The sequence below is a fragment of the Bos indicus x Bos taurus genome, chromosome 19 (assembly GCF_003369695.1).
Source record: "Bos indicus x Bos taurus breed Angus x Brahman F1 hybrid chromosome 19, Bos_hybrid_MaternalHap_v2.0, whole genome shotgun sequence".
NCBI classification, from domain to species: Eukaryota; Metazoa; Chordata; class Mammalia; order Artiodactyla; family Bovidae; genus Bos; species Bos indicus x Bos taurus.
In genome coordinates this window covers 38795953-38867877 of record NC_040094.1, presented here as the reverse complement: position 1 = coordinate 38867877, position 71925 = coordinate 38795953, and the positions used below count along the sequence as shown (strand labels likewise).

Sequence of the window (71925 nt, the reverse complement as noted above, 5' to 3'; positions counted from 1 at the left end):
TGCAGGAAATCTACACTTCTCTTTGGAAACTGAAAAACTCATCTGAGAGAAAGTAAGGGGTTGTATTCTTTACAGAACAACTAATTCCTCTGTTCCCACCCAGCTGCACCCCCACACTCAATGAATTGAGAAGAATTAAACTGGGGTCCTACTGGGCAGGAACACCCTAAGTCCCAAACAACAGCAAAGAGAGTCAAGCACTCCGACATATTGAAAGGCTGGTCCCAAGGCCCCCGGGGGAGATCAGGGACCTGGTGGGCCTCAGGATTCAAATAGCACCCAGCTCAGGCCCCTCACAATGACCCTCTGGGGCCTTCACCCAGTCTCTCTAACTGCCTGGACCCTCCTTCAGAGCCCTAATAGCCAACCAAGGAGAACCGAGCTCCTCCTGACCAGCCCCAAGACCCATCCAGGCAGGGTCTACAATGCCACACTCAGCACCAAGGGCATCCAGAGCAGCTTACCTGCAAATGCTGCCTTCCAGAAAGGACCTGGGGGGTTCTGTTCTCCCTGGCAACACATCTGGCTGTTCCAGCCACCGGTAAGGGCCCAGGGCTGGTAACTGTCCACAGGCAGCAGGGAGTCATGACGAGGCTCACCCGGGGCGCCCAAAGTCTGCACTACGGACACATCCAGGTAACTGGCCATAGGCTGGTAGGGTCCCGGGTATCCCGGGTAGAAGGCAAACTCGGTGGGGCGGCTGGGGTACTCCTCCCCGGACGTGGGAGTCTCCGCAGGGTAGGCAGCCAGGGTGGCCGCCTGGGCACAGGGCTTCAGCGAGCTTCGGGACACTCGGCAGGAGTAGTACCCGCCTCCAAAGTAGCCGTAAGGCACCGGAGCTGGGGACGCCCCCTGGGGCACCCCGGGGCATGGGTGGCACTGCTTTGGCGGTTCCGCAGAGCCTGGCAGATCCAGGGGGGCGTAGTTGACAGCAGGCATCAGCGTAGGCGCCGACGTTGGATGGCTGGTCAGTGGGGAGTGGGTGACTAGGTTCCGACTCCCTCCGGCTCCCAGCAAGCCTTCGATCTCCTTGGCGCCGTCCAAAGTGGTATAATTGCTGGGCTCCATGGGGCCGAGGATCGGCTCATGAGGCGCTGGGGGTGGGGAATACAGGGGGGACCAGCTCGCTCTCCCCACCCAGGCCCGGGGAATCCAAAGCGTTTTAAATCGCTGGCAGCTCGCTGGGCGCCTGCATTCGCTCAGCCCGGCCGTCGTGACGCAGGAGCCGCAGGTGCCCGGGCACGCGGGCTGATTGGCTGCGGCCTGGCGGAGAGAGGCTCATAAAATCTTCACTGCAGAAATTGCGAAAATACTTTACCCCCGCTTTCTCTCTTTTCCCTCCTCACCCTCCCTCGCTCCCTTGCTCACTCCCTCCTCCCTTTCTTCTCTCCCCGCCTTCCTCCTTCTCCCTCTCCTCCCTCCTCTCTTTCTCTCTCGGCTTTTTTTTTTAATTGCATTTGAAAACGAGAGAAAAGAGACGGGGTGTCTTCCCGCCGCTTTCCAGTTTGGAACAACCCAGCTACGTCGGGGGTGGGGAGGCGGGAGAGGAGAGACGGAGCCAGCCCCACCTCGGTCGCCTCCTCTCTCTCCCTGGCTGTCTCCTGTGCTTTGGCAGGTTTAACGAGAGAATAAAAAGCTCTCCCTATAAAGTGTCCATCTCGTAGGGGGAAGGGGAGTTGAGGGTGGGGCCTGGAGGCCGCTCTGAGCCTGAAAGGAAAAACCCGGGAATGCGCCTGAGCCAGAAGGGGCTAGAAAATGGGAGTTAAGGGATATTTCTGGAAGCTCCTTGCTTTGGGGTCCCAGTCCTAACATCCCAGTTCACTCCAGGTGCCCCTCCCATTCTGGATGCGCAGTAATAAGCTACTCCTGGACCTCGGGAAGTGCCTAGGACGCCTCTTCCCCAGAGACCCTAGCTAGCGCCCTTAGCCTATAAAGATCCGGATTCGAAGAGGGGTGGAAAGGAAAGGGAGCGAGACACGGACTCCGAAGGAGACATGAGAATTGGAGACGCTAAAGGTTCAGACCTGAAGCGGAAATGGAGCTTCTGGTCCTGGCCTGTAAAAGGGTATCTGGATTTCCGTTTTAGGATGGCTAAAGAAATATGGAAAGATGTCACATACGACCTGTATATTCAGAGAGAGGCAGAGAAAGAGCAGGAAAATGAGATTCAGAGACACACAGTAAGGGGGAGAAGTTGAAGGAAGGGTTTGAGAGAGAATGTTATAAAATCCTGAAGTACCAGTCAGAAAAGATAAACCCTTTCCCCCCTTTTCTGGAATTTAAGATTATTTCCAGAAAACCAGGCCTGGCTAACTGGTAAATAACTAGTTTCAGGGGAATCTGGATCCCAAGAATACAGAAGCCTGGCCTTTATGAAGTACCCAGTCTCTCTGTCCTCTCCTACACTCCACGGGGCCCAGAAAACTCACCCTGGTCTTGGCACACTCCCACCCAAGCCTAGGACCAGAAAACCCAGGACGCCTATCTGCTTCCTCCAGGCTTTCCCTTTCCTAAGAAGGAAGAGGGCATGGGAGAGGGAATCTCAACCACTGGAGGAATTATCTGAGGCCCATCTGTCGGGAACTATTGTGCAGTGCAAGGCAGAAGCCCCAAACCATTTTTCCCCCCCATAGATCTGTCTTCAGAGATTTTGTTTCCATCACTACCCCTCCCAAATCAAATCTTCTGGGTTCACTTTTTCTAGAACTCACAGGTTTTTTTGAGAAGACAGGAACTTTTGCATTCTACACGAAGGTCATGGCAATTTTATAGAACAGACTACTCTGCACTCTAGGTGGGATTGGCCATACCCGCTCAGTAACCTGTCTGAACTTGAGCTATCTTTCAGGAAAGGGCCCATGCAACCGGATTTGCTCCAAGTTGCAGGGCTGTAGGGAAGAGTATAGCTCACTTTCAGTGACCACTGCTGATAATTGAAGACACCAAGCATGAAATCCTCACTGGATTTTGTTGTATTTGAAAACAACAGGAGAGAAAAGGGAGGCGATGTCTCTTTGATGCTTTCCAGTTTCTTGCTATAGCTTCTTGCTTGTCTGATTATGAAAGGCAGAAATACCAGGATTTTTACCTAACGACTAAGAATTTTTTACTGCTTTTTGCTTAGTAGATGACAACACAGGCATGAATAGATCCCTAAATTTTATAAATAGATAAATCAATTCCATTCCTGGGAATATACCCAACAGAAATGAATGTTTATTTCCATCAATAGACAAGTACTAAAATATCTAAAGCAGCTTTATTTATTATAGCTCAAAAATACAAACAACCCAAATGTTCATCAATAGTGCTACACAGCAATTTTAAAAAACACTGCTACACACAACATAGATAAATTGCACAGATAGGTGGGTAAAAGAAGCTACACAAAAGAGCAAATTTTGTATGCTTCTATTTCTATGCAGTTCAATCAAGAATAGCCAAAATCAAATCTATGGTGATAGAGGTCCGAATAGATTGTCCTGGGAAGGGGAGCTTCTGACTAGGAGGTGACATAAGGCTGGAAATGTTCTGGATCTCAGATCTCTATCTATGTGCTAGTTACATGGGTATGTTCACCATAAGAATTCAAGATGTACATGGGGTTATTTCTTCACATTACATCAGCTTATCTCTATTTTTTAGAAGGAACATAATTAAATACAAAAATTTCAAGATTCATAGCAATGTTGCCTGCCATTGTGCTTTTTGGATATTAATGTTCTTATCTATGTCTTATGGAAATAAGCAGCTGAATGCATGCAATTCTGCATCATTGTAGAATGCAGAGAAGACCAACTCAAACCTTGCCCTGGAGAAGCTCACCAACTGTGCTGGAGACCTCTATGGAAACAGACACAATTCAATACAAATAAATACTATGGGCGGGGGTGTTTCTGTTTTGCTCTACAATTTATTTAGCATCTAGTAGATTCTAGGGAACAGTTTCAAATATCATATTAACATATGTGCATGTGCTCCCATTTTCTGTATATGTTTATGTATTTGCAAACACGCATGACCTGTCATAGACCTCAACTGGAGTCAACTAAGGCAGAGTAAGTCTCCTTATCTGTAAAATTATGTATTCTCAAAGGCACAGTAATTTCTACCCCTCAGGAATGCTGTGAAGAGTTTTTGCACATGAAAGCATTTCACAAACTGAATAAATGGGTTCTATTTGTGTTTCTTTATGTGTCTCCGTTTCCAATGAACTACAAGCCACCTGTTTTTATTTGAAAAGAAAAGAACAGTTTCCCTAACGAGTATTGGTCCCTTCTTACTTGCCTCTTTCAGCCTTGAGTAAGCCTGCAGTTCCCACGTACAGAACCTGAGGCTCAGCACCTCAGTATCCTTCCTGAGCGCTAGAGTTGAGGGCGGAATTTAGAACAGCCAAGGCACCCCGACCTCCCCACCCGCCTGGGCTGAGCCAGCCCTTCCCCCAGCCCCACAGATTCCTTTTTGTCCTGCTGGGAGCCTCCAGACAGACCCCCAGGACCCCTGAGCCTCCCCGATCCCCAACCCCGTTTACTGACCCAGCCAAACTCGCAGAAAAGCCTCAGCGGCTCCTTTACATACCGGCCAGACACCTCCTGGAAGGTCAAGGCCAAGTTGAAAGTTAAGAGTCTGTTTACCTCCGGGAGCCCTTTCAGAGCGGCCCCACAGACCGCCTATGACCTTTACAGCCAGGCCTTTGAGCGCGGCCGCAGGGGTTCCGGCCATCGGGACTTGGCACCTCCTTGTCAGCGCCCGCGGAGCCGGGGCTCCGGGCAGCCGACTAGGGGGAGGGGGGCGAGAGAAGCCCACCCGCCCCGCTTGGGCCATTTGTTAAATTATGGTTTATTTTTGTAAAACTAAGTGAGCTCTCGGTGTCTTCGTTCTCCCACCTGGAGGAATGTACGCGGTTCCGCGGCTTTCAGGTCGGTAGTGATGAAAAATGAGAATTCGCAGCGTCTCTAGAAAGGTCCGGGCTCCGCTGGCCGGCTAGACTGCGCGGGCCTGGCCAAACTGCTTGAGGAGGTTGATTACTTGATTTCACAAAAATGGGCTAACAGGGTGCACGCCTTTCTTTGGGCTTTTCTTCCATCCTTTCTTTCTGTCTCTATGTTCTTTCATCCGTCTTTAGTCTTTCGGTATCTTTCTTTCCTTTTTATATTTGTGTTCTTCTTTCTGCCTTTCTCTCCTTCAATTTTGGTTATATTGCTTTGGGGACATTCTTATTTTCTTTCTTTACGTCTTTACTGCTTACTTTCTCCCCACCCCCACCGCCGATTACCTTTATTTTTCCCTTGGTTCCTTTCTTGCTCTCCGACTCGCATACACCTTTTTTCTTTTGTTTGCTTCTTCATCCTCTCACTTTTCTTTCTTTCATTTTCTCCTTTTTCCTTCCCTCCTCCTTTTCTGTCTTTCCCTCTCATCTATTTTATTGTTTCTATTTCTTTCCCTCTTATTTCCCTTTTCACTTTTCTCTACCCCTTTCCTGGCCCTCCCAATTTTCCATTGTTCTCGGAGGTCGGCATAGAGCCTGCCGGGGGCTCCCCACCGCCAGAGTCTGACCTTAGCGGGTACCTTGCAGAGTGGTCCTGGAGCCCAGTCGCCAGCCAGCCTGAACAACTGGGCCTGTTTGGGGCTAACAGGCCACTGGGGTCCTTCTCTGTGACATCAGTCAGGCTCCGGCCAGGCCTCACAGGAAAATGTTTTGGACAAAATGACGGCAGAGTCTGGGAGCTACAAGAACAGAGAGTGGAAGCCCAGCTGATCAGGAGGAGGCCACTCTCACTTCCATGTCCCTCTCACCCTGTTAGCCCTGCGACATCCTTGGGATTAGGACCCTCTCAGGACAAACGCAAATGCTTCAGACGCTGAGGCTGAGGATCCAGAAATTAGAGCCTATTAGGCCTTCACCACCCAGCAAGTGGATCTGAGGAGCGATCAAAGACTGTCTGCTAAGGGGAGAAGCTAGTGCCAGCCACGTTGCTGTCATGGTCCTGATGGCGCCCAGAAGCCCAGAAACCAGAGAATCGTTGAGCCAGGAACCGTGAGTGGGGCCAAGAGCCAAGGGAGGGAGGTGGAGAGCGAGAAGGGATGGGAGTAAAGCTGTGGGGAAAGTACGCTTTGCTGGGAGGCCAACCAGGTCACCTGCCCGCAACTCCAACCCGGAGAATCCCAGTGACATCTGGCCCCAACCATTAGGAATGGGGAGCACAAGGCTCAGGCAAGGGTCTAATCTAGCTTGGCGTGGTGGGCAATGTCATCTCCCCTCTCTGCACCTCCATTTTTCTATCTGCCCTGTGTAAGGAGGGAAGGGCAGGATCAGCTTCCCTATAAGTCTGAGTCACTGTTCACTTTGGACACAAGGGTGGTGCGCAGGCAGGAGCAGGGAAGGGATGATTACTGGAGGTTGAGGGCATTAGTTAGGAGGAAAGTCGTGGAGGGAGTCAGCAAGAGGCTTCTAGGCTCACCACTGATTATTCTACACGGGTCTAGGACAGGGCACAGTTATTAGGTCCTTGAGGGAGCCCCAGCCCTACGACCTGGCCTCTGTGAGGCAACCGACATGTACTGACTCAGTTGGGACACTCAGGCCCAGGGTGTAAGCTCCTCAGTAGCCCATTAAATGGGACAAAACTGGTGCTGGAGATCACCTCCTCCACCCCTCATCCTGTAGTTCCCCAGAGCCCTCCAGCCTCCCCACCCTCTACACACACTCTCAAGGGTGGGTTCCTCAAATGGGAGCCCACAGCCAATGCCTTTGGGATTTGTAGATGCTTCTAGGGCCCTCAGAGACTCAGATTCCTCTGTTTCAGCCCCTGGGATCCTGGATGGGCTCAGGAATGGGAAATATATCACGAAACCTACCTGCAAATTCAAGAAAGCAATCTGAGTCTCTTACAACTCCCCTATCTCCATCTCCACCTTGTTTTTTCCCCCCTCAAGGAATGTTGGATGTAAGTGATAATTATTAGGATAAATTCTGGCTACTCATGTATAGACTCTGCTAGAGACAAACACCAAGTTTTCACTCGTTAAATCAAGAGGAATGTCAACATGGAGACCCTGGCCCCTCCAGTCCCAAACCCGCCTATAAGGCTTGAAAATAACCCTCCTGCATCCCAGAGTGCCTGGCTACACACACACAAACACACACACACACACATCTCATCTGCCTTTCTGAATCCCAGCCTGAGATGAATATGGGGTAGTTCCTGGTTACCACCTAAGGACTCTTCCCTGGTTACTACCTAAGGACTCCCATCTCAGCCAGGCCCCCAAGGTTCTGATCTGGCCATTTAACTCAGACCCTGATACCTTATGAGGCGGGAGGAATCTGTTCAATTGTCTACAGTGTGACCCTAGATGTCCAAAGCTGATATTTGGCCACACATGAGGAACTCCATCAAAGTGAGGTTAGGGATTGGAGCAGAGCTCTGGGTTCATAATCTGCTCACTTCTTGATCCACTTGGGCTTAAACTAGGACTTCTTCCCCTTTAGCCTCTACCAGAGATTTTCTAAGAGTTCTGAAAGGCTATACGAAATGCCTTTCACTTTAAATGAGAAAATCACCCACTAGGAAAAAAAATTTTTTTTATTATTTGGTCTCCATTGAGTCCACAGATTTATCCATGATTTGAAAGGATTGTGGCTGTTATTGTCCCCAGATGTCAAAAATCTTTTCCCTAGAGACATGAAGATCTTTACTTTCCCCTCACATTGCTTATGTGGCCAGGGTAGGGCTTGGGAGGAGATTCCAATCTTTGAAGCTCTAGATATAGAAGCTAAATTGGGAGCTAAGGATCTAGAAGGTTAGAATAGGAAGCCTCAAATTCCCTACTTACCAAACTAGTAACTTGGCATTTGGAATTGGGAGGATCCTTAGAAATCATTCAGTTCCAGTCAGCTATGTGTTTGAGTGGCTGGGTGGCAGATGCTGAGGAAAAGAAGCTGTCTTGCCCAAGTCAAAATGACTTGACCTCAGGAAATCCACAGCCAATTCTGTGACTCCAGGCAGCTCTGTGCTGCCATAGTGGGAGCAGGAGAGGGATGCCTACCTTCAGTAGTCAGTTATGGTGGCTGGATGGAACGTTGGAACTTCCAGTGATACCTATCCATCTCCATGACTCTCCCAGGGAGTCCCAAAGTCAGACAGGGACTTTTGAGTGACTATGTAGAAGCTTCACAAGTTCAGAGTGGTTTTCAAGTCTCAGCTCCTTATCTACCAGGTCCTATGGGGTCAAAGCTTGATCACAAGGGCACCCCCTCCCAGGCTGAAGCACTGCTTGTCTGGCTGTTCCAGCTACTCTAGACAAGACCAGGATTCCAGTTACTTATTCCTGAGATCAGCCTGGAAACTTTCATATGAATAGAACTTGGCCCCAGAGGCCCAGATGGGGGCCTGGGGAAGTCATGGGAAGCAGACTGAATATTTCCATCCTCTCCAGTCCCTCAATATCCTCCAAGATCTACTGCAGGCCCAACCCAGCTCTGTAGTTGTGTGTGTGTGGTGTGTATTTAGGGGTGATGCAGACAGATCGGGGGTGCTCTCTGTCCTTGGATTGGAATCCCTCACATTAGCCTACCTTTGGGTTCATTTACCCCCTGCTTGCCCCCATCGACATGGTTTTTCTAGCCTCAGGAATCGTCTGACCCAGAGATGCAGGCCAAGCCTTAAACCAGGGGAGGTGCAAATGAACCGTGGACCTTGTCCTGAGGGGCCCTTCCTGGCCTGAGATCAGTGCATGTTAAGCGGGCCAGGAGGCTCCCAAGGAACCCAGTCAAGACGAGGGGGGCCTAAGGACTTCCCACTTTTGTCCAAGAGCCTTCATTCCCTTCCTTGCTCTTGTGTAAACACCTGGTAGGGCAGATTTTTCAGTAATGCAACGGCAGACACCGCCCCCAGCGAGGTCTGTGCGCCCGCTGGCGTGTGGCAAAGCGGCCCCGCCGGCGGGTGAGGTCTCTAACCTGAAAGGCACAGCTGGAAAGCATGGGAGTCCTATCTTTCTCCTACCCACGGGAGACCTCCTCTACCTCGCTAGGTGCACCTTGCCCTCCAGGGATCCCCCATCCTCAGGAGGAGATTGACCTCAGGGCGGAAGTTCCCGCTGGACCAAAACCCGCTTAGAGCATCGGAGGAGGAGCGCTGGCGTCTGCCCTCGCGGATTTGCTTCGCAGCCTCTCGGACACCGCTTTGGCCAGCTTCTCACGCCCCTACGTCCCTGCGCGCTGCTCCTCCGGCTTCCTGGGGCGGCCCTTGAGAAATGTCGACGTCGTCGTAACCCGTGTGTGGGTGTGCGGGGGCCTGTAAGCGCCCCGCATGTGCCTTTCATTTAATCCTCACAGCAACAGACCTGCGTTAAGGGCAATTGTTACTCCCGTTTTATAGATAAGAAAACTGAGGTTTAGGAGATTAATTTGCTCAACTTCTGGAGACTGATGAATAATGAGGTCCGAACTCCAACACTGGTCTTTATGGCACCAAATCCAGGCTCTGACCATTTCTCTTTCTCTTCCTATTCAAACACCAAGTCGTTTCCAACTTTTAAAATGGAAATGAATCCCATTAAAAAGTACTACCTGATACAAATAGACTTGAGATATTTGGGAAGTTACTAAAGGGAAAAGGAGGAAACAAAGGGATTTGGGAAAAATAAAATATTGACTCCAAAATAAAACGAATCCTTTAACACATAGCATTTAAAAAATCGAGGCATAGTTGATGTAAAACCAAAAAGGTATGGACTGAACTCAGCTCACTTATCCGTACCCCTGCCACCCTGTTTCATCTCCGAGCTTTGTCCATTAGAGCAAGGAGGGAGCTATGCCTGGAAATGTTCACCTGTAGCTGAATCCTCTGAGACTCAAACTCCTTACTGTCTCATGGCCCCATAGCACTGCAGAGAAAGAAAACGATGGGGTCAGTCTGGTGCTAAAATACTTTCCAATCCTGCTCTCTCCCTGGGGAAAAATGGGAGTTTGATGAGCCTAAACATTCTGAACTTGATTCCATGAGGGTTCTCAGAGGCACACTCCTTGATATTGTGTGTGTGGATTTGGGGGATGTGGACCCACAGCCTTATTGATTTGTTTTCTAGTAGCAAATTTCATATACATAGAAAACAGTAAAAATGAAATTTCACACATATAGAAGAGCATGCTGCTGCTGCTGCTGCTAAGTCACTTCAGTCGTGTCCGGCTCTGTGCGACCCCATGGACTGCAGCCTACCAGGCTCCTCCTCTGGGATTTTCCAGGCGAGAGTACTGGAATGGTTTGCCATTGCCTTCTCCACAGAAGAGTATCATAACTCCTTAAACTCATCACTCAGTGTCAACCCTTATCAACTCAAAACCAATCATATTTCAGTTTTTTTTTTTTTTCTGGAGTATTTTAAAGCAAGTCACAGGCAGCATTTCATCCAAGTATACTTTGTTTGAATTCTTAACAGATAAGGACTTCTTTTTCCTTTCTTTTTTTTAGCAGTTCCTTCATGTGATTATCACACGTAACAAAATTAACAATAATCTTTTAATACTATCTGTGTTTCAGTTTCCTCAGTTGTCTCAAAATTATCTTTTTACAATTAGTTTGCTCAAATCATAATTGAAATAAAGTCATACATTACATTTAGTTGATATGTCTGAAGTTTCTTATAGCAGTTTCCTTGTCTCCTTTTTTTCATACAATTTGTTTATTTAAAACCCTGGGTCAACCCAATTCCCAGAGATATTTCATTGTTTAGTCACTAAGTCCTGTCAGACTCTGCGACCCCATGGATTGTAGCCCACCAGTCACCTCTGCACATGGAATTTCCCAGGCAAAAATACTGGAGTGAGTTGCCATTTCCTTCTCCAGGGGATCTTAGGCACTGGCAGGCAGATTCTTTACCTTTGAGCCACCAGGGAAGCCCTATATTTGTCATCTTCAAGAAAGATTGCTGTTCTATGTTAGGCCAAAAGACTTATTTTTACAGGTTTCTGCTCCACTGTCCAGGGCAGCTGGCCATGGACAGGAAAACTGCACAATTTCCTATATCTTCTCCCAAAGAAAGTGGAGCTGGGCCAGGCAATGCCCCTCCCCCCACAGACCACATTCAGCCTTCCTTTGGTTCCCTTATTCCCTCTTTCTTCCCCTCCCAGGCAGTCAAGAATGGGACCCTCTGATGAGTCTTTGAAGTATCCAGGTTTCGAAGAGTGTCAAAGACTGATACTCAGCTTCAGATCTAGAAGCAAGATTACTGCCACTGGGGCATGACTGTCCAGTCCCTTCCTTGGAGGTGCCCCCAGAGGCCACCACGCTTCCCAAGAGAACTAAAGAGCATTGTCTATTTCCAAGGTGGAGTGGCCAGACTAGCTTTACCATCTCTTATTCCTTCCTGCCCTTTGGGCATTATTGACATGGGGAGCTGGAATTTCTCTCCCTGCTCTGACACATGTTGCTAGCTGCATGTCCTGAGAGATCTGGCCATCTCTCTCCAGCCCTCTGTGTCGCCATCTGTAAAGTGGGAGTGATTGTCTCTGCCCAGCCTTCTGTACAGTGCTGCTTGGAGACAATAAAGAGGGAAGTGAAGTTGCTGTATAAAGATTACAACATACGTATAACCAACAAGTTGTAGCTCTGAGTTGGCAGTGCCTAAGATGAATGTGGGATTTCTACTAGGGGAAGAGAAACCAACCTACAAGCTTGTTCTGGTCCTATGTCTATGGAAAAGCACCTCCACACATAGCTTCTTTGGCTGGGTACACAAAAAGCACCTCCCCCAAACTAAGAAGAGATCTGGACTTGGTGGTACCCAGCCAAAGAAGCTATGACCTCCTTGTCATGAAGAATACCACAATGCCCACTCCTCTTTCCCAGGAATTGCCAAGCAGCGTGGCACAAGTCAGGATTTTGTCTCTTCCCTCTTCCCATTGCCCCTTCTCTATTGGCTACACCACTTTCCTCTTTCCAGGGATCCCTCAAGCACCCCAAAGCCCCAACTCATCTCCAAGAGGAAGTCCAGGAAACACTGCCCCAGGCCCTGGTTACAAAAACTGAAGAGAGTCCAACTCAGCTGCAATAACTGGGTTCTACCCTTCCCAACTGAGGTCCCACACCCCCGACTGACTCTGCTTTCTGGGACCCGGAGACAGGGAGTCACCGTGAGCCAATGCAGAATGTAGCACAGACATACTGAAGAGTCCTCAACATTTTTCATTTCCAAACTACACCTAGCTCATAAAAAGCCGGCGGATGTAATAAATTTCTCCACTGCAGAACGTGGTTTTAATTAATTATTGGGTTATTCAAGGTGACTCATGTGTGAAATACAGTTTGCCCTTGTAAAATGAATCTCACATAATGCATTCTGAGTAACAAGCAGCTTGTGATCCTCTCCAGAGGTTTATACAAAACTCATATTTATCCTTTGAAGTTCTTGGGGTGAAATAAAGGTGTGACTTTGGCTTAAAAAGAGCTTCCTCAGCCAGCCAGCAGTACTAAGAGATTTAGTCTTGTTTTCCCAACTGCTTATTTGACAGGGTTTTTTCCCCTAGAAAATCTGGTGTTTCGTGCACGCATGTACATTTATGTATATTAATCACTTGTTGTGCAATGTCTGCAAAGGATATGGGAAGCCATCTCTTTGCAAACTAGAAATGCTGCTAAATTTTGCTTCAGCCAACCTGGCAGCTGCAGGTCTTCCCGCTGCTGGGGCCTCTGAAATTCGATGTTTATCTTCCAAGATTCATGTTTGCTGCACATCACAAGATCTGTGCTGTGCAAGCACGGAATTGCTCCTGTCTAGGATTTACTCTCTTTTCTGTTTAACTTAAAAGTCCTTAATGCCAAGCACCACACCTACAAAGCAGGCTCCTTCCAAGAAGGAGTGTGGGATCTCTATAGAGCCATTAGCACTGCAGGGCAGGTCCATACCATTAGGGAGTCTACATTGTTTAGACCTTTTTGAGGGATTAGGTTGAATGTGTGCATTTGAAGGGAGTCTGGAGGTACTGTGGGTCCGGGAGCAGTCTGGCTACTCTGAGCAGTGATACCCGATGGCTAGGCTCCTCCCCCTGGTGGCCCAGACAGTAAAGAATCTGCCTGTAAAGCAGGAGACCCAGGGTTAGATCCCTAGGTCAGGAAGAAGCCCCAGAGGAAGTAACGCACCCCCCCACTCCAGTATACTTGCCTGGAAAATGCCATGGACAGAGGAGCCTGGAGGGCTACAGTCCACGGGGTTGCAAAGAGTTGGCAGGCCTAAGAGACTAACACTTTAACACTTTTCCCAGATCAAGGCAGTACTAGTGGGAGGCGGGGAGAAGGGTAGAGGGGCAGGAGTCCAGGGTGACTTTAAGCATCCCCACCCACAGAGAAGAGGTGGGAAATTCTGGCATTGTGTCTGGATTCCTGCCCTAGAGAAGGGTGGGAGACTTTTAAAAGAAGAGCAGGATGAAGTGTTTTCTCTTAGTCTTGGTCTGGCCCCTGAGTTGGGTATGGAGGCTCTGCCAGGGGACCTGGACTGAGCCAGATCTGAGTCAAGAGAGGCCTCCTCCAGTTTGTTTTCTTTCTGGTTTTCTTTTCCTTTTTGCCTCCTTTAATTTTCCTCCTTGGTTTGGATGCCAGAATTTATTTTTTTAGGAAAAGAGAGGCTCGGCTTCAAACACTGCTCAGTTCCTTCTGGACCCCAGAAAGCTGTCCTGGCTGACCCCTTAAGTGGGGTCCTTTCAAATAGTGAGGAAAATCTGTTTCGGCTGGAATCTTGGCCTGGAATTTTTTTCCACACATGACCAAGAGAAGGAGACTCCGAACTGAAACAAAATTGTCTTCCCTCTCTGCCTTAGTCAAATTGTCGGTTTCAGGAGGAAAAAAAATTTGATATCATGTTGAAGTATGTGGGATTATAATAAACCTAGGTAGGGGAGTCACCCTCCCCATGAAGACAACGTGTCCAGTCCATGAAGGGTATCCTAGACGGTACCCACAAGCTCTGCCTGCGAAAAGCCAGAGTGACAGAACCACAGACAGCAGTTGTGCCATCACTCAAATGCTCTGACCCAACATTTGAGCCAGTTAACCAGTGACCTGCTAATTTTTTCACCAGGCATGAATGACTGAATTAGCAAAAGCCCCCTAGAGAAATGAATGTAGTCTATGACAGAGACGGACAGAGGGCCAGATGGGAGCACATACAAAGAAAAGAATAAGGATAGAAATTGGAGTGAAATTAGGACATTTCAGTGCATCAGAACAGAGGCGAGGTCCTAGACAGTTGGATAGGAGAGCAGCGGAGGCTGGGACCTTCCAGAACCTGTACTGACACAGATACTGATCTCGCAGTTCAGCACCTGCTGGTTGGCCTTCTAAAGACCAGTCAGCTCAGACAATTCCGGAAGAATCAGCCAGAGCCATTGTTTGGCTTTTCTCCAACCAAACAATCGTTGATTGGCTGGATTTTTCACTTTCTCTGAGCTGTTAACTCCTGAAGGGAGGTGATTCGGCTCCTTCTGCTCTAATCTAAGAGCAGACTCCCCCACTCCCCAGGGGGGAAATCTGTCACCTTTCCTGGTTCAGTATTGGAAAGGACATGCTTTGGTTGTGTATAAACAAAACAATCTCCAGTGATCCTGAAGTTGTATCAGTTCCAATTGTATTTATTTCTTGATCAGGTTACAAGTCAGAAGCAGGACCAAACAGGACCAAAGACCCACCAATGATTTTCAAGACCCCCAAAGCCAGTAAGTTTTTGCTTTTAGTTTTAGTCTTATTCGTGGTCATCTCTTGCCTGGTGTGACAGAGTCACAGCCATATTTACACAAAGAAAGCTGGAGCATTTAGGCAAATATTCAGATTCCAAGCCCCCATTCCATTTTAGCCAGGCCAGTCAAATGGGGGAGGATGTGACAGATGAACAAGATTCCAAGGGCCCTGCCTGGCGGACTCTGATGTTTCCTTCATTTAGAAGCGCCTTCGGAGAGGACTGAAAATGGGTAGCAGAATCCCCAGGAAGAGAGAAAAAGGAGGAAATAGAGGAAATTAATGGTTTGGGGCTAAATCCAATCAATTTATAATTCCCATATTTGGACCATTTCAGCCTCTGCACAGGTGCTCTTTGAGGAGACATGGCTGCGGGTGGTGGTGGGGTGGAACTGGCTTTCTGTCGCTTAAGTCAAAACCCCTGTGGGGTCTCCAGGAGGGTGGGATCTCATTCTCCTTCAGCAACCCCTCTCCTGACCCAGATGGTCCCCACCTCCCACTCCTACCTCCCTTACTGGCCCATTCCCCCTCACACAATTCATTCTCTGGGTTTGCCAAGGATCCTGCTGACCAAGAAGCCGTCCCCAGTATCTCCTCCTTGACCCAGCTCCAGCAAATGTCTTTTAATCTTTCTGGGCCTCAGTGTCCATATATTTTAGCAAGGAAGGTCAGGAAGAGAGCCGAGGCACTGGTCTAGGCAAGGTGGGATTTGGGACCCAGACGCATGTTTCTCCTGCACGGATTAGAGTCAGTCGCTGGTCGCTTCAGGGACACGGACCCACAGGCGCCCCAGAAGCCGCCGGGCTCTCGCCCCACGTCCCCCAACCCACTCCCGGCCCTCAGATCAGTGTAAGGATCGGGAGAACCTCAGGCCCATTGGCTTATCTTCGGATAACCTGCCCGAAGGGCCAGCCTGCTTTTGAACGAGGCGCGGGAGCCAGTCCAATATAGGGAGATTGCCCGAAGCGGGCGGTCAAAGATGGTTGGGAAACCAGGCGCTCCTGGGTTCGGGCACTCACGTCTGCCTGGGCCGGTGGGGGAGGCCGCGAGCGGAGCAGAGCAGGGCATTTCCCTCCCGGGGCATTTACTCGCATCAGAGGAGGGTGCCCCTGCCTCTGCCCGGTCTTCATCCCCAGATTCACCCGGGCAGCCCCAGCTTGCCTCGCCCGCCGACTCCCAGCCAAATGGCCGCCGAAACAACATCTCCTAGAGCGGCCCGGCGGGTCCCAGGCGATAAGGTCCGAAGATCTAAAACAGAGCCAAGCAGACCCGGAGGAGGCGGAAAGTCCCTCAACAGTACATGTTTCAACTTCAAATTGAACTGCTAGAGTTTGGTTTGATTTTTGCTCTGAATGGTGCAAATAATGTGTCTTTTTCACTCTTCTGTCGGAGATCTCGGAGGTATAGACCTGGTCTTAGGGCTAAAAGTTAGTTCCTACTCCCCCCATCCCCAAATAAATCTTTTTACTCAGACTACAAGCTAGGTGCCTGCTTTAGTATCGTTCTCTGCAAACTTGTTACAGAAAACAAAACCAAAAAACCTTTGCTTGTATTTTTTAAAACGAGTAAGTTAACGGTCTGGTTTTTACGAGTCCTAAGTGTCTGAGAGAAGTCTGCATTTTAGTTGTTACAAAGATTGCATTAATTAGATCTTATAAGCATACATGTAATTCATTTTTAATTTTTCTGTTTTCAATTTTTTAATAATAAAATTTATCCTGTATAAAATTTATAATGTACACTATTAAAATAACAAATACCAGATTTATAATAATAATAAATACCAGAAAAGTAGTTCTTTGATCACTTCTGACCAGAGGCACTGTTTCCAGAGTCCTTGGTATCCTTACAAGTACCTCTAACAAAAGTGGCAGCACATCATATACATAGCTTTGCATATTGTCTTTTGTTTTTTTAAAAAATGTTAATGATGCTTTTGTGTCTTTACTAATGTCTTTTTAATGGTTTCATTTTATTGTATGAATGTGCCACAATTTATTCAACCGGGTGACTATTGATAAAATGTTTCCAATTTTCTCTTCCTTTTTTCCTATTATACCAAAATACACTACTCTGTGTATTTATGCAAGTATATGTGTATCACATGTTCTTAGAAATGGGTTGTATCAAAGGTTTTGTGCATTTTTGATATTCATGGAAGCTGAACCTAGTCTCACAGTGTTAAAGCAATTTGTATGTCCTTTCTCAGAAAACTGTCTTTTCTTGTCCTCCTATTTTTCTATTGTTTTTTGTTAATCTAATTTCTAATTTGTTTTTTATATTTTATTAAAATGTGAGGTCATTTTTTTTTTTTTTTTTTTGGTCAATAGAATTATACTTGTGACTGAGGATTTGAAGTTTATATGTATTAGAGTTTTCCCGACAATTTTTTTTCTTTTCTGGAAGGAATGGAGTGTAGATTTCAGACTATTACCCACTTCGATTTTCTCTTGCAGAGTTTCATTTTTATTGGATAGAGTTGGCTTTTCTTAATCATTTCCTCTCTTCTTCGACTCTCCTTAAGATTAGAAGACAGAAAAGTCCCATGTCGGACTCTGATGGAAACCGCTACAGCGCTGCCGCCGCAGAGCTCGAACCTCAGTCCCGACTCATTGTTTCCCTCCCCAAGAGCCCCGACCCCAGGCAAACCCCTCCTCAGGTCAGCAGACTCTCACTTAAGAACTCACAAAACCCTAGAAAATTGAAGTAGAGTCTAAGATACGGCTGCTCCAAACAAACACCTGGCAGATGGGCCTTAGGAGATTCGGCCCTTCGGGGTTCTGGACGGGGGAGGACAGCTGTCGACTTGGCCTCGGTTCTCGGGATACTGAGAGAAAGGCGCTCCCTCTCGGGACCTAGTGATCTCCACGCATTTATTTATTCCCAGAGGACACCTGGAACGGCGGGACTGACGTGGGCTGGGGAGAGGCGGCGGGGCTGAAGCTGGGGGACGAGGGAGGCCAGCGAGGAGTAGGAGGTATTAGGGAACGGGGGAGCCGCACAGGCCGCGAACGAAGGAGCCGCACAGGCCGCGCGTACCGCTCTCTCCAGAGGCCCCCATCAGCGGCGGGATCCTCGCAATGAGCCAACCGCCCCGCATCCTGCCTCGCAAAACTCCAGGAGGGTTCCCCTGTCTCAGGTCCCAAACACAGCCTCTTTCTAAAGCACTGGATATTCCGGGGGCTCAAAAGCAGCCTTTGCAGCGCTTTTCTGGGAAGTAATCCTCATTCCGCTCATTCCCACCACTTTCAGAAATTCTTTGGAAGGCAGAATGGTTTGCGCCTTGATCCTACCCGGGCGCTATAAAAAGAAATTGGGCCCCTCAAACATTAGGCCGATTGTTAGAGAAAAGATCGAGAGAGAATTCGGGCCCTGCAGAGTTCCAGCGTCAGGAGCCGGATATACACAAGGAGGCGAGGATGTGCCTGCCAACACTTACTGAGCACTTGCTGTGTGCCCGAAACTGACTAGGAACTGGGGGGGAATTTCAAGCCAGTCAAATGCCTCGGGGTAGCGTTTCAGATTTGAAAACAAGATATACTTTCCCCACGATTTGGTATAAAGTTTTATCCCCTCAGAATTATTGAAATTGAGGTATGGATTTGGTAAATCGAATTTTAAAGGCTTTTTAAAATTAGATTATAACATCTATTTCTTAGTCAAAAGACCTCTTTCCCAGGAGAGTTCTGAGGGGCTTTCTTTCTTTTGGGGGAGGCTTTCTTATTTGATTTCTGGTCAAAGGACTTTTAACTTCTTGGTCCCATGATTGCATTATTTCAGGTGAGAAAATTTTCCGATTTATCCAAACAATTGCTTGAGTGTAGAGCACATATTTGGGTTGAAGAGCTCAGCTCCTGTCCGGAAAGGGAGGGAGTTCCTCCAGGAAGAGGAGCTCTCCATCCCCACTCCAGAGACCCTCTGTCCTCCCCTGTGGATGCCTTCTCCACACCCCCAGCTCCCTCTTTGGCCAGAGCCTGTTTTCCTGGGGTGTTTTTTTCCAGAAGACTTCTCTTTCTTAGGAGGAATGGAGAGACAAGGATTTGAGGGCAGAACCAGTGTCCCTGGTCGCAGCGGGGTGCTTGAAGCAAGTGACTGGGGTGAGAAGAACCAGCTTTCTAACAGTGGTTCCCTCCACCCTGGACAGATGGTCTGTGAACCTGGGGCTATGATCCCCCTGGGCTTTGGGGAAAACCACCGGCATCCTGTTTCCCAGCAACTGATTGTTTCTGATGTAGACAGTCTCCTATTTAGTGTGATCCCCTTTTAGTGTGTGTGTGTGTGTGAGCATCACTTCAAAAAGCAAAGGGAACTAAGAAAGCAAGAACATAATATGGTGGTTACTAGACCCAGTGGACAATCCAGTCCTTTTCACGCCCCACCCCACATATTTAGGTTTGGGCTGAGAGGGATTTTAAGCTTCAGTTTCTGAAATTGTGGTTGACATTCTCTGTGTCAATTTCTCCTTTCAGTCTCTTAATTTTTACTGTTTCCTGGAGCTCTTCTGAGACAAACTACACAGGCAAGGTGAGTTGTGGCAGGACAGAGCGTGAGAGAACACTATTTTAGACCAACCAGCTTTCACAGAAAGTTGACTCCCCATCCTGAAGCATGAGAATGGGGGAGGGGATAGGGACGAGGCAAGGTTGCTCGTCCCACCGGAGTCCAGCCCCTGGGAGAAGTGAAGACTCACACCGCGCGACCCCTCAGCTGGGGTCATGGAAAGGACAGGCAGAGAAGTCTAGAAATGCAAAGAAGTTAACGATGTTTGGCCGTCTGGGGGCTTATCAGTGTGTCGGGGTCAGGCGGGGGCCGAGGCATCAAGCTCCGGCAAACAGGGCCTGGGTCGGGGCTGCACAGTGAGGAGGCTGACTCAACATGGGACCACGTGGCACCTGGACTGCGGACGGTCCACTTAGGAGCTTCTGGGAGGAAGGAAGGGGGTAGCTGGTGAAATATTAACACCCCACTCCGCCCCGGGTTCTGAAGGGGGAACCACTCCTCAGAGGTCATGGACTAGAAGAGCCGGGAGGCTGCTACCCCTTCCTCTCTGCACCTAAGATCCAAACCCTTTCAGTTCTCAACCTGTGGCCTCTGGGAAGGTGCAAGTTCTCAACTTTCCTCTACCTCCTTGCTCCTCCTCCCCAAGGGCAAACAGTCTCTGGGCCTGGTGCGGGGGTGGGAGCAGGGAAAGGGTGAGCAGAAATCTCTAGGCATTAGACAAAGACAAGCCAGGATGGTCTTAAAGTGAACTGGAGGTCAGGCGGGATGGGATATGAAAACCCTTTCCCACAATCCCTCAATTCTGACGGCGCCTGGGGATGGAGAGTGCCCAGGGCCCCCTCAGAGTTTTCCCATGGTTGAGTGCGCTTCTGGGCCTGGCAGGTGGGCTCAGGAGGGATGCCTGGGAGGCTGGGGAGTCCCAGAGGTGATTACTGGCAAGGCAGCGTGGGGTTTCCGAGGCTGGATCGCCTCTGCATTCGAGGCCGTTGGGCAGGGGCCGGGTTCGGGTGCCTCCCAGTGGTGAATCAGGCTTCTGACCTCTGTGCCATCCCGGCCCTGCTCCAGAGGGTAAACATTCTCTGCACTTTGAAAACTGGTGGGACAAGAAAGCGAGGGGGTGGCTGGGAGAGGGAGGGAGGAAAGGAGAGAGGCTGAGAGGAGAGGAGGTTCTGAAATCCTCTCTCTCTTTTTCCTGCCAGGAATCTTTGAGGGCAGCCTGCAGAACGAAGAAGGAGCATCCCACTGTCGATGTTTCTCTCTAGCTAGATAAAAAAATCAGTTTTCTGGAGCCTCAGAAATGAGACTTGGAAAATGACCCCAGCGTTGGAGGATGGGGGAAAGGACTGTCAGGTCTCAGTTGGATTCCCATTCCCTCAGAATCAGCTAAAGGACATCCCTCTGGAGGGACACCGGACATCTATGAAGGGTTGAGGGCACAGGCAGGACAAGAGGAAATTCTCATTTCTTGGGGACGGACTTGGTTACTAAATCTTAAGAACATACTTACTATGGCTATCATTTTTAATGTTGAAGATGATGTAAAGGGATCCTGTTTTGACTCTCAATTCAAAGTCATTTTTGGGCCCTGGGTGGAGTACAAAGAAGCTGTGAGGTCAAACAGACCCAGCATAGACCTGGATCCCTCTCCTCACCAGCTTCACCAGCTTCATCTCCCTGAGCATAGCCTCCTTGCCTGTAAAAGGGGGATAATACTAACAGTCACAGCACTGATGCTAGAATCATATCAACACAGTAGCCCAGGACTTCGTGTCAGCAAAAATGTCCCACCAGCCTCAGCTTCCTCTCAGACCTTCTTAAGGCCCCAGTGACACAAGTCCCAGAAAAACCCTCAGGCACTTGCCTCCACCCAGTTACAGCCAAGTGACTAGAGTGACTGAGAAGTGAATTAAAGACAAAGTAACACCAAATTCCACTCTTCTCCACAGACCTCAGAGAAGAAGGAAGGAAGGGAAAACGTAGGCGGAAGGGAGGAAGGAAGGATAGGAGGGAGGGAAGGAAAGGGAGAGCGCTCCGTTCCCTTTCTTCAGGTGTCCAGGCTGTAGCCCACCACCACACCAAGAGAATCAATAGCTCTGGGAAGAGGCAGATGCATTTAAATCAAAGCTACCAAATGCAGAGACACCCCTAACAGCCGGTGTTTTACTCCAACGATGAAAATAATTCAAGAGAACAGCCAGGCTGAAAACTCTTCTTGGACATCAGAAGACCTTCCTTGAGACTGCTCTAAACTGTCTACGACTTGGACGGTCGTCACTGAGTTCAGTTCTGTAAGACTGGAGTTGCTGCCATTCCCACCCTGTCTTCATGGGAGTCCTTACAGAAGCAGCCAAGAAACGGAGGTGACCACGCTGAAACGCACAGCTCTGCTCCCTGACTAGCCTTACACTGATCTAAACACTAGAAACTGACTCCAAGCATGAAGTGTAAGTTCAAGCAACCGAGGTCCAGGCGTCCCAGGTCTCCCCTGGGCTTGGAGACATGGACTGTTCAGTCTTGAACCGACACCTATTGGTTTATTCCACTTCTCAGGCTCAGTCTTCGTCTGTTAATGGATATAGTAGCCCCCTCATCAGGTGGTTTGGGGGATAATAAAGCTTGTTATGCGCTTTGCCCCAGTATCTGGAACATGATGACTGCTGAATAAACAGCAGCGATGCCTACGGAGTCTCTAGTCCATATCGGAGGAAGCCAATTTCACGCCCTAATGTTACCTCAGAGGCTTTGTGGAGCGAAGCCGAGAGTGGAGCGAGGGGGAAGCGCTTGGTAACCGGCGTTCTGGCCCTGGTCTGAGCATTCTTAGCGGAATCTCAGGCGCAGCCCGGCCAACCTCTGTTCTACTTCCACCCCGGACCCATCGTCCCCCGACCCCGCTGGGGCGAAAGCCTGGCCTCTCTCTACCGGGAGCCCTTTCGCCCGCGCCCGCGGCGCCGGTCGTGGTTCTGGCGCCGGAGCCGGGATGCGCTGGGCGGGACAGCGCGTGTGAGGCGCGGTGTCTGGGAAGCAGGCAGCGAGAAACGGTCCACCAGGGACTTTTCTCCCCTGGACTCAGCGCCCCGAATCAGCCTACTCCCTGGGTCGCTTAGGAACCGCACTTCGGGCCTGGGTGGTGGGGAGCGAGGTTTTTACTGCTCGTGTCCTAATCTCCAACAACAGGCAAATTTCCCCCATGCGCTTTTGCCGGGCGGCATCTTCTCCAACAGAAGTTCCAAACCAGCTCTGCACAGGCCTCGCTCTCTCCCGAGGACCCGCAGCCCACCTTGCCTTCTAAATCCTCTCTCCAGAGACAGGGACTGGAGGACTTGCTCCAAGTGCGCCCTTCACCTCCTCTTTCCCAGGCTCCTTCTGACAGTGGCTTTTCCCTGCAAGGTTCCTAGAAGCAGAGCAAATGAAAATGTTAGAGGAAAAGTACTGGTTCTGTCCCTCCTTCTCCTCAAACTGTCATGTTGGAAAAATAATCAGAAAATTTCAAATAACCAGGAAATCTGCTGAGAAATGGGGACCCAGAAGGGAACAGCCAACCCAAGAATTGGCTTTTCTTTTATCAATAGGAGCCCAGTCCCTCCATTAGATATGAATATAGCTTCTGTGTGGCTGCCAGTGAAACATATATTTCCCAACCAGGCGGCAAGACCTGACTAAGAGGCTGCAGGTCAGAAGAGGGTCTATTCAGAGTGTCCAAACACAACGAAATTATAACATGAAAAGCAGAGCTCTTGATTCAGATCTTTCCTGTTTAAATAAGGGGTGAGGGTAAAAAGCACTGGTGAAATATCCAAATAACTGAAAATATTTGTAAACAAATTCTTCTCACTGGGCCTCTGTTTGTGTTGGTGGGTGTGGCACACAGAATCAGGGGTCTACTAGCTGTTTCTTAATAACCCCTCCCCCTCCTTTGAGCTTCCCAGATGGCACTAGTGGTAAATAACCCATCTACCAATGCTGAAGACATAAGAGACGTGGGTTCAATACCTGGGTTGGTTGGGAAGATCCCCTGAAGAAGGCATGGCAACTCACTCCAATATTCTTGCCTAGAGAATCCCATGGACAGAGAAGCCTGGCAGGCTGTAGTCCATAGGGTCTCAAAGAGTCAGACACAACTGAAGTGACTTAGCACACACGCATGCTCCTTTGAGTGGCCCCTCATTTTCTCAGAAACAGAAAGAACTCAAGTCCGCTGTAGAGTGTGAGAGCTCTGCCAGTGGAAGGACTGTGGGAACTGACAGGGGAGAGCTTGGAGTGGAGAGTGGAAAGGCAGAGGGGATAAGAAGTGCAGCAGACGCTGAGTCAGAGGCCCTGAGACAAAGTCCTGGCTCTGTGTCTTTAATGTCTCCTTGCCTCAGTTTTCTCATCTGCAAGATGGGGATAATACTGATCTATAAGCCTGCTGTGAAGAATAAACAAAGTAATACATGGGAACCTGCTTGATCATCATCTTATGTTCCCTGGCCTGTGCCTAACTCAAAGGGTATCATGGCAAGGATAGCAAGGGTCCAGGTTTTGCCCCAACCCAGGGATGGGTACGAGTGTCCCTCTGGCTATTCAATGCCCTGACCCCTGGGCTCAGCTGGCTCGGTCTCACCCTCTACCAGATCCAAGGGCAAGTGAGAGTCCATCTCAGCAGGCTGCCCCAGCCCCTGTTTACTTTGGCCACGTTGTGATGGCCCTGCTGGGTTTGCCAACAGGATTTGGGTGTTTGCTCTCCTGCCTGGCATGACTGCAGAGGCAGCTGGCACTCTGCTCCTGATTGTCATGCTGATCAGTGTTGCTCACAGCAAGGGGATGCTGTGACTCCCTGCTGCTTCCACCCCCTTCTCAGATGGGTGGAGTCTCTTTTTATTATCATTCCTAAGACTCCTAGGCTCAGGAAAGCAGGGTGGTAGAGAGATACCACAGTCTTTCCCTTTAAAATGGCTGCCCAAAGAGTATGTACTCAAGAATTAAAAGGAACCAGGAAATAGCAAAAGAAATCAGACAGGGAGCTGAAGACACCAAGCACAAAATCTAAATTAAAAAAAATTAAGTCCTAGGTTTTGCTTTTTTTCCTCACACTTTTTCGGGACAGTAGATGTTCAGGAATAAAAAGGAAGGGGGGCTTCCTGAGGCCACCCCAGACCAATCATGGCCTGTGGTTCAGGAAAGTCATGGCAGAAGCATCATCAGCAGGTGCATGGTGGGAAAAACACATGCTCATAACGATCCTTTCCCACCTCAGGGCAGCTCCAGGAGCCTCTCACCACCTCCCGAGCACATAGTGTGCTCTCAGGAGACGTGCACTATCCTCCACAGGACACATTGCCAATTGGCTTTCCTAGGCTGCTGGTTAATAACTTAGAGTCATGCCTGGAGAATGGAAAATAATTGAAAGCAATGCTTAGTAAATTGCAGTTTCAAGGTCTTCATTGCCTTTCTAACAATTTGCAAAACCCATTTTATTGCTTTTTTAGATTCCTTGAGTTGAAATGCCACTGTGTGCTGTAATTAAGCTAAGTGACATGCCAGCTGTAAAGACAAGGCTTGTGAATGATTACATTTGGCTCATGTAATCATCCAGCATGGGTGGGGGAGGATGCTTGGAACAGCTGCCAGTCTGCTCACCTCACACCCACTGCCAGGGTGAAGGGAAAACTGGACTGATTTTGCCTGTTTGAGGTGGCCACAGCTGTCCAGTGGGATGAGTCAGATGAGTGGCTCCCAAACTTCACTATGTACCAGGACCCTCTGAGGGAGATTTCTAAATCCAAGGTCAATACCGCCCTACCCCAGCCAGATTGACTAATTTTGTCTGAGGGAGTGGAGGCACCGGATAGTTTTTTTAAGCTGCTGAGATAGTTTTGAGTCTAGAGAACCTTCCTGATCCAACATGGCTGCATTTAACAGCTTTGTCTTCAGAAAATCATTTTTGTATTTGGAAACGTGTCCTTCAGTGCTGCTTTTTTAAATCCATCTGGAGACAGGAATTCATCCATCTGCTTTATGAAACAAATACTCTGATCTCCATCCCCCAAAGCTCCAAAGTTCCTATTTTCTTTGACGGGACTCAGTTCTTTTGAGGCCATCTTTCTTGTTTCCTTTCCTTTTCCCCCTCCATTCATTCAGCTGCTCTGTCCCAGCTCTACAATGTTTGTCTCCCCTGTCTCCCTTTCTTTCCCACAGTCAGCCATCCTGATAGGGGCTGCAAGGGCTTGGATCATTGTATGAGCCTCCTAACCTCTCTCCCAGCTTTGTTCTCTCCCCCTTACTAGTCATCCATTCTACCATCTACTACGAGATTCACCTTTCTAACACTAAATAAAACCTATCCCATTCAAAAACCTTTAGTGGTTTCCTGCTGCTGCTGCTGCTAAGTTGCTTCAGTAGTGTCCGACTCTGTGCGACCCCATGGACTGCAGCCTACCAGGCTTCTCCGTCCATGGGATTCTCCAGGGCAAGAACACTGGAGTGGGTTGCCATTTCCTTCTCCAGTGGTTTCCTACTGCCTATTAAATTAGGTTAACATTTCCCAGGAAAACATTTTAGACTCTCCACTACATCAATTCATTTGGCAAGTATTTACTGAATCACAGTTTGGTCCTAAGCACCAGGCTGAAAGCAGGGGATACAAAGAAGTAGACATATGGTACAGTCCAGTGGAGAGACAGCCACAAACAAGTTCACCATCATCATGAAGTTTACGATAATGAAACAAAGAACACCTGGGTCTCCAAGGCCCTCTTTTAAACTATCTTTCCATTGTCATCTCCCAGTTATCCTTTCGGATCCAGCCAAATTGGACTAGACTTTACTTCTTTTGTCCCGGGTTGTTTATATTTTCTTCCAGAACTTTATTACTCAGTCCCATACCTCATACTCACTTTTTACAACCCTGTTTATATGGAGAAGATATTTGTAAATGACATACTCAGTAAAGGGTTACCATCTAAAATATATAAAGAACTCACAAAACTCAATAGCAATTTTTTTTAAAGCCAAACAATCCAATTAAAAATGAGCAGAAGGCCTGAACATTTTTCCAAAAAAAGACATATAGCTGGTCAACACATGAAAAGATGCTCAACATGTGAAAAGATGCTCAACATAACTGATTATCAGGGTGTAACAGGCAACAAGTGTTGGTGAGGATGTGGAGAAAAGGGAATCCTCATGTACTGTTGGTGGGAATGCAAATTGGTGCAGCTACTATGTAAAACAGTATAGAGGTTCCTCAAAAAATTAAAAATAGAACTAACCATATGATCCAGAAATTCTACTTTTGGGTATTTATCCAAAGAAAATCAAAACACTAACTAGAAAAGATATATTCACCCCTATGTTCATTCCAACATCATTTACAATAGCCCAGTTATGGAAGTAACATAAGTGTCCTTTGATAGATAAATAGATGAAGAAGATGTAGTGTACATACACAATGGAATATTCCTTAGCCATAAAAAGAATGAAATCTTGCCATTTGCGACAACATGGATAGTTCTAGAGAGTGTTATGCTAAGTGAAATAAGTTAGACACGGAAAGACAAATGCCATATTATTTGACTTATATGTAGACTAAAAAACAAAACAAATGAACAAACAAAACAGAAACAGACTCAGAGATACAAAGAACAAACTGGTAACCACCAGAGGGAAGGCAGGTTGGCTAAATAGGTGAAGGGGATTTAAGAGAAACAAACTTCCAGTTATAAGATAAATAAATCACAGGGATGTAATGTACAGCATAGGGTATGTAGTCCGTAATATCGTAATACTTTGTTTGGTAACAGATGGTTACTACATTTATGGTGGTGATCAATTCACAATGTGTGTAAATGTTGAACCACTATGCTGTATACCTGAAACTGATATAATATTGTTTGTCAACTGTATTTCAATTAAAAAATTTTTTTGAAGGAAAGGCATTTTGAACCTAAATTTTCATACAAAATTTCATACAAAGGCAAATAAATCATCACTGCAATGTGAAATTTTTTACATTAAAATTTTTAATTAAAAAATCCATTTATCTTTTTCCGTCACCTCAAATATCACCTCTTCTAATGAAGCAGACTTAATCTTCGCAACTGGGTGTGAGGGCATTTCCTTCTCATCCACCGATGCTCTTCTTTAGTGGAACTTAAATCCGACTAGTTATCCGGGGACCCGTCTTACCCCACCGCACACTCCATGGGGGCAAGGACTGCCACGAGCATTTTTAGTCCCCCATAAGCATTCAGCAGACAATTGCTCTGCATAGCTCCATGGCTGAACAAGCAGGAGGAGGTGGGGCTAGGAAAGCATCCTACTCTTAATAATATTTTGCCTTTGGACAACCCAGAGCCATTACAGCCTCTAGGCAGGATCAGCTACTTAATTTGGTGGGCCCAATGCAAAAATGAAAATACAAGACTCCTTGTTCACAAATTATTCAGAATTTCAAGATGGTAACAGCATTAAACCAGATGCAAGGCCTTCCTAGCGTGGAGCCCTGTGTGACTGCATAGACTGCACGACCATGAAGGTGACCCTGTCGTTAGGTTCAAAAGTGCTGGCACCAAATTGTCCCTTAGGAAGACAAATAATTCTGACTTCACCTTAAGAGACTTCCATTTTATCAACTCAGGAACCTTGACTGGCTGGGGTTGGTGACTAGGGAGAAAAAGGGAAAGATACAGAGCTTCTAGGAAGTCCCATTTCAGCAAGTCTTACACCTTTTCTCTGGGCCAGACTATGACCTATGGCAGCCTAATAGTGATGGTGGCATCAGAAAAGGCAATTTGAGTTAGGATGGTAGGGAAGGCAGCCGGAAGATACTTGGGCACAGAGCTGCTGGTGTAGGAGGAGGTCTGGTCTTTACCTGATGAAGCTACAGCTGTCCTGATTCCCTTACTCGGGGCTCAGAGTTCTCCATCAAGCCCTAGCTCTTTGTCTTTTCTCTCTGGAGTTGAAGACCACTGACACTGACCTGGTGGTGCCCTGAGGGCTCTGGACTTCTGGAAAAGGGGGAGTCCTTCCTTGCAACACTCCTCCCTTCATGTTGCTCTATCCTTGGGAGTGTCCTGGATGGCAGTGCTGTGTGAGGGACCCATAAGAACGCCACTGGTGGGGCAGCTAGGACGTGTCCTGGGGCAGCACCCATAACTCCCGGAAGTCGTGGTTCTCCAGGACTGTAAGCTAACTGGGGGGCGGGACAAAAAGCAAGGCTGTTAGCTTCCGTAGTGCTAAAGGGAGGTAGTCATAAGACCAGGCTCTCTAGATGAGGAAATAAAACTTTCAGTTGCTTCTGCAGGCATCGTAGACACTGTAGGAAGAGACAAATCATTTCCTGGGAGTAAGAGGAAGAAATGGCAGAAATCCAGTCTGACTCTGGAAAGAAAAAAAAAAAGATTTTTTTCTTAGATTTTTCTTTAAAATGGCTTCTAGAATATTTAAGTCAATTAACTTTCATCATCACCATTCCTATCTTGTGGTGATTCATATCCACAGTAACCAGAAACTCATTTTACCTACACAACATTCATATTCCTGAATCCTTATCATAGCCCCAAACATTTGACAAGGATCATTTCAGAGCTGCTAACCTGGCTGGTCCAGAGACAACAAGTGGTACTTGTTAAGAGCACAAACTTAGCTCCCAGTATCTGTGTGCCCTTGGGCAAGTTAAGTTCTCTAAACCTTGGTTTCCTCATTTGAAAAAAGAGAATAACAGTGGTACTTACCACAAAGAGTTGCTTTGAGGATTGAGATACTGTAGGCAAAACTTTTAATACACCCCAAACAAGTGTCCAGTCTGTGTTGGGCTCAACACCATCAGCACAGTATCGTTACCACCATCATCACTGTAGCTACATTTATCGAGGAGGTTGCCAAGCACCCTGCATTAGCAAGCTTTAAATCATCCTTAAGTGCTACAAAAGGGACTATTTATCCCCTAAAGCTCAACTGTTAGCAGATCTGAAGCCCTGACCTCAGTGGCCTCACTGCGAAAGTGGATCCCAAGGAAGGATGATGAGGTTATAGAGATTTAAGCAGAAAAATGGAGGAATTTGTCAGGGCTCCCTTCCTCACATGAGTCAGGATGGGATCTAAGTTCATGGCGGACTGGTAAAGAGGAAGAAACACCGAAACCCACCACTGTGTGACATTGGGCAAATCAGTTAATGTTCCCAAACCTTGATTCTCTTCCTCTGCAAATTGAGGATAAGGGAATAATTCTGTCTTGCCAACCTCACAGCATTGACCTGAGGCTTACATGAGAGACAGTAGGTAAACGTGATGTGTGGAAGGTATTGTTATTATACCTACAGAGAAAGTTCATGATCTGTAGTCTGAACATCTGCTCTGCGCTTTCCTTCTCTAATTCAAGCATTATGCAGAAGCCCTATTCTCATACCCATCCTGCTCCATTTGTAAACCAACTCGTTGACAGGCATTCTGCTGCATATAATTAGACTTTTCCCAGTTTGCCTTGTATGTGTCAGTTCCTTGCAGTCTGATCAGCTGGGAATTTTGAGAAGCCATTACTTGACCTAAAAGCAGAGGATAAGCTCTGAGATCTGGTGACTCCACACAATACCCTGGAATGCCCTGCTTGGCCGTGGCCACCACTGCTTCCTACAGAGATACCTTCACTAAAGAGCCATTTATCATTCCCTTAGCTCTAACTGAAGACTAATATTAAAAATACCACTTGAAAGAAAGAGTGGTTGTAGAGCTTGAGGATTGGGAATCAGAAACATCTGACTCAAACCCTTCACCACTGAAAGCTGTGGAACCTCCTGAATGTTAAACCTCATGCTCTTTGAGCCTCAGTTTTTTCTTTTCTAAACTTCACAATCATGATTGAAATTAAATTATATATATACACAGAGAGAGAGTGCTAGTGCCTATAGAGTACATTACCAAAAAAAAGAGTAAATTTTACATCATTCATATTCATCAGAAAACATGCCAGTACCTTCAGCCATCGTCTACTATGGTAGAGAAAGTCCATAATGGCAAGTGACCACATGACAAACTGCTCTTAGAAATCAGAGGCAGTGAAAAGAATCACCCCTAAAGAATCACCTGTCTACTAGATGAGTAAATTTATCTTTACTCATTTAGGAGAAAATATCAAAACCTTCTCTGCCTACAAATCCCAGAGCTTCTCATGGAGTCCAAATCCAAGCTGGACTTTGCTAAAGAATGGCCTGAAGCAGCAGCATCCCACGTCATAGCTGTTCACCAAGGTTCAACTGAGAGAGAAGCTATCTTTGTTCCCAGACTAGTTACATGAGTGCCAGGGTGTACAGAGATGTGCCAAGAGGTTGCTGTTGTTCAGTCGCTCAGTCATGTCCCACTCTTTGTGACCCAATGAACTGCAGCACGCCAGGCTCTCCTGTCCTCACCATCTCCCAGAGCTTGCTCAAACTCATGTTCATTGAGTTGGTGATGCCATCCAACCATCACATCCTATGTCATCCCCTTCTCCTCCTGCCTTCAATCTTTCCCAGCATCAGGGTCTTTTCCAATGAGTCAGTTTTTCACATCAGGTGGCCAAAGTATTGGACCTTCAGTATCAATCCTCCCAATGAATACTCAGGACTGATTTCCTTTAGGATTAACTGGTTTGATTGCCTTGCAGTCCACGGGACTTTCAAGTCTTCTTGAACACCACAGTCCAAAAGCATCAATTCTTCAGCACTCAGCCTTCTTTACGGTCCAACTCTCACATCCATACATGACTACTGGGAAAACCATAGCTTTGACTAGACCGACCTTTGTCAGCAAAGTAATGACTCTGCTTTTTAATGCACTGTCTAGGTTGGTCATAGCTTTTCTCCTAAGGAGCAAGCATCTTTTAATTTCATGGCTGCAATCACCATCTGCAGTCATTTTGGAGCCCAAGAAAATAACGTCTGTCACTGTTTCCATTGTTTCCCCATCTATTTGCCATGAAGTGATGGGACAGGATGCCATGATCTTAGTTTTCTGAATGTTAAGCCAGCTTTTTCACTCTCCTCTTTCACCTTCATCAAGAGGCTCTTTAGTTCCTCTTCACTTTCTGCCATAAGAGTGGTGTCATCTGCATATCTGAGGCTATTGATATTTCTCCTGGCAAACTTGATTCCAGCTTGTGCTTCATCCAGCCCAGCATTTCGCATCATGTACTCTGCATATAAGTTAATAAGCAGAGTGACAATATACAACCTTGACATATTCCTTTCCCAATTTTGAACCAGTCCACTGTTCCATGTCCGATTCTAACTGTTGCTTCTTGACCTGCATACAGGTTTCTGAGGAGGCAGGTAAGGTGGCCTGGCATTCCTAACTCTTTAAGAATTTTCCACAGTTTGTTGTGATCCACACAAAGACTTTAGTATAGTCAGTGAAGCAGAAGTAGATGTAGAAGTAGCCAAGAGCTTAGGGGATGAAGAAACCCACAGAACCAGCCCTAATCTTGGGGAGTGCCCTCTCCGGGGTTGGGGTAGGAGGATGAAGACCCTGCCTTCAGGGAAACCCCAGTGTGACGGTGCAGACATAGTCTGTGTCCTCGGGAGTCTCTGATTAGGGAGACAAAAAAGTCCAAAACAGGATGTGATGTTATTTTTTCTGCTAAGAGGTCCAGAGCCAAATTCAATTGTCATTTTAGGAAGCACTTAATCATACCCTTTCAATATAATTATTTCTCCCTTTCTCAGTGTGGCTTCTGATCATTATAACTTTATTTTAACACTCATATTGCATATGTTTTCATGCCCCAGGCTTCCTAGTGGTTCAGTTGGTAAAGAATCTAACTGCAATGCAAGGAGACCCAGGTTTGATCCCTGGGTCAGGAAGATCCCTTGGAGAAGTAAATGGCAACCCACTCTAGTATTCTTGCCTGGGAAATCCCATGGACAGAGGGGCCTTGCAGGCTACAGTCCATGGGGGTCATAGTGAGTCAGACACAACTCAGCGACTAACCCCCCTCCCCTCCAACCACATATCATCCACCTCACTTTAAAAAATATTTATTTACTTGGCTGCATCAGATCTTGGTTGCGGCACACAAGTGCAGTTGCTCCAAGGCATACGGGATCGTAGTCCCCCTATCAGGGGTTGAACCCGTGTCCCCTGCATCACTAGGTGGATTCTTAACCACTGGACCACCAGGGATTACCAGGGAAGTCCCCTATCCTTCCCTTTAAAAGTAGGAGCATAAATAACTTAAAATTCTAGAAACTTATGAACCAGAGACAGTGGGGGTGGGTTTGAGCCCCATCAGGACTGAGGAGTTTTGTTCCTATAACAGGTCCACAGGTCAGGGTGGCCATCACAGGTTCCTCTGCCCAGGCCTGGGTCTACATATAGGATAGTCTTCATTTCCACACTAGAGAGATGTCTTCAAAAGGCAAATTCCCAGTGGCCTGTCCCAAATCTCATGTCAGGATTTCCAGAGGTGTGGCCTTGGAAACTACAGGCTTAACAAGGGCCCCCACACAATTCATATCATCACGGAAGTTTGGGAAACACTAGGCCAATTTTTTCCTTTGAGGGTGGTGAGAGGACCATCAGAACACGTAGTGGAACTTCTTAAAATGCAGATTCCTGGACCCCTCAGTAGGACCTACTGATTCAGAACTTCTAGGAGCAGGCCTTGGAATATGCATTTTTATGAGCATCCAAAGTGATGCATATGGGCTGATATTCACTCGTCAGCCCTTCTGCAGTGTGAACTATAGGCCACAAGGGGGTCAGGTCAGACTGTCCGGTCAGTCTGTTTTAGGTGGCAGAAGTGAATGAGATGATTAAAATTTATCTCCTATAGGCAGTCAAGCAGTATAAATCCCTCCACCATCAGTTCAGTTCAGTTCAGTTACTCAGTCGTGTCTGACTCTTTGTGACCCCATGGACTGCAGCATGCCAGGCCTCTCTGTCCATCACCAACTTCCACCCAAACCCATGTCCATTGAGTTGGTGATGCCATCCAACCATCTCATTCTCTGTTGTCCCCTTCTCTTCCTGCCTTCAATCTTTCCCAGCATCAGGGTCTTTTCCAATGAGTCAGTTCTTCGCATGAGGTGGCCAAAGTATTGGAATTTCGGCTTCAGCATCAGTCCTTCCAATGAATATTCAGGACTGATTTCCTTTAGGATGGACTGGTTGGATCTCCTTGCAGTCCCAAGAACTCTCAAGAATCTTCTCCAACACCAGAGTTCAAAAGCATCAATTCTTCCGCGCTCAGCTTTCTTTATAGTCCAACTCTCACATCCACACGTGACTACTGGAAAAAAAGCTTTGACTAGATGGACCTTTGTTGGCAAATAATGTCTCTGCTTTTTAAAATGCTGTCTAGTTTGGTCATAACTTTCCTTCCAAGGAGCAAGTGTCTTTTAATTTCATGGCTGCAGTCACCATCTGCAGTGATTTTGGAGCCCAAGAAAATAAAGTCTGTCACTGTTTCCACTGTTTCCCCATCTATTTGCCATGAAGTGATGGGACCGGATGCCATGATCTTAGTTTTCTGAATGTTGAGCTTTAAGCCAACTTTTTCACTCTCCTCTTTCACTTTCATCAGGAGACTCTTTAGTTGTTCTTCTCTTTCTGCCATAAGAGTGGTGTCATCTGCATATCTGAAGTTATTAATATTTCTCCTGGCAATTTTGATTCCAGCTTGTGCTTCATCCAGCCCAGCATTTCTCAAGATGTACTCTGTATATAAGTTAAATAAGCAGAGTGACAATATACAGCCTTGACGTACTCCTTTCCCTATTTGGAACCAGTCTGTTGTTTCATGTCCAGTTCTAACCCTCCACCATAGGCAATGCTATCTTGTAGAGCTCTAAATTTTCACATATCACCTTCCTTCAGAAGCACTAATGCTCTGACAGAGGGCTCCCTTGCCATCTCTTTGGTGCTTTTACACAGTGGAATTAAAGCTTAAGGGTCTTTGAACTTTCCTGGTTGTTCAGTAGTTAAGCATCTGCCTGCCAACAGAGGGGACATAGGTTCCATCCCTGGTCCAGGACAAGATTCCACGTGTACGTGCGCCATAACACAACTACTTAGCCTGTGCTCTAGAGTCCATGTGCAGCAACTACTGGAGTCCCTGGGCCTAGAGCTGGTGCTCCACAACAGAAGCCACCACAATGAGAAGCCTTCACACTGCGAAGAAAAGTAGCCCCGGCTCAGTGCAACTAGAGAAAGCCTGTGCACAGGAATGAAAACCCAGTCTAGCCATAAATAAGTAAATAAGTAAAAGCTTAAGGATCTTTGTTTCCAGATCTCAGGCACCAGTGTCCTGTTGTTCTGTCCCCTTAGTACACGCCTTACAGGGTCAGCTCTTAGGTCAAGTGCCCTGGACCTAAGTAGGCTAGGTTGGCAGAGGACAAAAGATATGGAGATCAACCTTTTCATGGTTAACACGGTTCTACTTCCAGGGTCGGCATTAGTGACTGTCTCAATTTCAGCCAGAAGTGGAAAACAAGGCAAAGTGTACTTAAAGCAGCGGGGCCAGATCAGTCATAGTAGAAACACATCGATACACTGCAAGGGGGTCACATTTTGACTGTGGTGAGTCTTTTTTTTAAAACATATTTATTTATTTTGGACTGTGTTAGGGTTCCGTTGCTGTGTGCAGGCTTTCTTTAGTTGGGGCAAGCAGTGGCTACTCTTCATTTTGGTGTACAGGCTTCTCATCATGGTGGGTTCTTTTCTTGCAGAATACAGGCTGTAGGTGGGGCTTCAGTAGCTGTGGCTCCCAAGCTCCAGAGCATAGGCTCAGTAGCTGTGGTGGACGGGCTTCATTGCCCTGCAGCACATGGATCTTCCCGGACCAGGGACTGAACCCATGTCTCCTGCATTGGTAGGCGGATTCTTTACCACTGAGCCAGCAGGAAGCCCTGAGGTGAGTCTTAACTGTCTACTTACCTGCGTGTCTTTATGAATCTATCTGCCCACCTACCTACCCAACATTCCAGAAATATATGTAAGAGTGCCTGCCAATGCTGTAGACACATGAAGGGAATATAAGTGGGCCTACCTAGTTCCTCTCACATCCTCTTTGGCCAGAGATCAGGTAGTGACTGTATGCTTCCTGATCCTGCATACACAGGTCTTTCAAAGCACCTGTATGGCTTCTGCCAGGCCTTGGGTCCAGTCGGGCTGGAGTGGCAACCACCAGCAGGTCTTTCAGGGAAACATCATGGCTGTGAGAATTCTGTAAGAAGAGGAAGGAGGGCACATCCAGCTGCCTCTTCTCACCAGAGCTTCGGCTGCGAAAGTAGGACTCCCGGAGCAGGGAGGGGTTTTCTGGAAAGGCAAAGTCATTGGCATCATCAATCTGTGCTGCTGGACTCAGCACAAATTCCTGGCGAAGGCCACCTCCCACTAGGGTCTCCTGCTTAAAACTGGCTGAAGCTCCTTAATTAGAATCAGCCACTGCGCCTTTCTTCCAAACAGTTTCTCTTCCCTTTTTTTTTTTCCAGACTTAACACCCCAAACTTGTACAGGCTCAGCTGAAGGGGCTTCATTTGAATAAGAACCAGAAAAGACTGAAAAGGGTACTTAGACATAGCATTCTATTTTTATCACTTTTTTTTTTTTTTTTTGCTTTCCCATTAAGGCTAGAGACTCCCTAAGTACAAAGACTATGTCTCCACTATCAGACTGGGATCTCCCTGAAGGCAGGGGTTTCAGCCCCCCTCAGATGGGGCACTCCCCAAGATTAGGCTGGTCCTGTTGGTTTCTTCATCCCCTATGCTCTTGGCACATCTTCAAACACACTGACACTCACGTGACTGGTCACTCAGCACCAGCTTTGGGTTGTAGTGAGCTGGGAACAAAGACAGCTTCTCTCTCAGTTGAACCTTGGTGAACAGCTCTGACATAGGATGCTGCTTCTTCAGGCCATTCTTTAGCAAAGTCCAGCTTGGGTTCGGACTCCACGAGAAGCTCTGGGATTTTGTAGGCAGAAAACCATTTGATACTTTTTCTGGGATGAGGTACCAAGGCACCTGCTGTGGCTTGCATTTAAAGGAGGCCACCCTGTCCATCTTTGGGCTGCTACACTCAGAGCTGGCTGTCATAGTCACATTCAGCAGACATTCAGGGGTGTCTGAGACCTGGGTGGTGGATTCTGGGAAGGCTTCTACTGAAGTTAGAGGCTGGAAGAGAAAATGGCCCAAAATGAGATTATGAAAAGCAAAGGGCTCCTTCCTATGCCCTTTTTAATTAAAACAAACAGATGAAGAGCTGCATTCATGAGCAATAAGGAAGATTTTGGTTAGAACAGTTTCTAACCATGAATTGGTTAAGCGCTAAGGCGGAAGATGGTGGGGAATGTCCACAGAGCTTCCTCTGGAGGTCTTTAAATGTGAGAGACTTTAAACACTGGAGACTAGTAATCAGAGAAATAGGTATTATTTCACAACTATTAAACTGGCAAAAAATAGAAAGCTGGATATCAGTGTTGGTGGAATGCAAGGGAGCTACAGGGACGCTCATGCACTGCTGATGAGAATGTAGGTTGGTCCAGACACTCTGGTGAACCATCTAGAAAGATAAGTAAGATAAGATTACAACCCATACACTGCAATGAAGAGTAGCCCTTGCTCACCACTACAGAAAACCTGCATGCAGCAACAAAGACACAGTGCAGTCAAAAATAAATAAATAAGATTACAAATACCTTGTTGACCCAGCAATTCAGCTCCTAGCTATAGATGCTAAATAAGTTATAAGATTGCTCCTTTTAAAAAAGTATGTACACCAATGTTCCCAGCAACATTATTCACAATAGGCAACAGGTGGATACAGCCCAAATGTCCACCAACAAATGAATGGATAAACAAAATGTGGTATAGGCACAGTGGAATATTATTACCATCCTCAAAAGGAAGTACATTCTGATATATGCTACAACATAAATGAACTCTGAACAGATTATGCTAAATGAAATAAAGTTAAAGTGTTAGTCACTCAGTCATATCTGACTCTTTGCAACCCCATGGACAATAGCCCACCAGGCTCCTCTTTCCATGGGATTCTCCAGGCAAGAGTACTTGAGTGGGTTGCCATTCCCTTCTCCAGGGGATCTTCCTGACCCAGGCTTCGAACCTGGATATTCTGCATTGCGGGCAGATTTCTTTACTGTCTGAGCCACCAAAGAAGCTCCAAAGTGAAATAAACCAGACACAAAGTACAATTATTGTATGATTCTCTTTATATGAGGTATAAATAAATATTTAGAAATAAGTCCATAATTGGGGTTGAGATTTTAAAATCCATCTCTAAGCAATCGATATAAAAAGCAGAAATCAAATTAGTCTGGATATGGAAAATCTGAGTGACCCTATCAACCAGGGTGATTGAATTGATATATATAACACTATACTCAGCAACTGCAGAATACACATTCTTTTCAAGTGCCCATGGAATATTCATCAAGGTATTGCTGGGCTGTAAAATAAGATGATAAATTTTAAGACACTGAAACTTTATCAAAGCATTGTACAAACCACAAAGGAATCAAATCAGAAATTAATAGCAATAAGCCACAGGACTGGAAAAGGTTGGTTTTCATTCCAATCCCAAAGAAAGGCAATGCCAAAGAATGTTATTTGCACACATCTCACATGCTAGCAAAGTAATGTTCAAAATTCTCCAAGCCAGGCTTTAATAGTATGTGAACCGTGAACTTCCAGATGTTCAAGCTGGATTTAGAAAAGGTAGAAGAACCAGAAATCAAATTGTCAACATCTGTTGGATCATAGAAAAAGCAAGAGAATTCCAGAAAAACATCTACTTCTGCTTTATTGACTATGCCAAAGCCTTTGACTGTGTGGAGAGACAGGAATACCAGACCACTTGACCTGCCTCCTCAGAAATCTGTATGCAAGTCAAGAAGCAACAGTTAGAATCGGACATGGAACAATGGACTGGTTCCAAATTGGGAAAGGAGTACATGAAGGCTGTATATTGTCACCGTGCTTATTTAACTTACATGCAGAGTACATCATGAGAAATGCCGGACTGGATGAAGCACAAGTGGAATCAAGATTTCCAGGAGAAATATCAATAACCTCAGATATGCAGATGATACCACCCTTATGGCAGAAAGAGAAGAACTAAAGAGCCTCCTGATGAAAGTGAAAGAGGAGAATGAAAAAGTTGGCTTAAAACAACATTCATAAAGCAATTATCCTTCAATAAAAAATAAATTAAAAAAACTCAGCATTCAAAAAACTAAGATCATGGCATCCGGTCCCATCACTTCATGGCAAATAGATGGGGAAACAATGGAAAGTAACAGACTTTATTTTCTTAGGCTCCAAAATCACTGCAGATGGTGACTGCAGCCATGAAATTAAAAGATGCCTGCTCCTTGGAAGAAAAGCTATGACCAACCTAGACAGTGTATTAAAAAGCAGAGACATTACTTTGTCAACAAAGGTCCGTCTAGTTAAAGCTATGATTTTTCCAGTAGTCATGCATGGCTGTGAGAGTTGGACTATAAAGAAAGCTGAGCACTGAAGAATTGATGCTTTTGAACTGTGGTGTTGGACAAGACTCTTGAGAGTTCCTTGGACTGCAAGGAGGTCAAACCAGTCAATGAATATTCATTGGAAGGACTGATGCTGAAGCTGAAACTCCAATACTTCGGCCACTTGATGCAAAGAAGTGATGCAAAGACGCTGATGCTGGGAAAGACTGAAGGCAGGAGTGGGAGAAGGGGACGACAGAGGATAAGATGGTAAGGATGGCATCACCGACTCAATGGACATGAGTTTGAGCAAACTCAGGGAGTAGGTGATGGACAGGGAAGCCTGGCATGCTGCAGTCCATGGGGTCACAAAGAGTCAGACATGACTAAGTGACTGAACTGACTGAATAGCAATAAGATATCTGCTGCTGCTGCTGCTAAGTCGCTTCAGTCGTGTCCGACTCTGTGCGACCCCATAGACGGCAGCCCACCAGGCTCCACCGTCCCTGGGATTCTCCAGGCAACAACACTGGAGTGGGTTGCCATTTCCTTCTCCAATGCATGAAAGTGAAAAGTGAAAGTGAAGTCGCTCAGTCGTGTCCGACTCTTAGTGACCCAATGGACTAAAGCCTACCAGGCTCCTCCGTCCATGGGATTTTCCAGGCAAGAGTACTAGAAAACTCTTAAATATTAGAAAATTAAACAATATACTTCTAGATCACCCATGGAACAAAAATGAAATCACAAGGAAATCAGAAAAATATTTCAAACAATGATAAAAATGCAATATATCAAAATTTATGTTATGAAGATAATCTGGTATTTATAGGGAAATTTGTAGTGCTAAACACTTATATTAGATAGGAAGAAAGGCTTACAGTAAATAATCTAACTTTCTACTTTAAGAAACTAGAAAATGCTGATAGAATTAAACTAAAAGCTAAGAGAAAAAAGGGAAATAATAAAGAAAACACTGGTCTTCCCAGGTGGCTCAGTGGTAAAGAATCCTCCTGTCAAGCAGGAGATGCAGGTTTAATCCCTGTGTCAGAAAGATCACCAGGAGAAGGAAATGGCAACCCACTCCAATTTTTTGCCTGGGAAATCCCATGGACAGAGGTGCCTGGTGGGTTACAGTCTATGGAGTTACAAAAGAGTCAGACACGACTTAGCAATGAAACAACAAACAACAACACTAGAAAAGCAATCTGCTAAATCACGTCAGTCATGTCCAACTCTGTGCCACCCCATAGACAGCAGCCCACCAGGCTTCCACTTCCCTGGGATTCTCCAGGCAAGAACACTGGAGTGGGTTGCCATTTCCTTCTCCAGTGCATGCAAGTGAAAAGTGAAAGTGAAGTTGCTCAGTTGTGTCCGACTCTTAGCAACTCCATGGACTGAAGCCCACCAGGCTCCTCCATCCATGGGATTTTCCAGGCAAGAGTACTGGAGTAGGGTGCCATTGCCTTCTCTGGAAAAGCAATAGCAATAGAAAATAAATAGAAAGCAAACTGTAGAGAAAATTAACAAAGCCTAAAATTGGTTCTTTAATAAAATGAATAATCTCATACTAAGATCAAAATAAATAAAGAGGAAATATAAATGCTTTTATCATCCATGAAAAAGGAGATATCTGGATGCATCATGCAGAGATCAAAGAGATAAGAAAATTTAAAACAACCAGAAGGGACAGTAGTTTGGTTCTGATTCTAGCTAAGATGAATTAAGCATATTGCATCTATCTCTCCCATAGGCTATTCCTATAAAACCTGCACAGAAAGCATGCATAGAACAGTTATCTGACAATTCTGAAAAGTAAATAGTAGCAAGCAGATTGAGGAAGATTTGAGGAAGATGAGAATTCAAAGCACCAGCAAGTCAGCAGTGCTGTGCTTAGTCGCTCTGTCGTGTTCCACTCTTTGAGACCTCATGGACTGTAGCCTGCCAGGCTCCTCTGTTCATGGGGATTCTCCAGGCAAGAATACTGCAGTGGGTGGCCATGCCCATGCCCTCTTTCATGGGATCTTCCCAACCCAGAGATCAAACCCAGGTCTCCCACATTGCAGGTGGATTCTTTACCATCTGAGCCACCAGAGAAGTTTACTGTTTTTTCCTTCAGTATGCCCTGACTTGAACTCAAAGCAACTCAAAATTCAAAAGTGGGTACTGGGGAATATTCACTATTTTGTTGTATTTTTTTAGATTCTACATATAAGTGATATCATCCAGTATTTGTCTTTCTCTGACTTAGTATAATGTCCAGGTCCATCCATGTTGCTGCAAATGGCAAAATTTTGTCCTATTTATGGCTAAGGAACATTCCTTAGCCAGCTAAGTAATTCCTTAGACAGAGAAAGCCCTAACAGAACCTTTTAGTTGTGGCTCTTCTTTTTTTCTTTTCTCTACTCTCTTTGCCCCCATATCCATGATGAAAGTCCTGAGGTGGATTCCAGTACTGAATAGAATTCAGTGATTAACAGAACTAGTATACAGAAATTTAGTAAGAATATAGAAGAAATGAACAACATCAGCAACCGAATAAACCTAATTGACCCACTGCCCAATAGCAGCAAAACAGATACTCTTTTGAAGTGCACATGAAACATTCTCCAAAAGAAACCATGTTCCGGGTCATAACATAAACTCTAACAAATTTTAAAGAACTGAAATCACATAAAGTGTGTTCTCTGATGATATGGAATTAAATTAGAAATCAATAACAGGAAAACCCCCAAACAACTGAAAGTTAACACATTTCTAAATTGCCAAGATGTGAAAGCAACTTAAGTGTCCAGCAACAGAAAAATAGATAAAGATGTGGTATAACCACACACACACACACACACACAAAAGAACGTTCCTTAGCCATAAAAAGGACCAAATTTTGCCATTTGCAGTAACATGGATGGACTTGGAGGACATTATGCTAAATGAAATAAGGCAGACAGAGAAAGACAAATACTGTATGATATCACTTACATGTAGAATCTAAAAAATACAACAAACTAGCAAATATAAGAATAAAGAAGCAGACTCACATATAGAGAATAAACCAGTGGTTACTAGTGGGGACAGGGAAGTGGGGAGGGGATAGGGGAGTCAGAGGTACAAACTATTAGGTACAAAATAAACTACAAGGATATATTGTACAAACGGGGAATTGAGACAATATTTTATAATAACAATAAATGGAGTGTAACCTTTAAAAATTATGAATCATTATATTGTATATCTATAATTTATATAATATTATATAGCAAATATAGTTCAATAAAAAACACAAAAATAAATAAAATTTTAAAAATTAAAAAACAATCCACATTTCTAAATAACCCAAGGGTCATAAAGACAATCTCAAGTGAAATTAGAAAACATTTTGGACTAAATGAAAATGAAAATAGATCAAAATTCATGGTATCTAGTTAAAGTTGTTCTTAGAAAGAAATTTATAGCATGAAATGTGTATATTAGGAAAGAAGGTCTTATTCAATATTCTAAATGTCCCCCTTAAGAAATTAAAAAAGCAAAAATAATCCAAAGCAAACAGAACCTAAGTATTAGTGACAAAAATCAATGAAATTAAAAAATCAGAAAATAATAGGAAATGGGAAATAATAATAGAAAATAATTGGAAAATAATAGAAAATTAAAAAATCCATGGAAACAAAACTCAGCCCTTTGAAAAGAATACATTGATAAACTCTTAGTGATACTGACCAAGGGGGAAAAAAGTGAAAGAATAAACAAATTACCACTATCAGGAATGAAAGAATGTATCACTACAAACTCTGCAGACATTAAAAGGATAATAGGAAACTACTATAAACAACTCTTCACATATAAATCCAATAACTTAGATAAAATGGACCAATATTTTAAAAACCACAAACCACCAAACTCACTCAAAATGGAATACATAACTATTAAAGACATTTAATTATAGTTTAAAATATTACAAAAAAGAAATCACCCGCTTGAGATCATTTCACTGGAGAACTCTAACTAAATACTTAAATAAGAAATAATGACAATTCTACACAATCTCTTCCAGAAAACAGAAGAGGAGAAAACACTTCCCAATTTATTTTATGGAGCTAACAGACAAAAAGAAACAAACCATAGACCAACATCTCTGATGAACACAGACAAAAATCCTCAACAAAACGTTAGCAAATTGAATGCAGCAATCTGTAAAAAGAACAATACAACATGGCAAAAGGGTCTTATATTCCAGGAATAAAAGATTGGCTCAAGATAAAAAATTAATCAACATTATATACCATATTAACAATGTAAGTAGAAAAACTTCTATCAATTGGTACCAAAAAAGCACTTGACAAAATTCAATATCTATTCATGATTTAAAACAACTCTCAGCAAACTAGGAATAGAAGTGACCTTCTTCAAGCTAGTAAAGAACATTGTCAAAAACTACAAATAATGCCATACTTAATGATAAAAGACTGAATGTTTCTCCTTTAAGATTGGAAACAAGGCAAGGATGTCTACTCTCTCCTCTCCTATTCAACACTGTGCTAGAAATCCCAGACAGGCAATAAGGCAAGAAAAAGAAATAAAAGGTATGAAGATTGAAAATAAGTAAAACTGTCTTTATTTGAAGATGACATAACTGTTTGATAAAAATCCTATGGCATCTATAACAACAACAACAAAATAAAACTTTAATAGAACTTATAAGGCACCTAAGCAATTCAGTGAGAAAGGAAAGTCCTTCAGTAAATAGTCTTGTAACTAGATGTGCCTAAGGGGATAAAACCCTACTGCCCATCACCTAGCACACTCAAAAGTTAATTTGAGTTGGATCATGGACCTATACACAAAGCTAAAACCATAAAGCTTTCAGAAAAAAACTAGGGAAATATCTCTGACACGGGAGTGCATGAAAACTTCTTCAACAGGACACAGAAAGCAATAACCATTAAAGAAAAATTCATAAGCTTCATCGAAATTGCTTTTTCACTAATCAAAAAACACTATTAAGAAAAAGAATAGGTAGGTTTCCAGAATATATAGAGTTCCTACAACACAACAGCAAAACAAAAAATCCCATTTCTTTGTATATATTCCCAGAGAAAAACATGGCCCGAAAAGATACAGGCACCCCAGCATTCACTGTAGAACTGCAGTGTTTACAATGGCCAAGACATGGAAACAGCCGAAATGTCCATCAACAGAGGAATGGATAAAGAAGATGTGGTGTATATATATTTATACAATGGAATATTATCCAGCCATTAAAAAGCATGAAATAAGGCCGTTTGCAACAACATGCATGGACCCAGAGAGTGTCATACTGAGTGAAGTAAGTCAGACAAGGAGAGGTGAAATTATCATATGACATCCCTTATATGTGGAATCAAAAAAGAAATGATACCAATGAACTTACTTACAAAACCGAAAGAGACTCACAGACTTAGAAAAGGAACTCATGGTTGCCAGGGGGAAGGGATCGTTAAGGACTTTGGGAAGGTCATGTACAAACTTCTATATTTAAAGTGGATAGCCAACAAAAACCTGTTGTTTAGCACATGGAACTGTGCTCAACGTTATGTGCCAGCCTGGATGGGAGGGGGCTTGGGGGAGAATGGCTACCATGTATATGCATGGCTGAGTCCCTTCACTTGTTCACCTGAAAGCATTACAACATTGTTAACTGGCTGCACCCCAATACAAGATGTTTTTGGTGTTAAAATTTTTTTTTTTTTAAATCTGGGACTTCCCTGATGGTCCAGTGGTTAAGAATCCACCACGTGGGTTTGATCCCTCGTCAGGGAACTAAGATCCCACATGCTGCAATGAGGATCCCCTGTGCCACAGCTAAGACCGAATGCAACAAATAAACAAATATTTTTTTTTAAATCCCATTTCTTAAAAAGGAGAAAGGCAAAAACTTGAACAAACTCCTCATAAAGAAACATTCATGAAAGAAACATACTTGATGAAGTGCTTGACATGGTTAATCATCAAATTAAAACTGAAATAAGAAATCACAACATAGCCATTAGAGTGGCTAAAGCTTAAAAGACAGCACCAAATGGTAACAAACATGGAGCAATCAGTACCTTCATCCATTGTTGGCTGAAATGTACAAAAGCTATTATAATCACTTTAACTAAAGGCTTTGGTGTTCTTATAAAGTTATACATAGATCTACCCTTTGACCTAACAATCCTTCTCGTAAGTAGCTATCCAAGAGAAAAGAAAACTACGTCCGCAAAAAGACTTATATCATAAGACCTTTAATCACAATAGCAATAAAAGAATAAAAACTAGGGACAACCCACATGTCCATCAACAGGAGAATGAGGAACACACTGCCGTGTATTTGTACAATGGAACACAATTCAGCAACAAAGAAGAACAACGTACTGATGTCTCCAACAACATGAATCAATCTCACAGATATAATACTGAATTAAAGGAGTCACACTCAAAATAATATATACTATATTATTCCATTTGCACAAAATTCTAAAATAGGCAAAACTAAGATGAAAAAAAGAGTCAGGATAGAGGCTGCCTTGGGGAGGGATACAGGGAGCAAAGGTTAATTGCCTGGGAAAGGCCAGAGGGAACTTTGGGGAAATATCAGAAAGTTCTATATCATGACAGGGATATGGATCACACGGGTGTATTTATTTGTCAGAACTGTACAGCTAAAACTTAGCATTTTAATGCATGTAAAATTAATCTTAAAAAAGAAAAGAAAAAGTAGAGCTCAATAAGAATAAAAATAGGACATAGAATGAGATAAATAACCCAGTCACATTTAAACAAATTTTAAATGCTTGCATTTAAAAAAATCTCTTCTTTACAAGGAAACATATAAACAAAAGATGGTGGCTAGGTGAATGGAGATGAGCATAGGGACAAAGTGACAAGTAGATAAACCAAACAGGCAAAGGCTTTGAATGAACCAAGTATAGTACAACATCCTGAGCCAATGATTTTGCTCAAATCAACATGAAATCCAAAAAAAGAAAAAAAGTGAATTTTTGCTAGCTGCCTTATTTTGTAATTTCATCAGAGTTAAGCAGTACTGCTTTAAGTCTTAGGTTAAAGTACTGCTTTAATTCTTGGGTTTATGCAAAACACACACACACGCAAGGGGGTGGGTCTTAAGAAGTAGCAGTAACATTAAAATAATAGCTAATGCTTACTGACTCCTGTGTGTTGAATACCACTTGAAGCATTTTTGTGGATCCTTTCATTTAATCCTCATAGTAATCCATTGGTAGGTACTATGATGAAAATTCCATTTTTTAGGTGAGGAAACTAAGGCTTAGGGAGACTAGACTGACTAGATGGAAGTCATGTATATAATAAAATTGAGACCCCAAGAACCCAACAGAGGCAGCCGGATTCCCAAAGTATACTCCTTACTCTTTATTATTATAGTAAAAAAAAAACCCTCATATAACATAAAATTTACCATCATAACCATTTTTAAGTGTATAGTACAGTAGTTTTAACCATATGCACATTGTTGGGCAACAGATCTCTAGAATCTTTTTAATTTGCAAAACTGAAATTCTGTACCCATTAAACATCCTTTTTTCGCCCCACCCAGCAGCCACTGGCAACCACCACTCTAGTTTTTGTTTCTAAGAGTTTGACTACTCGAGATACCTCATATAGGTGGAAGCATGCAGTATTTGTTTTCTTGTTTTTGTGGCTGGCTAATTTCATTTCGGAGAAATGTCTATTTAAACCTTTCCTTCCCCACCCCACTTTTTTTCTTTCCTTTGGCTGAATCACATGGCTGGCAGGATCTTAATTCCTGGCCAGGGACTGAGCCTGTGCCCTCTGCGGTGAAAGCATAGAGTCCTGACCAGTGGGCCACCAGGGAAGTCCCCGCCTTTGCCCAGTTTTTAATCAGGTTGTTTGGTTTTGTTGTTGCTGTGTGTTGTAAGAGTTCTTTATATATTCTGGATATTAATCTCTATCAGATATACAATCTGAAAAGAGTTTCTCCCATTCCAAGGCTGTCTTTTTATTTTGTTGATTATTTAAGTCTGATGTAGTCCCACTTATCTATGTGTGGGTTTGCTGCTTGTACTTTTGGTGTCATATCCAAGAAATCATTGTGAAATCCAAGGGGATAAAGCTTTGAAGCAAACTCTCTTTAAGATGTTTATCAAACTATGGGTTGCAAGCCTACCACTAGGTCATGAAATTAATTTAGGGAGTTGTAAGTGGTATTTTTAAAAGAAAAGACTGAGTCACTCACTATATGCAGCATGGCTAAGCACTGTTTTAAACTCTTCTCCAGTTGTAGGTATATATATTTGATGGACTATGAAATAAAATGAATTTCTATTATGGGCTCTGGTTAGAAATTTGAAAAACACTGCACTGCTTTATACTGCACTTGGACCAAGTGAAGGGCCAACAGTGCTGAAGATTTTCCAGTAGAGTCACCACATAGCTCGTGGTTGGCCTAAAAGAACCTGTGTTAGGACTCTCAGTACCACATTTATGTGGCAACTTGGTTTCTACAAAAAATAGAACATCAACTGTCATGTGAAGTTAATATTTTGTGCCCATTTTATTGGTGCTGTTTGCTTTGTTTTTTAATTAATTAGTTTTTGGCCAGACTGGGTCTTTGGTGCTGAGCACAAGCTTTCTCTAGTTCCAGGGAACGGGTGCTTCTCTTCTTTGTGGTGTGTAGGCTTCTCTTGCTGCAAAGCATGGGTCCTAGAGTGCGCGGGCTTCAGCAGTTACAGCTCACAGGCTCTAGAGCATGAGCTCAACAGCTGTGCTGCACGGGCTTAGCTGCCCTGAAGCCTGTGGGATCTTCTTGGAGCAGGGATTGAACCCATGTCCCCTGCTTTGGCAGCAGGGATTGAACCCATGTCCCCTGCTTTGGCAGGCAGATCCTCAACCACTGGACCACCAGGAAGTGCTTTATTTTGTTTTGTAGCTGTGTAAGAGTTATAAGTTTCCCTGGTGGCTCAGTGGTAAAGAACCTGCCTGCCAATGCAGGAGACACAGGAGACACTGGGTCTTCCCTAGGTCAGGAAGATCCCCTGGAGGAGGAAATGGCAACCCACTCCAGTACTCTTGCCTGGGAAATCCCATGGATAGAGGAGCCTGGTGGGCTACAATCCATGGGGTCGCAAAGATTTGGAAACGACTGCAACAACTTAGCATGGAGCAAGAGCTATAGGTGGGCTTCTCTGATGGCTCAGATGATAAAGAATCCACCTGCAATTCGAGAGATGTGGGTTCGATCCCTGGGTTGGGAAGATCCCCTGAAGAAGGAAATGGCTGCCCACTCCAGTATTCTGGCCTAGAGAATTCCATGGACTGAATAGTCCATGGGGTGGCAAAGAGTAGGACATGACTGAGCAACTTTCACTTCACTTCAAGAGTTATAGGTATAAAGGCTTTCTATCTGATCTTATGCTTGTATATATTAAAAAAATAATTTGTTTACAGTTGGAATCTGAAAGAGGTTTCTTTCCATCAAAAGGTGTCCATACATCAATGGAGTTTGAAACTCCATTGTTTCAAATGGAAATGTTGTTGAGGTGGTATACTGGGTTCAACAGCTCCCTAAAATTTATGTACACCCACAACCTCAGAATGTGACCTTACTCGGAAATAGGATCTTTGCAGATCTCAAGTTAAAAATAAGCTCATTGTGGATAACAGTAAGCCCTAAATCCAATGACTGGTATCCTTATACCAGTCAACACAGAGGAGAAGCACAAGGAAGAAGTCCATGTGATGACAGAGGCAGAGATTGGACAGCAACCACCAGAATCTAGCAAGAAGCAAGCAAGGATCCTCCCTAGAGAGGGGAGCATGACCCTGTCAACACCTTGTTTTCAGATCTTTAGCTTCTGATCTGAAGAATAGATTTGTGAGAAGAGATTTGTGTTTCAAGCCACTAAGTTTACGGTAATTTGTTACAGCAGCCCTACAGAAACTAATACAACAGATGGTAACCTGCCCCAAAGAGGGCATGCATCCTTTCTAAAAGCCCTATACCATAGGTCTAGACTCCTAGCAGGAGTGTCGTTCCACAACTTGGACTTCACAAGTGGGGAAATCGAGGCCTGAGAAGGGAAGGCAGCTTACTCAAAGGGCCATAGTAAGTCAGGGGCGGAGAATGGACCAGAAGGCAAGACTCCCACCACTACCCCACCCCACCCCAGCTCAGTCCTCAGGGGAGGCAGACTGCTCTACTTACCACAGTGCTGGTGATCGTGTTCACTGCAGAGGTAGACTTGGCTTCCTTCATTTTGGAGATGGGTTTACTGAGCTCTGGCCTGGAGTAGCTGAGAAGGCTTGAATTCCTCAGGTCAGGTACAGAGCTGTAAGGCCTTGAAGATGAAGGCTTACAGAGTGCTGGATCAGCCTCCTCTTTGGGGGCCTCCTGGTCAAGGCTGCTATCTGCTTCATTTTTCTCTGTGTGTCTGACACTCGAGAGCAAGTCAGGTGTACCGGACACCAATAGCAATGGCTGGAGATACTGGGAAGAAGGAAACCAAACATAGAGCCCATGGGAACCAAGCTCTGTCCACTTCCAGATCATCTGCACCCAACGGTAGGTGCAAAGGAGATCAGGAGTAGAGGAAAGCAATCTGAATCAGTCTCTCTAATCCAGGGCTCTTAACCTAGGGTTCAAGGACACCCCTAGAGGGCTCATGGATGGCTTCATGGGGCCTTTGAACCACTTACAACTGCAGTTACTTATGGCAAGAGATTCCATAGCTTTTATCAGATTCTCAGAGGGTCTATGACCCTAAAAAAATTATTCCAAAAAAACCCCTCTAATCCTGTCACTTCAGGTAAGTCTTTAAGAAGGAGGAGAGAGACTGAAAAGTCAACTGAATCTTTCCACTGAGCAGGAAGAGAGAGCTAGGCCAAGAAGGGGGTTCCAGAGACTGAGATCACGGGACAACTGGACAGCTGGCTCCAGCCTGGAGGCCAGTCCATACTTGGAGCAGAGAGCAGGCTGGAAGGACCAGCTGTGTTCTGCCCTCCATGTAGTGTTCTGAGGCCCTGCCCCCAGAAGTTCTTCCCTGTAGCCTCCTCTCTCAGTTGTGCCCCTGGCCTGCAGGAAGGGGGCATTCCAACCTAAACTGGAGTTGGGGATCATGAGTAGGGTAGTCCTAGAGCCCACTCCCACATGGGGCTGGTCCTCAGCCTCCCAGCTGCTTTTACTCCTACTGGAGGGAGAAGTACAGAACAGCGCGAGTCCTCTCTGCCTGGATGGAGGGATCCTCTGAAGGCCGCGGGGCTCCTTGTGACTTCCAGGCCCCCTTCCTGGGGCCCAGCCCTCCATGCAGCCCCCATTCCTTCAGTGTTTCTGAGCTCTCAGTAGGGGTCTTCTCAGCATCCCCCCCTGGAAAACTGGCCCCAGCCGGGGAAGTGTGCTGGGCATGCGCGTTCCCCTCCCATCCACGTTTACTTGTTTGGAGGTCTGGCTGGTGGTAGTCTTGCATTTCTGCTGTCGTTTCTGTCGCAAGCTCTGCCAGCTCTTGCCTCTCGCTTGCTCGCCTGCCGATTCCCCCTGCATGTCTACCCTCTTCTGTTTCATTTGGAAGGATTTTTTCTCTTGTTTCAGTCTCAGCTCCTGGATCAGCTGCCTGCCCAGTGAGGAACAGTGAGTATCACGCAGGTTAGGGATGGGCTATGAATATTATGGACATACTTCTTGAGGGGCAGACAAGACTGGTCAAGGAGGGGCAGTGCTCCATCTTCCCTGCCCCAGTGTGTCCAAATGATTGAGAGTTCCAAAGCAAGAGACGGAGGAGATAGTCCTTCCTCCAACCACACCACTTCCCGTCTGGGATTAGCCCAGGGAGAGATGTGGTGGGGGCAGCACCCTACTGTACCACCCCATCTCCCTCCTCCCTTCCCAGTATGCCAGATCACACAACCGACAAGTGCTAGGGAGAGGGTCTGGGTAGGAGGATAAAATCAGGGGCTCCCACATCCAACCCCTTCATATGCTGGGCCTCTCTGGTCAAAGATGTGATGGAAATAACTCAGTCACAGGACTCAGGGGACAGGGCTTCTAGAGCTTCTGTCATTATTTGCTGGATGATCCTTTTTCCACTCCATGAAATGGATGGTGGGTAGGCATTGGACTGGATGGGATGAGTCCCTTCTGGTCCTTAAATCTGATACCTGAATGAATCTAGGAAGTAGTTCTGAGGGGTTGGGCTTTCTGGGAGTGGGGTTGGGGTGGCTGTCTTAGGGGTGAGTTTGTAGAAACAGCTTCATATCCACTTACCAACATCCCACACCAAGGAACCTTATGATTCCTGGTCCTTGTGAGACTAAAGCAACTTCATGGCTGCCCCAAGGTCACACCACAGGTCAAGCACTATCTTCTCTTCCCCCAACACCCAGCCACCCTCACCCCAGGAGCCTTCCTACCGGGCATAGACCTCCCGAGCCCTGGAGGTAACTGTATTCTGGAAGAGGGAGTTGTTGTCCTGGAAAAACTTCTCATACTTCTCCGAATTCACACTGGGATAAATCAGGCGGAACCCTCCACAGTTTTCCTTTTCATACTTCTCAGTTTTCTCTACACGCACGGCCTGAAAGCCCTTGACTTCCTCTTTCCTGTTGGGAAGCAGAACACAAGGCTGCAGTTAGGTTTTCTTGGGACCAAGCTTGGAAAGGACATGGCCTTTCCAAGGACATGGATGTCATCTAGGGTGAGACCAAGGCTTTGCACGCAAGAGCGTTCAACCAGCGTTTCCTAAGTAAATGAATACATGAACGTTTCCTGAAAGGAGATTCTAGCCCTCCTGGGACAGCTGGTGTCATAGTGCACTAACAGCTGGTTAGAACAGTCTTCCTGACAGCTCACCAAATTCTCTCCCATTACAGGTAAAGCCCATTTCCCTCTTGGCTTAGCTTCTGACGGGAGGTAGACTGTTACCTTTCCAATCACAGTCCCCGCTACTCTCCTCTGGAGAACCGGCTAAACTTGAGGGCTTCGTGGATAAGCCTGATGAGATTTTATGAGAGCTGATGATCTCATTCCCCCTTACAGCCCCCCAGGAGGTGGAGGTCAGGCCGGAGGATCAATAAGCCCTTTTGATAGTAGGGAAACCAGGAGCCCCTGAGCCATCCAGGGCCAAGTCATGACGAGGAGACTGATTCAGGGGATGCTCCTTAGATGATGCTGCCTCCTTCTCCAAGAGTTCAGTGGAAGGCATCCTGGAATGCCAGGCAGCACACACCTATCGGGCTCTGTGTCCAGACCTGACACTTGCCAGCGAGGTGACCTATACAGGCAGCTCCCCTTTCAGAGTCTTGGTCTTCTTAGCTCCAAAAGCAGGACATACAATCCCCCATGCTACCACCTACCCGCCCCCTCCTTACAGGGAAGACAGTGGACATGAACGTGCTCTGAGAAACACAGTGCCATCCAAACAGAGATGGCCTGATGCCATGGCCTGGTTCCAGAAGTTCAGTTCCGAAGGGTCAGGCTTGTGAGGAGGGCAGGGGCCACTGTGAGATCTGAAAAGCAGCAAAGCCAAGTCCTTGACAGGCTCTGAGACTTCCTTTTCACTCTGCGGACGAAGGCCTCTTTTATAGAACGAAGGCAAATGCTATGCAGCAGGAATGAGGTGTTCCCCACAACCCAGTGACAAGAGGAGAACAGACGAGTGTTCCTTTTTGTAACGACAAATGGTTTTACTTTTTGTATCGGTAATCCCTGGATCTCTTCATATGATATTAACAAACTATATTCATCACATGTACTTATGTCTATAAATTAATCTATTTTTAGGAACAAAGGAATAACCACAGGAAAAACTGTTTAACCTGCCACATCCTGCAAATGGAAACTAATGTTCCAAACAGGATTATCATTTGTTAGAACTGACCCATGACTGTACCTGGTCTCCCGAGAACGACACTGCTGTAGGAACTGTCCCCGCTGTCTTTCCTCCTCCAAGACCTTCTTTTTGTCACAGCTTCTCAGGTTGATCAGGACCAGAGTGTCATACAGCAAACTATCCTTTACCTCTTTATCCAACCAGGAGTCAGTGGAGAAGCTCGGAGAGTGGTTTACCTGTGAGGACAAGACGGCAGCTGGGGAGGCTGGGCAGCATGCAAGCAGGGGGTAAAGCTAAGTGCCCCCTCCACAGAGCCACCTGAGCCCACCTAGGGGCCCTGGCTACCACAATGAGTGGAAGAGACAGGGAAAGAGGGTCTGGACTGGAGCCCCGGTGAAAAAAGGAAGGAGCAGAACCCCCTGCAGTGTAACTAGCTTTATTTCAGTCCTGAATTCCTGAGGAGCATGGCAAGGGGCGGGGGTGAAGGGGCTGCCTTTGGTTTCCCTTCCATCTGGGGTGCATGTGCCCCTCCCGTGTACTGTGCACCCCAGGGAACAGCTGGAAGAGGGCAGTCCAGAGGGCCAGGCTGGGAGGTGGGGAGGGGAAGGGAGTGATGCATTCAGGATCCTGACAGGGGTTAAGGGTCAGGATGGTGGGAGGACTGAGATGACTCATTCCTGCTCACAGAAGAGTACATATTGTTCAGAGGCACTATGTGACATTTGAAGACTTCTAGCAGTTTCTGAAGGCTTGCTCCTGGTAGCTTATTCTGCTCTTTGGTAAGAGCTCTGAACGGCCATATTCTCCTTCCCACCTGCACTTGGGAACAAGGGCTAGGAATGGAGGAAAGGCAAGACCCCAGGAATTTGATATGTAATTCTGGGTCTTCCCCTCTGAGGGCTGCCTCTGTATCACTGGCAGCCGTCACCATCACCTCTGACTTGCACCACAACCCTGCCCTCGCCCCTGCTTCCTGTGTGTACTCTGAACGGCCGTGGGAGAGGCCTGCTCACACAGGTCCAATCAGGAAGAGACTCAGACACCCAGAAGCTTCTCTTCCTCCTCTTCCCACCACCCCATGGGTCTGGAGGAGACAGGAAACTCACTGAGTGGCCCCCACCCTTTTCCGTGCCCACAGACACTAGGTTGTTCTCTGCTGGTGCTTGGTACTGAATCTAGGCCCCAGATAGCCAGGCCCAGTAGCTCCATCTGATCTCAAATATCCTCCACCCAGCTTTGATGAAGATCAAAGTCTCCTTTCTGTGACGGAGACAACTCTGTTAGAAAAGGTAGAGCTGTCTTTAGAGTCACTCTGTGCCTGAGATCAGAGCTTCTAAGTCTGGGTGGACCTCAAGAAAGCACAAGGAATTCTCTAATTCCCGGCCGTCTACCTCCCTCTGGTGGCCGCTTTTCAGCAAAGGGAGACGCCCCAGGCAGCGAGCACTGGGGAGGCCGTTGCTCGGCAAGTGGATTACAACATGCTAGCTGAGCCAGGAGGGCGGAGGGATGGGACTGACCCCAGTCACAGGTGCCAGCTTCACCCCTCACCCCAACCTCCCTACCTCCAGCAGCCAGGGCTTGAGTTTGTGATCTAACAAAATGTCAAAGCCCAGGATTTCAAAGCAGGCGCTGTTGAGTGTGTGGTGGGGAAAGCAGGTGTGGTAGTTATGCTTGATGATGGGGTAGGCCGAGATGATCGTCTTGATAATAACGTCCTCAATGTCTCTCCAGATCTGCGCCACGTTGTAGCCATGGCTCTCCATGTACGTGTTGAAGGTGGAGAGCTTCCTGGAAGGGGAACCATGGGCCATGAGGCAGGGCGGCCCACCTCTGGTCATCTAAGGCCGCAGAATGCTGGAAACTAGAAACTTCTAGAGAGGATAAAGTCCCAAAGCCAGTGCGAGGGACACTCAGGAGCCAGGGTAATAGCTGTGTCAGCTCAGGAGGACCCGCAGGAGGAAACATCTGTGGGCTGGGGCAGGGATTGGCTATCCTGCTGAATGGATGAATTTTAAAAATTGTAAAAACCAACACCCCACATCACAATGTTGCTTTGGTAGCAATGGTTTCTTAGCCTTTGGTGTTAATTAGAAGCACTTAAGGAGTCTTTTAAGACCACTGATATCTGGGTTCCACTTCCACTATCTGAGGGGATTCTGGGGACACTAAAAACACAGAAATATTGTTAATTTTATTCAATGTTAACCCCCTAAAGGGAAGCCCAGAGGGAAAAGGCAACCCCAGGGCATTTCCACAGATAGAGTTACCCACTGTCCCAGGCAAACCAGATAGTCTTGACTTTACAGCTTAAAGTCCCACATCCCAGGAAACCCCTCAGTCACAGGCAAACCAAGATGGCTGGTCCCCCTGTCACAGATATCGGAGAATATCTGCCCCTTGCAGAGAATTTGTGAAGAAATGCTCCAGTCAGCTCTGAGCTGGGCAGTACAGAGACAGGACAAATCTGACAGGTCCAAAAGACAATGGTGGGGACAGATACCAGCCCCCTCACATACACACATGTGTGCACAGAGCCGAAGTAGGAAGTGAAAACATTGGAGGAGGAAATATGGGTGATGCAGGAGAATGAAAAGCAAAGAGAAGAATGAGAAGACAGGAAATACAGCTCAAGCAGCAGTCCATAGATCTGGACCCCAGTCGGTGGAGCCAATGCACACTTACTAAGGGCCTGCTGGTGGCTCCAGTGGTAAAGAACCCACCTGCCACTGCAGGAGACATAAGACACATGGGTTTGATCCCTGGGTGGGGAAGATTCCCTGGAGGAGGGCATGGCAACCCACTCCAGTATTCTTGCCTGGAGAATCCCATGGGCAGAGGAGCCTGGCGGGCTATAGTCCGTGGGGTCACCAAGGGTTGGACACAACTGAGCGACAAACACACTGCTGTGTGTGCAAAATTCATGCGATGAGGGGATCCTGAGAAAGCAGCACCTCTCCTGTGGGAAGCCTAAGGACCATTTGAGGAGCCAGCACACATATGAAACAACCAAAGACGCACTTATAGGACGACAGATAAACAGAGACACTCAGTACAGAGGCACGCCTTTCTACCTGCCACTGTCCAGGATGAAGTGCTGCTCGTAAATGAATTTTCCAGATCACTTGAAGCCAATCCTCTCAAGTGAAAAAAAAAAAGTGTTTAATTTGCCTAACTGGGAAATAAATATTCCCAAAATAGATTAGATACTCCTCTACCATCTTATAATAGACATTATGAATCATAACATAACCTCTTCTTGATGACTCAGGCACATCACAATGAACCCACATTACTGTATAATTTCATAACGCCCAGTGGTTAGTCCATTCAATTTAACACACCAACTATGTGCCAGGCTCCCTGAAAGATGAAGAAGGCCCCGTGTCTGCCCTGGAGGCCTGCTAAGTTTCCAGTTTTTCTTCTTCACTGCTCCTACTGAGTTTGCAGTCTGGTGGGGATTTACTGCGGGTATGGTTGGTGTCAAGCTAGGAAGCGGGGAGTTTAGGGCAGGTGGGGCAGTCAGTAGGAGAAGCAGATGGTTTCAAAAGGTGAGGAAGAGGAGAATGAAGAGAGGTGAAAGCAAATTGGAGGGAGAGAAGGAAAACACTCTGCCTTAAAACATGGGAAACACCTAGATTCTAAAGCCAGGGCGCCATACTAACCCTCAAGGAACTTAAGTACAACTGGGTACACAGGACAAACATGTGCTCCAAGCAGAGTAGTTACAGGCTACAGTTGATGCTGACCAGGAGGATGGTGGGAGTCCAGAGATGGAGAGGTTTCTGGGGTGATTAGACTCAGATTCCACAGGCTTGTCCTTAGAGATGGAAGACAATTCTCCCATCTGACAAGTGAGGAAACAGAGGCCCACGGAGAAGATGGGTTTCCCCCACGCTGCAGTGGTTATGTGGCTGGACCAGCATCTAGGACCAGGTCAGAGAAGGCAACACTGAGCTTAGTTAGACAGAAGGGCCTTCAAGGATGTTTCCCTATGTTTCCAGGTGGAGCTGAGCAAAGGCAGAGAAGTGGGAATGAGCAAGGCTTGTGTATCAAAAAGCGAGCAAAAGAACATCCTCGGAGAACACCACAGAGTGGATGGTGCAGGCAGTGTTACTAGTAGTTAAGGGCAAGGACCAGACTCAGGAGTTAATTCCAGCTCTGCCACTTTCTAGCTGTGTAACCTTGGCCAAGTTTCTTAACATTATTATACCTGTTCCCTAATATGCAAACTTGGGAAATCATGCCAACTTAATAGTGTCATTGTGAGGATTAAATGTATTGAGGTGTGTACATTTCTCAGAGCAGTGTCTGGCAGACAGCAAGTGCCCAACAAATAAAATGGTAACTATTATTGTAGTAATAATAATAGTGGGAAATGGGGTCTGGTCAAAGCATAGAGCGACTAGAGGAGTTTGAACTGGTGCTCTAGGCACCTGGGAATCATACTGGTTGCCTGAGTGTGGAAGTAATGAGTATATGGAGTGTATAATAATAACAGGAGCCACCTGCATGGGGGTTATGGTTTTTGAGGCCTATTCATACACATCATCTCAGTAAGTTCTTATGGTAAATCTGTTTGAGGCTGGCTGGCCAGGATTCGTTTTTATTGCATCATTTTATTTATCTATTTGTATTTATTTTGTGGGCTGCACTGCACGGCTTGTGGGATCTGATCAGTGAACTGATTAGGGATCAAACCCATGTGCCCCCTGCAGTGTAAATGCGGAATCCCAACCACGGGACCACCAGGGAATTCCCTATCATGTCATTTTATTTATTCGTTTGGCTATGCTGAGCTTTTGATGTGGCATTCAAGATCTTTTAGTTGAAGCATCTAGGATCTAGTTCCTGACCAGGGATTGAACCCAGGCCCCCTGCATGGGAGTGCGGAGTTTTAGACACTGGACCACCAGGGATGTCCCAATCTCATCATTTCAGAGATGAGAAATCGGAGGTACAGAAAGGTTAAGCAGAGGTGCCTGGAGCTAAGGAGAAGAGTGATGAGGTCATGCAATAGTCAAGGAAGAGGCTGAACCAAGGTCAGACCTGGTGGACAGGAAAGGACTGGGGGAAATTTGAAGGAAGGAACTTCAGAATTCAATGATTTGCTGAAAAAGGAAACATCTGAGATGATACCAAACTCTCCAATCCTGTGAATCAGAAGGTAGAGAGGGGGAAGCTTGGACTGCTGGGGTGGACATGAGGAGAGAGGATGCAAGACATTGGGAAATGCTGAGCAGAAGGCAACACAGACATCCAGGTGCAGCTGAGGAGAGATGGGCCTAGAGAAAGGGTGGATGGTGGACTGCAGGGGGCGGGTAGGAGAGGGGGCTCCAGCAGGGAGGGGGATGGACAAGAGCAGAGAAGTGAGGCCAGGCCTGGGTGAGAGAGGCGACGAGAAAGAAGAGGAAGGAAGGAAGGAAAATACAGGCAGCAGAACAATACTCTACACCCCCACCTTGGTCCTGGCACCACACACACACCGCCCATCACAGTCTGAGGGCCCAAAGTCCATTAGTGGGGTGTTTGTTCTCATAAGAGGAGGGGGATGGTGGTCCTTTAACTACACGCCTCTAGACTAAGGAGAAATCACAGTAACTAGGAGCGCTAGTGGTCTGGGCGCTCTCACAGGTCACGTGAGGCTTGGAGTGACCCTACGAGGTGGGCAGGGCAGGGCATCTCACTGCTCTCATCCTACAGACCAAGAAACAGAGGCTCACAGAGGTGAAGGGACTTGCTCCAGACGACTCAGCCAGCAAGAGTCAGAGCAGGGACTAGAAGCTGGGCCTCACCGAGCCCCGATGTTCAACATGGAACAATGCAGAATGCCAGTGGGTCCCCAAGGACCAGGTGGGCAAAGAGGAGGTCAGGGAGCTGTGGGCAAGATGGGTGGTCGGCACTCTCGGACAAGGGGGAGATCGCCTTCTATCCACCCGACACGTCCCCTTCCAGGAGGCTTAACCTACTGATTTTCCTTTTGCTTTGTGGAATTCTGCTACCAAGGGAGTTGTGAAATTTCCTATGCTTCTCTGATTATCTGAAGCCAAACAGACTCTATTTATCAGTCCTTTAAGCCTGATACAAGAGAAAGATCATGCGCCTTGGAATCTGACAGACTGACATTTGTGTCCAGCTCGAGCATTTATAGCCTGTAATTTTCGGCAGCTTATTTAACCTCTCAGAGGCCCAGTCTCCTCATCTATAAAATGGAGGTGGTGCCTAACTCATAGCTGTCCACCTACAAAGGGGAGGTGATGGCACCTCTGCTATGGTGTTGCAAAAATTCAATGAAAAAAACATGCACACAAAGCACCAACATGGGCCCTGACACACAGGCCTTCCTTGCCCTCTCCCTTTAGCCCGCTGCTGCTGCCAAGTCACTTCAGTCGTGTCTGACTCTGTGCGACCCCATGGACTGCAGCCTACCAGGCTTCTCCGTCCATGGGATTCTCCAGGCAAGAACACGGGAGTGGGTTGCCATTTCCTTCTCCCTTTAGCCTAGTCATCTTAAAACTCAGTGAGACAGGATTAGATGATAATAGAAATGTAAAAGCCACTGGGGAAAATGTAAAAGCCACTCATGCATTCCTCCCATTTCCCCCCATTCTTCTGGGGAAACTTCTAGCCAGCTAGCCACAGGTCATGTCACACCAGGACACCATGCCACATCATTTGAGAATCTCTGTCGGAGCAACACCCCAGGGAACCCCAGGCCTGGAAGGTCCTTCTCCAGTGGCAGACCAGCAATCGATAAATAGCTGTTGGTCTGAAAATGTCAGAAGGGCCAACTGTAATATGAGTATGTTTTGGTGTGTGTGTGTATCCTGCTAGGGAAACAGTTCATGTTTATCTCTCCTCCTCCCAACCCCCTAGGGTTTATGATGTGACCTTCTTTTAATGATTAACAGCCAGAAGGCAGAGACTAAGGCGTCTGTTCTGGGTTTAGAGGAAAAGAAATATTTTTTGAGACCACATGATCTGAGATGGAAACACTGATGGGGTCTGACGGGGTTTGAGTAGAATCACAGAGAGCCACTCTGAGCCCAGCAGGGAAAGAAAAGAGAAGGGGAACCGCTTCCTTACCTCTTGCTGCCAGAGTGAGCATCTTGAAGGAAATTGGCACTGTGCTTATTAATGGAATAATTAGTCAGGTGCATGCAGATATCGTTCTGGGGAAAGAGACACAAGTCTGTGGGGTCAGAAGGAAGCGCAGCCTCCCACATCCTCAATGCACCCTCCCATGGGCCCTGGGGTTTAAAGAGAAGGAAGAAGATGTCTTAGGGCTTACATATACTGGCAAAAAGGAGGAAGAAAGAAGGGGTACCCTATAGCTGGAGCATAACACTCCCACTCCTCTGGAGGCTGAGTGGCACTCTGCTGAGGAAGACCTGAGGAACCTTGGGGCCAGGGATGTGGGGGAAGGACTAAGGGCTTGCCCATGTCGTTTTTTTGAGCACCATGGAACTGTGGTTTTGCAGTCAGGCCACGAGTCCCATCCTCGCCTCTTCCTAGTTCTGTGAACTTGGGCCTTGGCCCAAGGTCCTGGACTTTCCTAGTTCTGCTGTCCTTATAACTGGATTTTAGTTTCCTCATCTGTAAATTGGAGATGATAATCCCTATTCTGAGGGCTCTTGGGAAGGCTAAATCCAAGAACAGATACACCCTGTTACACACTAAATGAGAGTCCAGCAAGTGACAGCCACATTCACCCCGCCTTGGGAATGCAGATGTAACTAGGGGTTTTTTACCAGCTTAAAGAGGAAGTGGAGGGAGCGTGGCCCCGAGCTCACCAGGTTGTCTGTGCAGGGATGGGAGTAAGAGGTGGTGGCGAAGCGTGCCAGTCCTTCATTGTACACAAAAATCCTGAGGGGGTCACAGGATGTCATGAGCACATAAATCCGTAAATCGAACTTGAACCCGTCAATGATAAAGGGCTGGGAGGAGAGAACAGAAGCCACACAGCGTCAGAGGAGAAACCCAGACCTGAAGCTCATTAGGGCCCTGTCTTGTGTTTGGTGTCAGCTCCAATGTTGCCTGTGTTTAAAAAGGGTGGCCTGGGCCAGGACTGGAGAGGGAGATGTGGGGCCTGGGCCCTGTGATCCATCACGTGACCCTGTGGAAGTCACTAAACCACACCTGGCCTTTGTTTCCTGATCTGTCGAATGGCACAAGTAAGTAACTACCTTGAAGAGCTCTCCTGGCAATGAAACAAAATAACATGAAGAAGTCCTGTGATGAAGGACATGTTGTCACCCTCCAGGACTGCATATACTACTGTTGCCCTTCTGCCAGAATTCTCATGCAGTTGCAATGCTGATGGCAATGCCAGCCAGGCTTCCCTTCCATGTACCTTCTAGAAGGCTCCCTCTCTGTACTGGGCTTTATCTCCAGCCATGGAGTAAAGCTGGTTGCCCTGATCTCTCCAGAGCTACTTCTCTCTCCCAGAGGAGGTGGGATCTCCAGAGATCAGTGGCTGTTAGAGGCAAGGGGCCAGCCTGGCAGGGCCAGACCAACCTCCAAGGGTGCAAGGGCACGCTGGCCTAGGCACATGTCACCTCTCCAGTCAGAAGGCTTGGTCTGACCAAGTACAAGGCAGAAGATGGGATTCAGCATCACTCCCTCCCCGCCCTCCCTTCCCTAGTTTCACAGTGAAGCTACAGCCTGAGGGTGCATGGATGATAAATAAATAGTTATGATGAGGAAGTACCTTTGAGATATACAGCTGACAGATCATATCCTCCCCTGGTTTGATTTCTTTCACTGTTCGGGTGATGAATATACCTTTCCCTTGGCAGCCCGAATCCGGCTTACAGATGTAAGTCTTATTTTTTCTTGACCTGCTGTAGTTCTGCAAATCTCCCCAGCTACCAGAGCAGGGAGGGAATGAGACACCTTTAGCTGGGGATCAGCGAAAATGAAAGCTCTTTATTTTTTTTAAAAAAGCTACAAAAACCCTGGAATTGACAGACAGATGCCCAGAGATCTGGAGAGATAGTGGAGCACACACAGTGGAGAGTGGATGGGCTCTGGAGGGAGATCAGAGCTGGATTTAAACCCAGGCAACATCACTCACCAGCAGTGTGGCCCTTTGCATGGACTTGATCTCACTAAACCTCAGTTCCCTCATCTACACAATGTGGACAATGGCAGTTATCTCATACATGACACAGTGCAGGCAAGGTGTTGGTACATGCCTCACTTCCCATAAAAGTAACTGTGATCCACGCAGTTTGGCTTTGAGTTTACAGATAAGAGATGTGGAGTTCTGAATCTGACTCAAGCCCTGACAAATGACGTGACTTTGGATCTCCTTCCCTGCTCTGGACTTCAGCTTTTCCTCTGTAACACCTCCACTCTAGCTAGAGGGACAGGGAAAGTGCTATCTTTTTATTTTAATTTTTGGCCTCACCCCATGGCATTTGGGATCTTAGTTCCCCAACCAGGATTGAACCTGCACCCCCTGCATTGGAAGGTGGAGTCTTAATCACTGGACCACTGGGGTAGTCCGGCAAATGCTATCTTTGAATGTACTCTGAAGAAAGTATACTCAGAAGCAAGCAACCAACTTAAAGCATTCTAAATCTCAGCCTTGCAATACTTCTTGTTTTCCATTTAACTCAAAGGAGCTTTGTGGCCACTGGAAAAGTCATGTAACTACAATGTCTCTCAGTGGCCAGGAAATCTGGAGGAGCCTGCTGACCTGATGACAAACACATTTCCTTCTAAGTTGCAGCTAAGCTCTGCCAATTGTTCTAGACAAGTCTGAAAAGGCTGGGCACCCTGGTGCTCTTGGTTTGGGAAAGCACTCAGTGGAGCAGGGACAGTGGGACTCCTGTGGGGCCCCTGCCCTATGAACATCATTCTGATGGCAATGCTTCTGTACCCCCACCTCCCCACCTCATCCAGACACCGGACTGTACCCAGGTCATGCTCATGTCACCTCACATTTCTCCTGCTTCTCAGCGGTGTGGTCCAGAGTACTTTATGTACCAGGAATGGATGTCCAGATGGATATAGTAAGACAGAGATGGGAAAAGGCTGACTGCCATGTCCTGCCATGGGTCAGAGGTCAGGCATCCCTCCCTGCTCCTAATGGTTAGAGGGCTCTAACTATCACCTCACTCCCTCCAGAAGTGCTCGAAGGCCTCAAAAATTCAGAAACTGCACAGTGAAAGGACTGGAACAAGTTCAAAATTAACAGCTTTCAAGGTGAGAACAAACTCTCAACCCAACTGTGGGCACAGGCTCCAAGGCACCCAGCCCCTAAATGTCATCTAATTTTACGGGCAGAGCCTTGTGTTTTCTCAACCTTTGACACACCCTTTATCCCTTCTCTTCCTGAAGCGAGAGAAATGGAAGATCCCATGGGAAGGGAAAGTAGTAACCAGGGTTAGGGGCAAGAGGAAAATGTAAACTGGGGGGTGGGGAGTGGAGAAAGGGGCACTCACTCAGCAGGAAGACACCAGGTCCTCGGGAAAAAGTGGAAATCTTTCGGGAACATCTTCAACATGCGGCTCATATTCCTGGCCAGCAAGTCCTTGCGGCAGATTTCACTCATCCCTGGGAAGTGATTGATTTTCTGCAAAGGAAGCCGAAGTGGTGAACAATGGGGCCCAGAGGAGCACCCAGGAGCTCCCCTTTGGGGTAGTCATAAGAGTGGGGCCCCACAGGGTCGATGCCACGCTTACACCGAGGACCAGCTCTGACCCAGATACCTGGTAACTTTTCATTTCCATCACCCGTTCCAGTGACACTGAGAAGTCAGTCCAGTAGAGAGTCCAGTCGTCATTTTCTCCTCCCTCTCGAAGGCCATACTGTTGGGCGGCCCTACGCACTGCCAGGAGGGAGAGGAAGAAAGACCCAAGGGGGAAAGTGGGGAAGAAGCACGAGAGGGGGAGGTTACGTTCCTAGGTGCTCCCGGACTATACACGGAAGCCAGACTAGTGGGCTCCTTGGGACCGGAAGCCATCTTGCCCCATCTGGACATGCCATTGCCGAGAAAGGAACACAGAGAGTCAAAAGCTATTGGAGAGCATGGCCTGTGCCCAGCGATCACCACAAAAGGTTTTCTGAGGTCAGTGTTTCACCCACCCTTGCCAGGAAGCAGGCCTTGGCTTTCCTCCAAACACTAGCACTGAGTATTCAGGGAATATAAACTAATCCTTAACATCAGCCAAAACCAAGCTTAATTAGTAAGGTAAATTGACAGAAGAAAACTACACAGTGTATTTCAAAACCACACACATCCTTCTTTCCTGGTCCCTATTAATAACTGGGAGCTGACTCCAACACAAATTCAAATACCTTCAAGGACCTGGAAAGGAAGAAGTGCCTGTAGTGACCCAAAGAGTCAGGACCAGCCTAAAGCACCCAAATTCAAAGTGAAAATAATGACACTCTGCTCTGCAGTCAAAGTAGGTCTGCAGGTCATCTTTCGCCCATGGACTGCCAGTTTGTAACTTGTGCTCCAAAAAAGAGCCATTGATTGCAGCCATCGCTGCCAGCTCTTCAACAGATCCCCCAATAACCATCAACAGGAACTATAGATAGTGGAAGTACACACCACTGAGATCAAAACTCGTATTTTCTTGGAATGAGATACCCAACCTTCTCAAATAGTTCATTGGACTGGGAGATGCAAAGAACACAATTAGAACCCCTTTCCTGTCCTCAGGAATATGTGAGTGACCCTTCCCAACTCTTTGGGGGAATCTGGTGGGGTCCCCATGGTGGATGCGTTGAGGGCAGATGCTCACCACTCTCATATCGGCAGCTGGATAGATTGATCACCAATCATCTGGAAAAGAGAAAGGGGAAAGCACCAAGACAGAGACAGACACACTTGCCAGAACAAGTGACTGCATGCAAAAACATCCAGCCCCATGGGAGCTGAGTGAACTCTCAGTGGCCACACTGAGCCTGCTTTGACCATCCCTGTTACCAGGGACACACACCCCTGTAGCTGCAGAGTGACGGGAAACATGGGTGCAGAGTACTGTTGCTCTGCCTATGAGCTAGAAACTCTGTATTGTGATTATCGCTGATTTTGAAGCTTCACATTAACATCATCACTCCTCAATCCTCTAATTCCAGTGGCCCATCAGGAATAGGAAACGAACATCTTTTTGGCCAAAATATTTAATGGTCTCCCTCCTATTGCCCCCGATTAAGGGAAGCTATGAGTTAGAAAGCAGATAAGATGTCAGATATCAATCAGTCTGAGGAGTGATTCATTCCCCCCTCACCAAGAATGGAGTAGGGTATGGCAAAATATTAAATAAGAACTGGAATACAGAAGCCACAGTCAGATCCTAAGAAATCAATGTGGTTCTGTTACATTTAAAGTATACTGAATCCCCAAGACAATAAGTGCTCTCTTAAAATGAGGAAATCGTCTCTCCCCACACAGTTTTTCAAAAGGCATTCTAACAACAGAATAAAGATGAGGACAGGTGTGGTTTTAGATTACACACACCATTATTTGATTCTATAAAACAGATAATCAAAAGTAGGTTCTTTTTTATATGAACCAAAAATGGTGTGACTTACTCCACAGTTTCTCCTTTACCTGCTCCTTCGCAGCTGAGGCCCCCTCCCCTCCAGGTCCCTCCTGCTTTTCCCAACATGGATCCCCATTCCCCATCTTGCAATCCTAACCTCTTTTTCTTCCTCTTCTTCTTGCCTTGCTGATGGGCACTCTGAAGCCCCCTTTGCGCCCCAATGTTCTCTCTCACAAAAGCCATGGTGATGATTTCTTTAGAATCTTCTATAGAACCATCCTCTTTCTCTTCTGAGTCTGTCCCTTCCTCTTCTTCCAAAGGTAGGCACTGGAGCATCTCCCCTGCCTGCGAGGAGGCTCGGGGGAAATACTGCCCCCGCCTCTACCCTGGAGAGAGGGCAAACAGAATGGCAGTTACTCAGATCCACCTGCAGGGGGACCCCCTCCCTTGCTCATGTGGGCGGTGGGCCAGCACTCAGAACCAGACAACAGGTTGCAGTGCATGAAATGCTACCTCACCTCCACGGTTCGTGCAAGCTCCAGCAAGGAGCTGATTCCACCTTTTGCCATGACTATGACCTTGGGGACTCACTCAGCCAACTCTGGCCTTGGTTTTTTCCCTCCTGGGGTTTTCAGCATCATAGCAAGCTGAGATGCTATGCCCGGCACCAGGTAAACAGTCTTATTAAACTGAGTGTCTGGAGACAGCCTCAGAACTGAGCCCTGAGCCTCCCTAGCTGAGGGAGTTGGTCCCCATGGTTGTAGACGGGGTGCTTTGAGGAGGTCTGTTAACTATTCAGGCACTGCACCAAACATCCCGCATGCAACTGACATTCACAAATGCAGGACTGACTTGTAGCTGACTGAGCAAGACTCCAGCCCAGGGTCAGATGCAACCCTTCAGAGACTTCAACCACAGAAGAGGCTACAGTGTCTCCCTCACCATCCAATTCAAAATAAAAGCAAGACAAAATAATAAAATACCTACAAGGAAGTCCAGCAAAGTTTTCATCCCCTAACCCCACCTCCATGATGACTTCCTTGATGCTTGCTTGAAATTTCAAAATCAAGTTTTTCGACGTGGATTTTAATGCCCTTGCTTCACTAATCCTTAGGAATGTGTTTAGTCTGCCTTTGGGTAGCTAGAACTGCCCAGGCCCAATGAACTGATTCATATCCCCTTCACATCTGAGGCTTCTATGACCATAAAACCAGATTTCTGGTACATTCTCCTCACCTCCCCAAACCCCACCAACCTCTTCATTATTTTAATCCCTCTGATTTGATGCCAATAGTCCTCTTGCTAATTACCCTATTCTTTCCTCAAAACTCCTTGGCTTTTAAAAAATGGTTAATATCTTAACTACAATTTATTCTAATTTACTATTATTATTGAAATACTGTTAATGTTATAACATTAAAGGAAGCTCAGAAAAGGGCAAGGTGGGAAGCCACCTGTAACTAACAGAGCAACTTTGGCCTTTTCGTGCATTCTCTTTTTTTTAATGTGGACAATTTAAAAAGTCTTTCTTGAGTTTGTTACAAAACCGCTTCTGTTTTATGTTTTGGTTTTTGGCCACAAGGCACGTGAAATCTTAGTTCCTGGCCCAGGGATCAAACCTGTGTCTTCTGCATTGGAAGGCAAAGTCTTAGCGACTGGACCAGAGGGAAGTCCCTTGTATATTCCTTTTTATTCTAAAATTCTAATTATCGTTAGTCTTATATAATTATATAAGTCTTACATATGTCTTATATAATTAAGTCTTATATAATTATAATTATATAATAAACAACATTTGATCTGCTTTTTGTCCCTTACTATCATATCATAACCATTCTTTTGGTTGTGGCAAAGTTTACATAGTTCTAGCTTTTCATCATTGTGTAATAATATCCCACTGAAGGAATGTGTCTGAATTTAACCAGCCGTTGCAATTAAATGCAGTTATTGGCAATGAAAGTTGCTTTCAATTCTGCTATTATATAAATAGCTCTAAAATGCACACTTTCATGTATAGAAGAGCCTTTATTTCTTTAGGATTATAGTCTTAAGATATTTATCCAGAACCAGAATTACTAAATTAATGGATATGGAAATTATGTAGCCTCTGATATTTTATTTATTTATTTATATCGCCATGTTATTTCCCGGAGGGGTTCCAACAATTTCAGCTACCACCAGCAGCATGCAATTACAGCAGGCTCAGCAGAGTCACACAGCCTCTTGGGAATCACCTCCCCTCTATACCCAACCTTGCTAATTCTAGACAACTTCGATACCTTACAGCCGTGTTTTATTTAACATTATGATACCCTGCCACCACTCTCCATTTCTTTTTCAAACCAAGATGGGGGAGGGTGCTCTAATTCAGAGGCTACCTATGAATAATTTAATAATAAAACCCTACATGGACATAATTCCTTAGGTTTTCCAAAGAATTTTCACATACACCATCTCACTGAATGCTCGTAGCCACCACTGAGAGGAACAGCAGAGCTCTTAAGTGGCCAAGAACTGCCCCTGGTTTCTCTCTCTTGCTGAAGAGGGCTGTTCCTCACAGCCAAGACATCTGTAGTGACGCCTGCCCTGAGCAAGGGGAGAAAGGCTGCACTCAGTGCAATTAACAGATGAAACCTGGGCGTTGTGCGTCAGTTTTTCTCAGTGAACAGGCATATTCTTGGAAAAGTTCAAGAGGACTGCAGTACATGAAATCTTGACCTTGGACTGCTCGCTTCCTGCCAGGTAAACGGCCGGCTCCCCTCCCCTGGCCTCCACAATGGCTCCTGTTTACCAAGCCCTCTAGGAGGAGTGGCTCCGTTTACCTAAAGGTTAATGTTAACTTGAGGAGGGAAAACTGACCCTGAATCTGGCCTCTGGAGTTGCAAGTTGTCTTTGCCCTTTTTCAAATCCTTGCCCAAGTGGTAAAAACAAGTCATGGTTGCTTGTATTTGTCTGCCTCAAAGAGAACAACAACAACCCCCCCTAAAAAAAAAAAAGCCAGTCAAATTCTGTTTACTCTTGCACAAGACAGCCTCGGGCACAGAAGGCAAGGAAGGGACAGAGCTTGTGTAGTTCTGTGGGTTCATCATGGCAGACTTGCCCACCTTCCTCTGTAAACTAGGCTACATGAGACACACTTGGAAGGCACCCGAGACAGATGCAAGACAGCAGACAACAGCCATTGCCACATGTGACTATTTTCGCTTTGTCTTTGGGAGCTTTCTCTTCCTCAGCCCTCTTCTTCCTGTTTCATACCCAAGGCTAAATCCTGTTGGCTTCTCTCCAGCCCCTAAAAGAGAACAGCTCACGCAACATTTGTCACCAGGGTTTGCCTCCTGAATCTAGCCTACAGAAATGTTTACTTGCCCCACAGTGGTGGTCATCACTGTTAGAGATGTAAAAAAGAAGTAGCTGCCAATAACTGGGAAATGTAGATCTGTCATAAAAATCTAGATGTCCATTCCTTTCAGAAAAGGAGGTCCCCATAGCTTCAGACCAGCAATCAACCAGAACAGAGCAATGGCTCCCTCTCTAGACATTTTCCAGTCTGCCTCAGTCCCTATCATTCCCTGTTGTCTCCCTGATTCAGGGGCCAAGTGACAGTTACCCTCATGTTATTGTTTTCCATTTAGCAGCATTAAGAGAGAGAGGAAACACTTTTGTATGCCCCAGATCACTGCTCTTTCATTTAGGCTCCACGTCTGACCCCACAGACATCTGAATTTACTCAGACTCTGCTAGCGGATCTCAACTTTTTTTTCCCAGTCTCAGCAACTACTCCCTGTTAACCTGGGGGTTCCTACCTACTCTTCTGTCTTAAAATTTGGTCAAAAGCAATCTTGTAGCCTTGAGAAATCAAAAGAGGTGAGGCCACAGATTCAAAGAACAAGGTTAAGGAGAATGCAAAGAAGGGAGGGGGGCTGCTGCTGGCATCCTGAAATACGGTACTTATATCCTAGTGGAAGGGCCTGTGCCTGATGCTGAAGCTCCAATACTTCAGCCACATGAGAAGAACTGACTCATTAGAAAAGACCCTGATGCTGGGAAAGACTGAAGGCAGGAGGAAAAGGGGATGACAGAGGATGGGATGGTTGGATGGCATCACCGATTCAGTGGACATGAGTTTGAGCAAGGTCCGGGAGATGGTGAAAGACAGGGAAGCCTGGCATGCTGCAGTCCACGGGGTCGCACTGAGTAACTGGCAACAACAACAAAGGGCCTGTGCAGTCAGGGATGTGGCTTTAAACCACTTACTAAGAGGCAGCTGTACGCAAGTGGCTAAGAACTCAAGATTCTGGAGTCTATCTGCCTAGATTTAAGTCCATGCTTTGCCACTTCCTAGGCGTGTGGTCTCAGGCAATTTACTTATCATAACAGCTCTCTGCCTTAGCTTCCTCAGCTGTAAAATGGTGTACCCCAGCCATGAGAATTAAATGTAGTAATTCGTTTGAGTTAATACAGTCTGCTTAGGAGAGTGCCTGGCACATAAGCAGGTGCTCACTATTTGCTATCATTCTCAGCTGTGTGGCCCTGGACTGTGACTTCTCTGATGGAAAAGGCTATTGTGAATTCTCAACTCTTGCCACAGTGTCTGACACATAACAGAGATCCCTATGCTTCTTGAATGAATGGACTGGAAGGATGAATAAACGCAGGAACTAGTCTCACTTTTCTAAGATTCCTTTTCCTCATCTATATAATAGAAATGTTGTGTGAGCATAAAAAATAACTTTTTTTAAGCATTGACTTTGCATCCTTTCATACGGAAGGCATTTAAAACAGTTTCATTCACTATAATAGTAAATACTATTTACAACCTACTTACCTAGACTACTTAGCATGCATGCGTGCTAAGTCGCTTCAGTCCTGTGAGACTCTGTGTGACCCTATGGACTGTATAGCCCACCAGGCTCCTCTGTTTGTGGGATTCTCTAGGAGTGGGTTGCCATGCCCCCCTCCAGGGGGTCTTCCCAACCCAGAGATCAAACCCATGTCTCTTACGTCTCCTGCGTTGGCAGGCAGATTCTTTACCACTGGCACCACCTGGGAAGCCCACTTACCAAGTATAACAGGTATTAATTATACTTACCAAGTATAACAGGTATTAATTATACTAAAGCACTTTACATACATACTGTCTCATCTCATCCTCATAATATCATACCATAGATACTCTTACTTCTACTACAGATGAGAAGGCTGAAACACAGAGAGGGTAAGAGGCAGACCTGGGATTAGAAGCTATATTCATATTCATCTGACCCCACATCCTGTCTCTCCTCTACACTCCATCCACTGCCTTTTCCTCTCTGCCAATCACCCGTAAACGACCATAACCATAAAGTGAAGCGACTGATTTCCTAGCTCCCAGAAGCAGTCTAGTGATGTTAGCCTCTTAAGAATCAGCTGGTCCCACACCATTTTCCTTTAAGCCAAATACTTCTAAATCCCCACTTCCAACAAGGGGCCTGGATCTCCCCAGATCTGACATAATCTGAGACCAGCCCTATTGTTCCTACTGTGTATGTATTTTTACTCTGTTTCTTTCCCTTCTTTTCGCCAGTGTCCACACTGTACCAGGGCTCTTATTTGAGTGTAATTAGAGCATGTTCCAGTGGGATTCCTGAATATTACAGTGGGGAGGAACCTTGGAAATTGTCCAGTTCAGCCTGTTTGCTTCTCAGAGGTTTTGAAATCCCCCTCCCAGCTAGCGGACAGGGACAACTTGTAGAAAGCCAGAGAGAAGTCAGCAGAGCCAGGATCAAAGCCCCAGCTTCCTGCCCTTCTACATAGCTTTCCATTATGCCAGTTAGTGGGCAGGCAATATAGACCAAGGGACTTAGGGAGTTAAAGCAAAAACAACATACATACTATGCTGCACAAATATATGTAGCAAACATAGCAAATATCATCTTCAGTTCTTCTTGATGACACAAGACACAGTCAATTCCCCTTCCTAAGTAAAATAGTTAAGACAGTGGGAAAAAACCCTGTTTGCATTTTGGTATGGGATTTGATCTTGGGATCTTCCAAGCAGAGGTTGCCAACCAAAGCCTAGTGACAGCATGAAAATGACTTCCATTGGCCACCAGGGGGAGGGGATGAGCACCGGGAGAGCTCCACGCAAGCAAACACAACGCAGGTTACTTGGAGAGACCCATTTCCACTTCTCAAAGACTACACATGTTGACTACTCTTGGCCCGAGAGGTGCTACAGAAGGGTGGGAAATGTTTAGTGCTTTCCTTTGCTAGGCTGAATTAATATGTTTAGTTGCTCAGTCATGTCCGACTCTGCAACATAGACTGCAACCTGCAAGGCTCCTCTGTCCATGGGGATTCTCCAGGCAAGAATACTAGACTGGGTTGCCATGCCCTCCTCCAGGGGATCTTCCCAACCCAGAGATTGAACTCAGGTTTCCCGCATTGCAGGCAGATTCTTTACTGTCTGAGCCACCAGGGAAGCCTGAGAATACAGGAATGGGTAGCCTATCCCTTCTGCAGAGAATCTTCCCAACCTAGGAATCGAACTGGGGTCTCCTGCATTTCAGGCAGATTCTTTACCAGCTGAGCTACCAGGGATTAATATGGGGGTCTGTAAAAGGGAGGAAAGAATCATTTGGTTGTTAAGTGTTTCAAATGTTAGCCTAGTTTTTTTAACCCTGACCTTCACAACCTAGGCTTTTCTTTTGGTCTGTAGGAATTCATTCAGCACTGAAGAGTTTTCCTACTGTGTCTGCCTGTGATTTCCTTCTCTTCTTCCAAATAATAGGTTTTCCTGCACTCCACTCACCTTTTCATCTTTTAGTCCTCATTCCCCTACCAGAAGCATAGAACGCCTCTGCTAGCTATTAGAAAAGATAGAAGTAGATAGGGCAAAAAAGATATGGAGTAAGATCTCTGGATCTTGCTTTTAGCTTTGCCTCTTTGAC

The 71925-nt window shown here is 46.1% G+C and overlaps 2 protein-coding genes across 2 annotated transcripts in view; both read right to left on the bottom strand.

Moving 5' to 3' along the window:
- Positions 1-1141, bottom strand: part of HOXB13 (homeobox B13) — a 1895-nt gene extending 754 nt beyond the window's left edge. Inside the window, exon 1 of the mRNA XM_027516893.1 lies at positions 465-1141. Within this exon, the coding sequence (XP_027372694.1) occupies positions 465-1068 (604 nt within the window). The 5' untranslated portion in view covers positions 1069-1141. The remainder of the gene's footprint in view (positions 1-464) is intronic.
- A 26071-nt stretch (positions 1142-27212) lies between these two features.
- On the bottom strand, positions 27213-65565 carry TTLL6 (tubulin tyrosine ligase like 6). The gene is given in 16 exon segments (XM_027519339.1): positions 27213-28583; positions 35224-35492; positions 35977-36346; positions 48881-49162; positions 50105-50282; positions 51079-51267; positions 52557-52732; positions 54059-54284; positions 59580-59665; positions 60287-60430; positions 61204-61360; positions 62945-63075; positions 63212-63330; positions 64253-64293; positions 65154-65377; positions 65515-65565. Coding segments are annotated over 15 exon segments (2643 nt in total). The 3' UTR covers positions 27213-28583.
- Between the last annotated feature and the right edge of the window lie 6360 nt (positions 65566-71925).